Raw genomic sequence first — 70,482 nt, forward strand, 5'->3', positions numbered from 1 at the left:
TGCAAGTGAGGAGTTATTGTATCATTCTGGATAGTCGATACTCGATATACTGCTTCACTTGTTGCATTACTCCTAGGACGTGCATCTGTTTGGTGGTTGAGTCGCTAATTAGTACAAAGGAGCAGAGATTGAAGAGTGCAAAATGTCTTTTGACCTGTGAAGGAGAGAGTGTAGGAAAGCAGGTTCCAACTTGTCTTGTTGATTGGTAGCATTGTCGTAGGGAGTGATCACTGATCAGGCAGATTGATCTTCCATATGCGAGGATTATAAACGTCATTTTTTAATGATAGTGCTCTTTCAATGGTTACATTGGCTGCTCTAGCTGATAAAATAGCTAATGTCTGTCCACTAAGTGTATGATGCGCTCACCTAAGCCTTCTGGTCTTAGATAAAACACATCGAGGCCAATAGTCAGGCCTCTCAAGTTCACATTAAGTGTGCTTAGGTGTAAGTAGAAGAATTTAGTATAGGGCCCTTGAAGAATTGTTGTCAGCTGGCGCCACTGAATCTGGGGAAGATATGGTATGCTACCAAAAATCTTAGAAACACTAGGGGTCACAAGCCTGTATTGTCAAGTGGCGCTATGGTGGCAAGCAGTAAGAAAATTGGCCTACCACTAAGACTTCCTATCTGGTGAAGCTACAAGTACCACTCATCATACCTAAATACCATCATACCAATCATTATGCTGCTAGGATTTATAGCTTTTAGATTGTGCATTCAGCTGTGGTCATCATCACTTTTATCATTTTTTCCATTAAGTTTTATGTAAAGATATGATTACAAGTTATACAAATTAAGATACCTTATTCCATGATCATATTGGTCATTCATTATACGAAGTTATACACATCAAGGACATCAAGCTGTTAGATGGTCTGATAATTCTTAGTCTTAGAGAACCATATGGTATATGTAGGCCTTATTGTCTTGTTGGTCATTGCAATGAATGTTGATCATCATGTTTGTATTGGAAGAAGTTATAAGGTACATATAATGTTTGTGCTTGTTGGGTTGACATTGACATTTATGGGAAGTAACATTTTCTAGGAAGTGAGAGGAAGTAGATTTTGACTGTTAAAATCACAGGAAGTTGCAGTTTCTATTTTTGAATTCCACATACAATGAGTCACAAACCCACCTGTACATTTGGATTAACAGTTAGTGATTTTGGGGAACCTCTTATTATCAGCCGTTTCTTTTAATATTTGATTCAATTTCCTCTAAGATCCCCTGCTTCTCAACTCTGATGAAATTCTGACTCCTGATCCAAACCTTCAAGTGCCATTGCTTACTCATTTACCTGATCTTCTGGTATGTTTGTCATACTTCCAAAGCAAGTATAGATCACTGAATCAATTATTTATTTATTTATTTATTTATTTTTATTTATTTATTTTTTTGTCTTTGAGAAATTCTAATATATCACTTCCAATATAGTATGAAAATGTTTGAGATATAGATGGCAGATACAACCTCGAATATTGTTTGCACACTTTACTTGTTAATCATGCCTATCACGGTATGAAAATGCTTCACCTCTTCATCCCAATGCTTAAGATAAGGTGTTGCATGAGCCATCGTGCTCCTTGGCCCGTGCGGTCAAAATGCTGAGGTATGGAGGTTCTAGAAAGTAGAAATGGGATCGGACTACCTTCTGCTCATGATCAGCCCATATATAAGACAATTTTGATGCTTCCTTTCTTTTCTCCGTTTGATCAAGATTCAGGAACAACTAAAACAACTGAAGTTCAGTACAGAAGAAATGATAAACATAAAAAAAAGCAACAACTTGGTAAAATAATCATTTTATCAAGGACATAGATCTACTCTTGTGTGCTTTTAATTCTTCAATTAAGGCACTTAAATGAGAATAAGATGAGCCTCCTTCAGAAATAGCCAACCTTGCCATCTCTTTGCACTCCTTTGCCCTCCTTTTCATGTCTTGAGCTTCTTCACCAATTAATATTTTTGCCATTGCATTCAAGATCTCTTTATTACCAATGGTGATATTGTGGCTTCCCACCCTTGGTACCCATTTTTTCGAGCCCACTGGAACACCCATCTTTAACACATCCGTGACCAGTTTCTCATTATAAAATTGCTCAGCATGAAACGGCCAGGTAACCATAGGTACACCTGAGACCACCCCTTCTAGTATTGAGTTCCATCCACAATGAGTCACAAACCCACCCACGCCACGATGATCAAGAATAATCTGTTGTGGGGCCCAACCTCTTATGATCAAACCTCGACCCTCTATCCTTGCCTCAAACCCTTGTGGGACCCACTCCTTGGTATCCTCGTTCCTTACAACTAGGATAAAATTTTGACCCAGAGCTTCAAGAGATATTGCTATCTCATATAACTGAGCATCTGATACATTTGACATACTCCCAAGACATACATAAATCACTGAATCAGGCTCTTTCTCGTCAAGCCATCTCGTACATTCATTTACATCCACTGAAGACTTTTTCACTCTACGAAATGCTTCATTGTCTCCTCCTCTATTGAAGTAAAGTGAAAACGGTCCAATGTGCCAATGTTTCATCCCCATAACCCTCGCATAGTAGCCAGCATAAGCAGGTTCTAACTCATAATAGCTGTTCATTATCACTCCATTACAAGCTTTCACCGCATCTCTTACTTTATCCATCAGTTCTAGTAGGAAATTTGGACCTTCTTTTTTGTCGTATGGGGACAATTCTGATTTTGTAAATTTTATCTTATGAGGAAGATCACCAGGAACAACAAAAGTGTCTGAATCATACAAAAGGTTCTTGTGTGGTTCGTATTGAAGTAAGTTGTAAGTGATGCATTGAGAAAAATAACTACTTCCATGGAATGTTAAACATGGAATTCCGAACTCAATAGCTACGGAATTAGCCCAATGGATGAAATGATCAGCTACCAAACAATTGGGTTGGCATTTTTGAAGGAGGTCTGCGAAAGGTTGTTGAAGAAGGTCGATGGCCTTGAAGAAACGGCTAAACATTTCTGGCGAGGTTAGAGAATCTGCATTCTCACACCCTTTTGGGAGTCCTGCATCATCATATTGAAATTTTATAGTAAGAAGGTCGATTTCGAGGCCATCTTTTTGGCTATGTATTTGGATAGTTTCAGCGAAATAGTTTGCATTAGCAGGTGTGGTAACAATGGTAGATTTGATTTTTCGAGTTGCGAATAATCTAGCCATGTCCATAGTTGGGATCATATGGCCAGGAGCCATAAAAGGGAGGAAAACTATATGAAGTTGATCTTGCTCTGAACTCATCTTACTTTTCCCACTCTTGAGGTTTGATTAGAAGGTTTGGTCACTTTGACTTTAGATCTTGAAAGAGAACAATGGAGTAGAGATAAGGTTGAAGGGAGCTGGTTAACTGCTAGTGCCATTGTCAATGATTTAATTATACACAGAATTAATTAATATGATAATTAAAGTTGCACCTAATCATCTTCGAGTAGTTTATTAATTTTATTGTTGGAGTAGTTGTTGAACATGTCTTTTTAGTTTTTACTTCATTTTTCTTTGTACTTGTCATTTTCAAGCCGGATATATAAATTAACTTTTATGTCTCAATATAATTGCACCATTTATTTTTCCACGGTTGACAATACATTAGTTTAGCCATAAACTATATATATATATATATATATATATATATATATATATATATATATATATATATATATATATATATTTTAATTTTTAAATTTATATTGTGCATTAGTAAAATTTATAAATTGTTAATAATTTGAAAATATATATCAAAACGCTTACAATAAGAATATAAAATCACAACTACTATGTTCGTAGATATATTCTTGAGAATTTATGGTCATAGATAATTTTGACCATCAAAAATGAAATGTAGGAACTAGAGTATTTTGTTTTAAATGAAATTGAATAAATTTTGATTGACCAAAGGAGGACATGGTAATAATTTAACATGTTTTGTGGGAAGTTCTAATTTCTATGATTTTCTAATTCATTTTAAAATATGCTTATTTGTTTGAGACTTTGAGGTATATTAGTACACTGTACACATGCTTCGTTCTCCGTATTCAGTTACAAAAATTAAATAGCTTATTTATTTATTTATTTTTTTAATTTTTATTTTTTATTATTAAAGTCCTGTATTGAAAAATGTTTTTATTTATTTATTTATTTTTAAGGCTACTTCCATCTGAGACAAAGGGAGTATCTAAAATACTCTTGGAATTTGTTTTCACAAATTGGTTCTCCATTTAAGTGCCTTGCTTTCCTTTCACTTGCATAGTGAAGTGCAAAATTGGTTAATGTGATCAGCAAATTTTAATTATGTAGGGAAATTTGGGGTTATTTTTGGTGGGGCGTTGAGGCCATTAAGGGGCTATAGGCCCACAGTATTCCATTGATTTCCTCTTTAACTCCTGATTTTACAAAGTTTAGACGTGTATGTTACTTACTTCGTTCTCTAAATATTACCACATGGGGATGAAACACGGATTTTAAGAAGAGGAGAGAGATAGAGAGAAATTAAGATTGGAACCCTTGTGATAAGGAGAGAGAAAGAGAGAAAACATGTGCTAATAGGAAAATGTTACAATATTTGTGAATTATCCTAAAATGATAACTGTTGCAATATTTGTGTAATGGAGGAATTATTATATTAGGTTCATGTATATTGTTCAAACTGTGCTATCCCTATGTAATAATCTTTGGGATCTAATAGGAACATCAATTAGCATGAATGCATGATATAAAAAATCACCACACTTAAAGCTAAGCTGTCCACACCCATGGAGATGGAGAACTATTCATCATGTTGGGTTTATATAAATAGGTTAATAGTAATCATCGGGCATCCTACAAATAAAATATATAGTGGTAAGTTCAAAATATTGCATATAGCAAGAAATAGAGGAAATTTTTATCAACAAACTTCAACAATATATCAAAACATACACAAACCATTATCTACCAATAATGTTAACAATAACAATTATGACAAAATGACAAATGTATAGTCACATCCCTCATCTTACAATAAAGAAATATTTATATACACTAACATGATTGATGAAGAAATATTTATATGCATTGACATGATTCTCATGCAAATCCTTGTCGAGTTTTCACCCACTCAATTATAATGCATCGACCATCTTATAAATATGAAATTGCAAACCAAAGAGACAATTAAAGAGAGCATTAATTAAGCTCCAAACCACAAATAATTTTTAAAAAATGGCACAAGTGAAGTTGGTCTCAGAATGCTTCATCAAGCCAAATCCTGAGGCTGTTAGTGAAGCCTCAAAGAAACCTTACAACTTAAGTCCTATGGACATTGACACATTATGCGCTAACTACATGCAAAAAGGTCTCATGTACACCAAACCTTATGATGCTGGTTTTCAAACTGAGGTTTTCCTGCAGAAACTTAAACACACCTTTTCTCTTTCTCTCGTCCATTTCTACCCACTAGCTGGCCGTTTCGCTACCCGAACTTTCCCAGATGAGCATGCTTGTTGCATTTTCCTTGATTGTGTCAACAGCCCTGGTGCTAGATTTATCCATGCTTCCCTAGACTCCACTGTATCTGCTGTTCTCTCTGGCACCGACGTCCACCCTGCTTTCAGATCCTTTTATGATCTTGGTGAGAGGGCAATTAATTATGATGGCCACACCAATGCTCTGTTATCACTTCAGGTAACTTACTCTGTATTAAAGTACATATTTAGTTAATTATGGTGGCCACACTAATGCATACAGTAGACTGTAGTATACAATTATACATGTTGAGTTTATGAACAAACTCACATGTGAGATGTGAGTGGAAGTGTTGTCCCACATTATGCAAATGAAAGAGGGAGTGTTGAGATGTGTTCCCACATTACAGAAGATAGAAGTTGTGTCCACTTTATAGGGGCCTATTCCCTTTATTGCATATAGATTTGAGGTGGAACCTCGTTGAACTTATAAAGTGGACTCTCTCCTTGTGACGGGTGCGCGGTGTAGGCCTGTTTAACAATTATACAAATTGCTTTACTAACTAATATTCTTATATAGGCAGGCTTTAATTTCTCATGTAAAGCCTTGTTTTAATTATTGAGATATTGGTTGGGGATGGGAAGTATGCATTCTTTTATACCTTTATAATTTGTCTCTTCTACAAATCCTTATAAAAAATTATGATCCCTGTGTTTTAGTAATGAGTTAAATCAAGAAGTAAAGGGTTTTCCAATTCGAATTTGTGTCCTGCATTTTGGTTTTTTTTTTTCCTGCTCTATATTTTATCGAATTTGACAGTATACGAGTAATGTTACTGTAATATGTGAACATTTTGTAGGTCACAGAGCTTGTAGATGGAATATTTATTGGATTTTCCTTCAGCCATTCAATAGGGGATGGCACTTCCCTTGAACATTTTATCACCACCTTGTCAGAGATTTTCAATTCTGTCGGTAATAACCTGCAAAATGGGGAAGAACTAACCTATGTCCCCATCTCTAGGGAACCAATCTTCGAGCCCTTCTTTCCTGACGGATATGGCCCAGTTCTTAAGCTACCATATGTTGAACCATCTGAGTTCTTGTCCCGGGAAAATCCTGCCTCCATTAGAGAGAAAATATTTCAGTTTTCACGTGTGTCAATGTCAAGGCTTAAAGCCAAGGCGAACAACGACATACGTAAAGAAGGAAACCGTAATAATGAAATATCCTCTTTCCAAGCGCTGTCAGGGCTTATATGGAGGGCTATTACTCGAGCTCGGAAACTAGACCCTGAAATGGAGACTAACTGTTCTCTTACCATGAACCTGAGGCCTCGTTTGATTCCTCCACTTTCGCAAGAGTACTTTGGGAATTATTTCTCAAGGATTAGGGCCAGTTGCAAAGTTGGGGAGCTCTTAAACACTGGCTTAGGCTGGGGTTCATTGTTGCTTCATGCAAGTCTAAAAAATGTGGATGACAAAGCAATTATTGAATCGTTCAGGAAGTATTGTGAGGCTCCAATTGTAGGCCAACTAGCTAATGATTCCGCGTTCTTTGGGGTTAATTTTGTTAAGATTGTTGGGTCGCATAGGTCCAATTTGTTTGGGACTGAATTCGGGATGGGAAGACCTGTAGCTATTCGTACCGGAAACGTCAATGAAGTTGAAGGAAGAGTGTCTGTTAGTCAAGGAAGTGAAGGGGCAGGGAGCGTTGATCTAGAGGTTTCCCTTGCGCCTCCAACTATGAGTGCTCTTGAAATGGATGAAGAGTTTATGAGCTTTGTTACACTTGGTTAATTCTTCAAAGATCTAGCGTTACGTGTTACTATGTAGGATGCGAGCCCAACAAGTCTTACATGCATCCGACACATGATTGTTGTGCAGTGATTAGAGTCCGGAGTATGCTGCGCGGGCTGGAGAGTGCTATGATCCACTGAGCCTGTAGTTTTGTGTTTGCTACTGGGCAGTGTCTTGTGGGTTGCAAGACTGCAACTCTAGCAAGTATAATAGCAAGTTTAATAATTAGTCAAGGTTAGCCAAATTTGACCAGAATGTCTTATGTAAGCTAATCTTAGACCGAAGGAGTATTTGTTTATAATATCAATATCTTTGCTGTATTGTTTTTGTTATCATGGAGTAGAAAGAAGGTTGAAAAGAGCTGGTTAATCAACTAAAGGATATTGTCATCAATTCAATTGTACAGAAAAAGTTTATAATTTAAATGATATGAAAGTTACACTTTAATAATCTATGAGTAGTTTATTAATCTTAGTAGTTGGAGTGGTTGCTTATCTTACACCTACCCTCATAAATTATTCTTTTGAATTTGTCATTGTTAAGCCCAATACTAGCTATATGAGCCAGACATTGAATACTTCTTGCATTTCAAAATAATCACTTTATTAATAATCATTTTATTAATTTTTTTTTTATTTTTTTAGTTATGGTGTACAATAATTAATTTGACTTTATATATTGTAAGCTGTATATTAGTATAAATTATAAAACGATAATATTTTTATAATATATATATTGAGACGATTATAGAATGATTACACTTTAAAATGATTTTATTCATGGGAATCTATGGCCAAATATGTATAAAATATTGACTTTCAAAAGGATAGAAATTGTACAACTATCCTATAACAGAATTAATATAACAAGAATAAATTAACATTTTAAGTGGGGATCTTATTTTGAGTAAAACACTTTAAGTAGTAACACTTCTTTAACACCATGAAGGACACAAATATGGGGGTTTAATTAGCCTATTTCAACAACTAATTCTACAATTTCTTACACTACTCAAAGAAAAATCTATGTTCTTGCATGACACAATTTAAAGTTAGAATTGAGGTACAACATTCAATACTAAATTCAGAACTTACAATTAGATCCAAAAAACATAACAAAACTTTTATATTTTTTCAAGTTCATTTAGCTCTTGAATGATTTAATTTCTGTAATTAAAGCAGTTAATTGAGAGTAAGATGATCCTCCTTCGGATATAGTCTTCCTTGCCATTTCTTTTAGCTTCTGAACCCTATTTCTCATATCTTGAGCTATTTCATCAATCATCACACTTTTCATTGCCTTCAAAAGCTCTTTATTTCCAATGATTATATTATGATTTCCAACTCTTGGAACAAATCGTTTTGACCCGACTTGAATTCCAATCCTTAGAACATCCGTTACCAACTTCTCATTATAAAATTGTTCAGCATGGAGTGGCCATGTAACCATAGGAACACCTGTGATCACCCCTTCTAGTATCGAGTTCCATCCACAATGAGTCACAAATCCGCCCACACTTGAATGATTTAGAATCATTTTTTGTGGTGCCCATCCTCTTATAATCAAACCTCGGCCCTTAGTTTTTCGCTCAAACCTATCCGCGATCCACTCCTTTGTGTCCTCTTTAACAACCAGGATGAAATTTTGACCCAAATCTTCAAGGGCTATTGCTATTTCATGTAACTGAGCATTTGATACATTTGACACACTCCCAAAACAAACGTAAATTACTGAATTAACCTCTTTTTCATCAAGCCATCTCCTACATTCACTAACATCAATTGACGAGTTTTTCCCTCTATTATTTACAGCATCATGTTCTCCTTCATTATTGAAGTAAAGCGAAAACGGTCCAATATGCCATTGTTTCATGCCCATAACATTCTCATAATAATCAATATAAGCAGATTCTAACTCAAAAAAACTATTCATTATAACACCATAACATTCTCTTACACCCTCTCTTATTTTATCCATCAATTCGAGTAAGAAAATTGAACCTTGTTTCTTGTCATAAGGGGCCAACTCCGAATTTGTTAACATTACCTCATGAGGAAGATAGCCAGGTACAACAAAAGTCTCCGAATCAGATGAAAGTTTCTTGTGCAGTTCATGCTGAAGTAGATTGTAAACAATGCACCGCGAAAAGTAATTACTTCCATGGAATCCTAAACGTGGAACCTCGAACTTACTAGCAACGGAATTAGCCCAATGAAAGAAAATATCAGCTACTAAACAAGTAGGGTGGTATTTTTCCATTAAATTTGTAAAAGGCTGTTGAAGAAGATCAACGGCCTTCAAAAACTTATGGAACATTTCAGGGGTTGTGACACAATCAAAATTTTCACATCCTTTAGGAAGTCCTACTTCCTCAGAAGGGAATTTTATGGTTAGTAGGTCGATTTTGATGCTCGAACTTTGGGTATTGATTTCGATGGCTTTAGCAAAATAATGTAAGTTGGCAGGGGTGGTAACAATGGTGGTTTTGAGTCCTCGAGTTGCGAATAATCTTACCATATCCATGGATGGAATCATATGGCCTGGAGCTAAGAAAGGGAGGAAAAATATGTGAGGTTGATCTTGCGTTGCGTTCATTTTGGTTTTCTTGTAAGATTTGAAGATTGGCAATGGCCTTGGGGAAGAGGGTCGAATTTGATTTGTTGAATTGAGGGTGTACAGCTGCAATGTGCACAAGTGGTACACATATTTTAGAGATTTTAGATCGAATTACTGTAATATAATTAACTACATATAACTTTGGATACGCATGTCGATAATTGGGTCAACATTTTACCATTCCTTTCTGATCAGCAAATACAGAATAGTAGAATACTAATCAAGTAACCATAAAAGTTGAGATTTGTTCTTCTTACCATAAAAAATAAATTTGGATGCTCAATTTGACAAGTGAATGAACGCAAAATGGTGACAAATTAGCAGTAGGCAAATATAGAAAAGCGTGAGCACATGTCCACTTGTTTTAGATACGTGACAAATAGCAAGAGACAAGATTAATGTCTCAAAAATTAGAGAACAAGAGGGTACTAATAATAAAAAAAAACCATCCAAGTTGTTATTGAAAGTGAAACTGATTAAATGCTCAAAGATACAGATATTATATATATAAAAAAAAAAATCAAGATTGTATAGACTGTCCAACTTCAGCTTGATAAATTTAAAATATTAAAAAAAAAATCATTGATATAGATTGTTAAATCTAGTAAATTAATTTTCCAGTTGTCGTTACTCAAAAAGTTAAGGAAAAAAAAGAAAGAAGGGTGATTAAGGTACAATGAGTCAATGAGTGATATGGTCCAAACATATAATACTCATTCTCACTAACATGTAAGGAAAAACATAGTCAATGAAAGTTTAAATAAATTTGTCCCGATATGTAGTTTTTGAAAAGTAACTTTTTATAAATTTTGATAATACGAAATTAAATTATAAATATTTTAAAGAAGGTGAATTAAAATAAAAAAATGCAAAATTCCAAAAGCAAATGAGTACATCAAAAGAAAACTGTTGAAACCCATTGTAATCCCATTTATTCAATTTTATAACATTTATTTTATAAACATTAATTCATGTTATAAATCCATTAATTAGCCATAGAACAATCTGCTTGTGCGAAGAGTAACTGGCCAACATGATTATCATATATAATCCGTTGGTTCATCTGCTGGTATGCTCCCAAGTATGTAACACTATTATGTTCTTCTTGTGTACTTTCGAGATACATCAAACAAACCATGGCATTTCCGCTACTGGCTTGGCTGATGACAAAGCTCGCAGGTGGTGGTATAACCAAGTCCGCGTTATTAGCAAAATGATATGTAACTATCGGAACATTAATGTTAATCGGATCCGCAATACGTTCGTAACAAAGCCTAAGTCCCAATTCCGGCTGATCCATCTTCCTCACATTGTGATTGCTTGTTTCAATGACGTTCGATACAGCATCTAAAAACTTTCCGTAGGCTTCCGTGACAATGTACGAGGTTGCGGCCCCCGAGTCTATGATGCACCCTCCTCTACCATCTGCGGCCAGTTGGAACACTGAGGGATCAACATCTAGTCGTTGATTGCTTACCGAGATCCCTTCGAGGATTAAGTAGTACGTCGACCGGTCTTGGAATTGTTGCAATGGTGTCGATTTCATTCCTGATGGTTCAACCACATCGGTTCCAAATCGAAGGAACATTGGTGAACCACCAGCTGCTTGGGCAGACGGCAATTGTAAGCAGTATGAGAATCGTCCCTTCGACACTGAATCAGCTCGGTTCCAGAAACTAAAATCGCCGTAACCCATGCCCAGAAGTCCGCTGATTTTGTTGTCATCTCTACTTCCTGCATAAAAAATATATAATCAACCTTGTAATGTTGCGACGGATCAAATTAAGGCTCTATTTTGTTCATTTTATTTTGTCTGAATTTATTTTATCTAAACTTATTTAATTTAATTTAACTTAATTTTAATTTATCTTGTCCTTCTCTGATTTGAATTTTCTAAACTTATTTTTAAAAGGAATTATTTTTGTTGAACTGCCTGAATTTATTTTTTTGAAATAAAATAAAATAAAATAAAATAGGATGAAAAAAAGACAAAGCAATCAATTGACAGGTTAATAATTCAGTGAAAAGGACGAATCTTCTTAAAAAACACGACACAACAAAACAAATCAACTATCGAGTACGAATTACCTTCCTTAAAATTTTGCATGTTGATGCCGCAACCGAAAAAGGCATTGAACACAGCTACATATTGGTCATACTCAGACTGGAAGGTTAAAGTTTCCAAGGCAGCAATAGCTAATACGGATGAATCATCGCTATAAACTCGTTCCAATCTACAACCATCACTTTGGCATTGTGCACTAGAAGGGCAATGTTCGCAAGGAAGTGGTTTGTAAGATTGTGATTGACTGGCTGGAAATAAGGGATCTACTTGATGAAAGCAATTTTCGCCACAACCTTCGCATTGTGTCCATGTAAGATCACTGCCCGTATCTAAGCCTAGGTAGTAAGTTTTGTACCTTGGACCCTCATTAAATGTGCCAATACCAACTTGCACATAATAAACTAGATCCATTTGACCTAACGAAGGTCGAATGATCCAATCATTTATGTGACGCGACTTCAAAGAGCTAGTATTTTTGGTACCATGTAACCTTGTTAGGGACTTAACTCTAGAATTCGACAAACGAATATGCTCTTCCCATTTCTTGTTTTCCGTAAGGTTGTTGGTGCGATGTATAGGTGATTCAGGAGAATCTCGATGAATCATTTTGAGGCTAAAACCAATATGGTTTTTAGTAGCATGACTACTTTGAAGGAAGTTATTGACTATAAGGAAAAGGAGTGACACTAAAAAAAACTGTAACAAGGGATTAGCCATAGACAATAAAAGGTCTTGGAAAACTGGAAATCCCTCAAAGGCTTTTTCAGAGAGTTTACTTAGCTTGACTCTATCAATTTTTTTTTTTTTTTTTGACAGGTTGACTCTATCAATTTAGATATATTATAATCAATAACCACTTAATTATTCATGTATAATTTTCTCACCAATAATGCTGGTCAAAGATAATTATTGTTTTATTTATGGAATGTAATATGATTAATGATATCAAAATTATAAGTTACTTATGTATATAGATATCTTTCATATACTACCTAAAATTATATAGTTGAGAGTGAGGGATTAGCTCAAGTGGTTAGAGCTCCCCTCCCGGTTTCAGGAGATTCTGGGATCGCTCGGTGTCTAATTTTTTGTTCTATTTAAATTTGTATGGTTCCAAAAATACGCCTTAAAACATAAATATTTCTATGCACGCAGAAATTATAAACATCTTATTGCAATATTCTTAAAGTAGAATGAAGTTATAATAATGAACCAACTCCGATTTGCTTAATAAGATTCCACTTGACTATTATTTCTTATATATAGGTTAGGGAGGATTTAATTTGTAATCAAACTTTTTAGAGTTTAACTCCAAAAAAACACAATTGGGCCATTAAAATAATAGAGACGGAGGTAGTAGATTATAGATAATTCACACCCATAATCACCAACTCATTTTTTATTTAAGAATCGATATCCGAATAATCACTACCATGTTATTGATTAGCCAATGGAATGCAAGACAAAATACATTAAGCTAAAAGCGAGGACATACATGGAAGCAAACACAAACAATGTGAAAATAATGAATTAATGTTATTATTTATATATAAGAAGATAGCTAGTATCAACGACCATTGTTGCAATCCTCTTAATGTTATTATGTACATGTAATAAGAAGATAGCTATTATCAACGACCCTTGTTGCAATCCTCATTTGCAACAAGTAGTTTTCCATTTGGAATATCATATGTTATCCGATGACCAACTTGTTGCGTAGATCCTGATACGGTCATACCATCACCGTCTTCCATACTATTTTCAAAAATCATCAAACAAACAAGGACTTGACCATCATGTTTGGTGTAAATTTCAAATGTTACATCAGAATTCATCACGAAAATTACGTTATTTGCAAACTTCCAAGTAATCCAAGGGAGATTAAAGGTTGTAGGCTCACGTACACGCTTGTAACAAAGGCCGAACCCTTCATACCTTGCTGAAGGACAGTCTAATTTCTCTACATTTGAGTTTCTAGATTCAATATATGCTGCCACCTCTTTTTCTAAGGCTTGGTAGGCCGAAGTAGTTACAAGGCTTATGGTTGTGCCTGTGTCGATTATGGTTCCTCCTTTTCCGTCTGGTGTGATTTGAAACGCGTTAGGAGGAATTTCAAGGTCCTTTCGGTTTACCTCAATTCCGCGAAGATCAAAGTAGTAGTAAGGTCTGTTCTGATGTTGAAACATTGGGGTGGCACTAGGCTTTCCGGGTTGTATACAATCATCTCCAAATCGAAGTAACATTGGTGGTATTCTTTCTTTTGTAAGCAATATAGGAATTTTCCATTAACCACAGTTTTTTTGTGTTTATGGAAGCTACGTACGCCATAACTCATTCCAAATATTTCACTTATTTTATTGTTTGGATCATCATCTGCATTACAACACAATTAAAGGAAAGATAAGATCATAGAAGAATTTCACCAAATAAATATAAAAGGAAACCAACATAGTATAAGATGATTTTAATAATTATAATAGTATGATAAAATCATAATATACACCAATGTCAAATATATATATATATATATATATATATATATATATATATATATATATATATATATAAAATAAAAATATACACATGATATATACTTCCTCTGTTCTTTTTTACTTGACCTGCTTTGACTTTTACACTACTCACTACCTCACTTTTGATCGTCTTTTGTGAATAATATGTAAGGAAAAATATATTCATGTGGGATCTTTATAAATTCGTCTCAATAAGTATTATCATAATATATAACTTTTATAATTTTTACTTAAGAAGAATCAAATTGATCGTTAAAGTTTTGCATTGGCAAGCGTGATAAAAGAAACATGTCAAATAAAAAAGAACAGAGGAAGTAGTAGACAATTCAAGCACTAGTATTTGCAAATTTCAATTATTATATGACAATGCACGTGCTATATTTTTAATTAGATTTATGGAATTTATATTTCTATAATAAAAAAGTTCACAAATTAAATGTGGCTGATCACATCGTCATAGGAGTTACTTTGTTAGTGTAATAAGGGTTACTTGGTAGTGTTAAATGGGTTACTCGGTCAGTGTTATAGGGGTTACTCACTCACTAATACCGGGGTTACTTAGTCAGTGTTATAGGGGTTACTTTGTTCTTTTATAAGTGGCCACACATATATAAGACGAGCTGAAAAAAGTTTTATAATTTATGATAAAGAGTAAATAAAGATATTAATAGTCAAACTTGTGCATTACAAGCGTGTAAAATGTAAATGGAAAGATAATAGAAGAACGAATAGAGAGTAATATCATACCTTGATGAAAACCTTGCACGTTGATACCGCAACCAAAAAGAATAAAATCCACAAGTCGAGGAGTCGTTGGAGTCTCGAAGGTAAAAGATTCATGAGCCAAAATCAAATCGACTTTGGCGCCATCTCCATAGTCGGTTTCCAACTTGCAAATATTGTTCTCACACTTTGCGCCTGAAGGACACTCGGTGCGGCAAGGAACTTCCTGATACGTAAGTGATTTACTTGCGGGGATATAAAGGGTCTACTTGACCAAAACAATTGTTACCACAACCTTCACATTGTGTCCATATGAGATCACTACAGGTATCGAACCCTAGATGAACTGTTTTATGAGATGGAATTGGATCGAATGTGCCCATTCCCAATTCTACCGCGTAGATATAAGTATCTAATCTTATTGGTGGTCGTATCGTTGGATCATCATTCTTGGTTTTGTTGTTTACGCCTAAGTTTGCAAGTTATTTGATTCTAAGCTTGGACAATTCAATGAATTCTCTCCTTCTCGTTGCATCCATTTGTGTAAGGTTTGGTCCATTTCCATGAACTAATGTAAGGCTAAAACCTTTGTGATTTTGGGTGGTAGCATTATCATCAATATCATGGATGATTTTGGGTGCTAGAGAATAACAATTAGTGAAAAATGGACTAATTTATTTGGATTAGCCATTGAAGCTAGTTGTTGAAAGAAAATGAATCAGTGCAAACCAGTGGTATTTTATATACTAGTATATTGATTGAAAATCGCATACTACTACTTGAATATGATTTATTTTATAGCCCATGTACATTTATGATTATTTAATATTATGATCATTTTGTATTAGGTAGATTTCATCTTTTTTTTTTTTTTTTTTTTTTTTTTTTTTTTTTTTTTTGTTGAAACCTTCTATGACCTTATCTTTCCTTCTTAGAGGGTAGGGTTTTTTGATTTTTTATTTCTTTTTTTTTTGGGGGTTGGGGGAACTAAGTCTTCTTTGACCTTTATTTCTTACTCATTTAGGAATGGATAAGTGTTACTCCCTTCGTTTTTAAATACTTGCTCCATTTCTCCATGCACAGAGTTTTAGGAGAAATTAGAGAAAGTAATAAAATATGGAGGTAGCGGGGTAGGTGGATGAATAAAAAATTGTAAAAAGCAAAAATAATTGAGCGAATTGGAATAGAGGCAATATGAAATTAATAAAATATGATTTATATTGGATCCACTTGGTGAGAGAAATGAATTAAATATTGTAAAAGCTATCCAAATAAGGAAATGGAGCAAGTATTCAAAAACGGCCGCAAAAGGAAAGTGGAGCAAATATTTAAAAACAGAGAGAGTATAAAATTTGGAGAGATATTTGTTTAAACCACCTTATTTTGATAAGATTGCTTTTGTGAGTCATAAGCATGTGATCCTATCCTAATTTCTCCCACCTTGGGCAAATCCTCAAGGTGCAATGGTCTTATTTGTGATTTGTATTAAATGAATTTAGTACATACTCATATTATTAGCTCAATATATAACAACTTACATTCAAAATACCAATTAAATATTTTTATCTTTCCATGCATGCATATTTCCACCTCAATGATATTAATATATGTTGATTGAATAATTTCTTTCTTTTTAGAATTGATCATATTTTTTGTAACTATCCATCAAAGAATAAAATTATGACAATTGGAGAATAAAAAAGTAGTTCTTTAACTTCCTTTCACACTCTATATTAGGCCTACACCGCGTACCTATTATTTATTAACTACTATGTTTGAGAATTTGTAATCAATTGTTTCAAAAACATACAAGATTTTAAAATTGGCCATAAAAATAAAAACAATCGTTATATATATTATGAAAATAGGAAGTTAATACTTTCTCCTCTCTACCTCGGTTCCTCCAAGGGTATAATAATACATTCCACCTCTATCGTTATACCACCTTCCCTATATCATTTTGGTTATGGGATGAGAGGGTTTTAAATCTTTGTCATCCCTCTATAAATAAATTGAACTATATGATAATATACCATGAATTAAAAGACTATTTTAACTAAAAATTTAAGCTGATGGTTAAAACTCAGCTGCGATTGATTTATATACTATATAATATATATATAAGGGTTAAACAAATTAAACTATTAAAGATTTTGGCAATAAGCAATTCCCATAACATATAGACTAAGAATAATTATTTAATTACCATGCAAGCTAAATAATTACCCTATATTACACATCAATTCTCACCATAACAAGGCGCTGGATTAAAGAGTAGTTGAGCATTATCAACATCATATACAATCCGATGACTCTTCTGCTGTTGTGCTCCCAAAACCGTCAAATGGCTATCTACAGTTTCTGAACTATCTAGCATTGTGAAGCAATACATGTCGTTACCAGTAATTTTTGATTTTCTAGAATTAAAGGATGAACTTTGTGTTAGAACAAAGTCAGCGTTATTACCAAAATGGAATATGATTAATGGAAGATAAACAATATCTGGTTCTCTGGAGATTTGTTCGTAACAAATTTTAAGACCCAAATAAGTCTCGGATTCATTTAATCTTCGAACATTAGAATTTGCACTTTCAATGTAGTGTATTACCGCAGATGCCATTATACTGTAGGGTTCCGAGGCAATTGTGGAGAATGTTGGCACTATGTCTATTATACACCCGCCTGTATCATCTGTGTCGTTGATAGCGAAAACCTTGGGATCAATATCTAGTAGCGTAGAATCAACGGTGATGCCTTGGAGGTCCAAGTAGTATAGAGGGCGACCTGGGTACATTTTCAATGTTGTTGTTTGTAGTCCGCCTGGTAGTTGCATCTCACCGTCGCCGAATCGGAGGTACATCGTAGAATCACTAAATGGTAAGCAGTACGAGAATACTCCTTTGAAGTATGCTCGAACTTGATTCAGGAAACTATATTCGCCGTTACCCATTCCCAATTTTCCACTTATCCTGTTATTTTTTATACTACCTGCGTAAGATTGAAAACAATTATTCTTCACTTATGATAGAATGAAATAATTAAGTAAAGAGTATACACTGCACCCTAGTCTTTTACTATTTCCGTCCGTTATTTTTTTGTCCCATATAGGTAAAGTTATTTTTTTTTTTTTTTTTTTTAACTTTTATTAGTTGAAAAGAGTTGATAAGAGAGAAAAATGGTGAGGTACAGTTAATGTAATGCTTGTATTCATATTAAACTTCATAATACCAACTTTATGGTTGTTTACTTTTATTGTAGATTTGATACAAACTCTTAAATGAACCTGGTTCACATTAATTTGGACCACGAATATGAGAGACACTATGATAATTTTATTAATAAAAAAAAGTCACTATATTAAAATAAAGGTTATTATGTTGAAATAAAAATCATTTTGGAATTATAAAGGGTATAAAAGGTTAATTTTTTTTAATGAACTTGTTTATATACTGGTCAATATGAATAATAAAAGTCACTATGTTACAATTAGGGTCACTATGTTCAATCTGATAAAAAAATTTTGAATGTCCAACTTCGATTATTAATTTTTGGATCGGTAATATTGTTCAAAAAAATTACAATTTAAATTAATTTTAAAACACAATTTTTTATTTCAAAGTACAACCCAAAATTTCAAATAAGATCAATGGATTTTCGGATGAGATCATATAGATCGAATATTTTGCACAACAAACTCTCTAGGTAGTGAGGGGGACTATAATAACCATATAAACTAGATGATCGTACGGGCTATTTGTTATTTTTTAAATAAATATTTTTTTGTATTTATGTGATGAAATTTGTTATTTTATTAGTTAGATTAGCCACAAAACTAAGATTTTAAAAAAATGTTAGATACTGAGTATATTGAATATTTGCAATGTAAAAATAAGAAATTGTTTATATTTTTTTTCTACAATGCAATTTTTATATAACTTGTATACGAAGTAGAAGGTAGTTGTTACGGTATTTAAAAGAAAGATGACACAACATGAAGTCATAGTGATCGATTATCGAGTAATTAATCTTACCTTGCTTGAAATTTTGCATGTTAATTCCACAGCCAAACGTGACATTCTGCAGTTGTATTACCATGCTGTTTCGGCTGCTACCTTGAGAAAGAGTGGAGAATGTTTCAGAGGCAGCAATGGCTATTAAAGATGAGCCATCCTCGTAACTACGATTCCACGTACAAGCACCGTCACTTTGGCAGTGTGCACCATGAGGGCAATGATCGCTAGGAAATGCTTTATAGGTACTAGATTGACTAGCAGGATATAGAGGATCTGTTTGGTGAAAGCAATTTTGGCCACAACCTTCGCATTGTGTCCATGTAAGATCACTTCCAGTATCTAATTCGAAGTTATAAGTCTTGTAACTTGGATAATGATCAAAACTACCAATCCCAAATTGCACATAGTAATATAGACCAAAACCATGTATTGTAGGTCGAATGAACTCATCAGTACTATAACTCGATCTGGTTGATGAGCTAGTATTTTTGGCTCCATATAGTGTTCCTAGTGAGTTAACTCTGCTAATTGAACTTTGAACGTATTCCTTAATTTTCTCGTCTTCTGTAAGGTTGGCACGAAATGTAGGTGATTCAGGAGAGTCCCGATGAATCATTTTAAGGCTAAAACCATTATGTTTATTATCAGCGTAACTATTTTCAAAGGTAATAAAGAAAAGGAGAGTTGGTAAGAAAATATTTAATAGTAAACTAGCCATGGCTAAAATTTGGAGAATGTTTTGCTGAGGAGGTGTATGTGCCTATCCTTTAAGATATGGAGTATAAGAATGATGATTATCTTGAAATTGTGACTGAATTTATTTCTAGAATACAGCATGAAGAATATATTTCAAGATAATCCTTATCATGTAACAAGTTAAAGTGTACATCTCCCTTTTCTCAACTATCAACAATTTCATAAGTCAACTTTACAAAATCTAGAACTACCTTCTACAGAGTATATCTACATAATCCTTATTCCATCTTATATTTCTTTCGATCTAGTCCAGTAATTTTGGAGATTGTCCTATCTTAGTTTATCAAAATGATACACAAAATTTGGTTATCAAATGACATTTTCGTAATAAAACAACTTTAATCATAACAAAGTTGGCTAACAAAGATCAGAGGACATACATTTGATTAGCATGTGGAAGTCATGACAGAATACATACATTTGGCTAACAAAGATCAGAGGACATACATTGAAGCAAACACAAACAATGAAGTATTATTCTTATTAATTATAAGAAGTTAACTAGTATAAACTAACGACCCAAATTGCAATCCTCATCTGCAACGAGTAGTTGTCCATTAGGAAGATCATATGTTATACGATGACCCACCTGGTGGAGAGATCCTAATAGGTTCACACCACCAATATTCTTTTCCGATTCAAAAATGTACAAGCAAATTAGGACTTGACCATTTTCAGTGTAAAAAACATCAAATACAAGATTTGGATTAATTTGGAAATTCACATCATTTGGAAACAACAAAGTAACCCAAGGAAGATCAAAGGTTGTAGATGCACTCTCACGCTTGTAACAAAGTTCGTACCCTTTCTCTTTAGCTGAAGCATAATCTCTCTTAACATCTGAGTTTCTAGATTCGATGTACGCTGCCACCTCGGCTTCCAAGATCTTGTAGGCCTCTGTGGTTATATAGGATGCCTCCGCGCCCGAGTCAATCACGGTTCCTCCATTCCCATCTGGGGAGATTTGAAACACATTAGGAGGAATCGCAAGTACTTTTTGGCCAACCCTAATGCCGCGGAGATCTATGTAGTAGATAGGTCTGTTCTGAAACCGAAACATTGGGATGGATCTCGGTGTTCCTGTGGGTTGTATACAATTATCTCCAAATCGAAGGAACATTGGTGGTAATGCTTGGTCAGCTTCTTTCTTTTGTAAGCAATATTGAAATTTTCCATGAACCAACTCTTGTCTTTGTTGTTCTTGGAAGCTAAGTTCGCCATAATTCATTCCGAACAGTCCACTTATTCTATTGTTTTCATCTTTATCTGCAATACAATACAAATTAAAGGGTAGCCCAATAAGTTATTTGATTTCAATGATTACCTTTAATATGGTGTTTTTTTGTTCAAGGTTCTAACATTTTAGTATGTGTGACATTATTAAGTTCGTTGTAATGTCTATTTTCAAAAAATCAACTTCTTATAACTTATGCTAATACGAAATTAGAGATATTACTTGTACAATTTATCTTAGAGGTGGCACAAAAAAAAAAAAAAAAAAAAAAAAAAAAAAAAAAAAAAAAAAAAAAAAAAAAAAAAAAAAAAAAAAAACAGAGGGAGTAATAATTACCTTCAGCATCAAAATGTAGCATGTTGATACCGCAACCAAATAAAACATCATCCAAAACTAGAGGAGTAGTTGGAGTCTGGAAGGTAAACGATTCATAAGACAAAACCGCTTCAACTACGGCGCCATCTCCATACTCTACGGTCACCCGGCAAGTATTGTCCACACATGTTGCGCCGGGAGGACAGTTATGGCAAGGGAGTTGCCTATAAGTATAAGATTTACTAAAGGGATAAAACGGATCTTTTTGAAGAAAGCAATTTTCACAACCTTCACATTGAGTCCATATGAGATCACTTCCGGTATCGAACCCGAGATAAACTGTTTTATGAGATGATGAAGGATCAAATGTGCCCATTCCCAACTCTACCGCGTACATAGTAGTATCTATTACCATTTGCGGTCGTATTATTGGGTCATTTTTAGTTTTGCTGTTTTCACCTATTCGCGCAAGTGATTTTAGTCTAAGCTTGGACATTTGAATGTATTTCATTCTTGTCGTTGCATTCATTTGTGAAAAGTTTGGTCGATCTCGATGAACTAATCTAAGACTAAATCCTTTGTGATTTTGGGTGGTAGCGTTATTATGAGTAGCATGGATGGTTTGTAAAAGACTAGCTAGAGAAAGAAGGATAATAATCATTTGTGAAAAAGAGGCTAATTTATGTGTATTTGCCATTGAAGCTATTAGTTGTGAAAAATAATTTGTGAAAAATAGGCTAATTTATACTATTTGACATGTTTAAAGCTTGTACAAGTTCATTTGAAAGAGAATGTGAAATAGGAACGTTTTTAGCCATTTAGGCCATATTTGGTTGATATTGATTCCTAATGGTCCTAAAAAACAAGTAACTTGCTTTCTTTCGTAATTTCTTTGCTTAGGCACTTATATATAAATACCTATATTTGAGATGTTTAAACTTGTACAAGTTCATTTGTAAGATCAGAGAAGCTTTTTTTAGCCATTTAGGCCATGTTTTTGGTTGATTAATTTTGGTTTCAAATGGTCCTAAAAACAAGTAAGTTGCTTTCTTTTGTAAATTCTTTGCTTAGGCACTTATAGCTACCTATATTTGACATGTATGTTAAAAGCTTGTAGAAGTTCATTCGAAAGAGAATGTGAAAAATAAGGACACATTTAGCCATTAAGGCCATATTTGGTTGATTATGGTTCCAAATGGTCCTACAAACAAGTAACTTGCTTTCTTTTGTAAATTCTTTGCTTAGGCCGCACTTATAAGTGCCTATATTTGACATGTTTAAAGCTTGTACAAGTTCATTTGAAAGAGAATGTGAAAAATAAGAACACTTTTAGCCATTTAGGCTATATTTGGTTATGGTTCCAAATGGTCCTAAAAACAAGTAACTTGCTTTTTCTGTAAATCTTTGCTTAGGCACTTATAAGTACCTATATTTGACATGTTTAAAGCTTGTACAAATTCATTTGAAAGAGAATGTGAAAGATAGGAATGTTTTTAGCCATTTAGGCCATAGTTGATTGATTTTGGTTTCTAATGGTCCTAAAAACAAGTAACTTGCTTTTTTTTTTTTTTAAGTAAATTCTTTGCAAATAGGAACGTTAGTTTTTAGCCATTAATAGCGGGGCGATTTATAGCGGTCCACAAATTGCTGTAAAAAGCATTTTTGACCGCTGTAAAAAACATTATTTGTTGTAGTGTTAGGTCATATTTGGTTGATTTTGGTTCTAAATGGTCCTGATTGTATGGTAGTCATCCTTAAAATGACTACTAATAATACTAACTTTCTATTGACGATTTTGATTTATTTTTTAATGTCAAATTTAATTATAAATCATTTATCTAATTTTTAAAAATCTAAGGCCCTATAATTATGAGGGCCCAATTGTTTTCAGAGTCCGAGCTAATAAAAATAAAATTATTCCATTCTCCACTGATTCTTTCTCATGCTTCAAAGAAAAACAACATTTCCTATGAAGTAATTTCTAGATCTTTTACATTACCCCACTAGTGTGTGGTTCGAGTGATGTATCAGATTTTACTTTGAATATCAATAAATATTATTTGAGTTATAAAATAAATCATATATAATTTTTAAGGAAAGGGAACAATAATAACTAATATAAAGTATTTAGTACTTCCTCTGTTCCACAAATATTGCAACAAGGATGAAATTACGCATCCCAAAACACATTTTATATGTTAAATATCTATAATTATATAAGAGTAAAAATTATAAAAAGTTGATATTGTGAAAGTATTTTACGAGACGAATCTAACAAGTTATCTTTTCACATAAAAAATAATCCTACGAATGACAAAACATATTTTAAATTAATTTATTTTTAATAAAAATTACCACGTAACTGATCTTGGTTATATATTTAAGAAGGACCCTTTTTATCTCTTGGGCCCCGAAGAACAAGTAGCCACTGCTACTGCTACTGTGAGGGCAGGACACTTTGCTGGTGTCCCGGAACATAGCGCTGAGCCATCAATTAACTTCTGTTGCTGACCCTCAAGTACTCAGCGTAGAAGACGAACAATTGTTGATGACTTCGGTGAGCCTCAACCTTTCTCTTCTTTTTCTTTCCCATTGCCTTGCTCTTTTTACTTAGCTTTTTCTTTGAATTTTTTCAAAAATTTTCTAAGTGTTGAACTTTGGCTTGGATATATATATATATATATATATATATATATATATATATATATATATATATATATATATATATATATATATATATATATATATATATATATATATATATTTTGATGATGTTCATACTGCTCTTTGCCCCCCTGTCTCTTCTACTGTAGTCTGACGAAGAAGAAGAAGACAAAAGAGAGCCAGTTGAGAAATCATCTTCTTCGGACGAGTCTTCCGTCGAAGAAATGGTCGGACAGAGGAGAAAAAGAGCCGTTATAAATCTTGGGCAGTTTCAAGCTGTCGAACCTGCTGCAAAGAGACCTCGGCTAAGTGAGGACTAGGCCGAGGTGGTTAAAGAGAAGACTCCTCCTCCTCCTGAGATTCGGGACGAGGAATTTCAACAAAGGACTCCCCTAAACCTAAATTCCTCACCATCTCCTCGGCACATAGCCGAACCTTTTGCTGATGAGGTTCAGAAGGAGGCAGATGCGCTGATCATTAGCCCGAGGATGATGATGTGCAAATATTGGATGGGAGGCCCGAAGATTTTAAGGAGGCCGAGGAAAGAGTTGAAGAAGCGAAGAACTTTGACGTTCCTTCGACTTCGGCTGGAAACTCCTTTAAGACCTTTCAATCTTCTGAGATGAGGTTTGAGTCTACCCCACTATTGGCTGTTCCAAATGCTGCCACACTACAAGAAAAAGGCCAGATTCCGACGGACATCTTCTGACGGACACAAAATACCGTCGGAAATTCTGTATATTCCGGTGGAATAAAAATCCCTCGGAATTTATGGGCTTTTCGACGGATTTTTCCGTCGATACAATGAATTTCCGATAGAATTAAAATCTGTCGGAAATTTCCGACGGAATATTCCATCGTAAGTTTCCGACGGAATATTCCGTCGGAATAGTATTTAAATAAAATAAAAAAAACAAACCCTTACATATTTGCGGAAAAAAAAAAAAAAAAAAAAAAAAAAAAAAAAAACACTAAACCCTAAAACCGGTTCCCCTCCCCCAACCCTATTCATTTCTCTTTCCTTTTCTCCTCTCCCCCAAATACGACGGAATTTCCGACGGATTTATTTCTGTCGGCGCTTTTTTTTACTTTAGTTGAAAATCCGTCGCAACGTTCCGACGAAAATATCCGTCATAGTTTGAGAGGTTTCCGACGTAACAGGAATGCTCTTCTCTCTCACCGAATCTCGGTAATCGAGTTCTTCGGTGACCTATCTGGCCTATCCGAGTTGGAGAAGACGAAGGTCTGGTCCCTTTGGGCCGCAGCTGGGGTGTCTGAGCCCCTTGTGAGGGTTCCAGACCCGTTTGCTGAGAACCAGAAACTATTGATGCATGTAACTTGCTTATGCTTAAACTTTTTGCTTAAGTTCTTTTCTTCTTCTTTTTTACTTAAGCTTTTTTCACTTAAGTTTTTCCTTCTCTTTTTTTTTGCCTTTTTACTTCGGCTAATGTACCTGTGAACCTTGTAGGCCGTTCATAACCACTTTTTGGCTATGGAAATGAACGTGGAACTGAAAGGCAAGGCGGAAAAGGCCGAAGAATCTGAGTGTCGAGCTCGCCTTGCGGAACTGAAGAGCCAAAAGGCGGAGGAAGAATATGCTGCTTGCCGAGATCAGATGGATGCAATGGCTACCAGCTTCCGCAACTTCTGCCGGGAAATAGAGCAGTCCATCTTTCCTTGGATTGACGAAGGTCAAGCCTTGATCCAAGAGTATGGGGCTGCTGATATTCCCAGCTTTAAGGCTCGGATCAAGCAAAAGATGAAGTAGGAAGCTGAAGCTCGGCAGAAGATGGCCGAGGATTTTAATGAGAAGGCTGCCTTGGCCGAGGTTGAAGCCAAGCAGAAGCAGTCTGAGCTAGAGGCTGAGATTCAGCGACTAAATGATCAGCTGAAGGCCAAAGATACAGAACATTCTAAGGCCAAGATCGAGCTAGATGGAGTCCAGAGCCAGCTGGAAGTGCAGACTGATGAAGCTGCTAGGGTCAAGGCTGATCTTGAGGTTGTCCATAAGCTTCTGCAAGTTAGAATCTATACCCAAGATCAATACGACGAGGGTTTTGATAATGGCTTTAAGGTAGCTCCGCGACTGGCTTTTCATGCTGATCCAAGCATCAACTGGGATGCAGCTGAAGAGTGGTTGATTGATCCCAGCCACCCTAATCTGCACATAGCCCATGACGCTGAGGTTGCTTTCCTCAATCGTCTGGCCGAAGTTAAGGCTCAGGCTGAGAGGGAAGCTAAAGAAGCCAAAAAGAAAGAACCTCATCCTGCTTCCTCTTCGGCTGGTGCTGGAAGTTCCAAGGGCCCAACTGCTCAGCCTGATTCTGCTGATGCTGAAGCATAGGGATTCGGGCAGTCGTCTTTAGAGTCATGCGGATCAACATGTGCTTAACTGCTAATTCTGCCACATTTGCTTTTCCCTTTCTTTTGCTTCATCTTGCCTTGAATGTATAAAACTCTAATTTATTTTATTCTTTGAGTAATTTGTACTTAGTTCGGCAGCTGTGTTTTCCGCTTGTGGGCAGCTGCCGATGTTTAGGATGTTTCTTTTGTACTTGACTTGAAATTCTCAGTTTGAACTTATTGATTCTTTGACTTGCTTCTCTCTTCCATTGCCTTGCACTCTTTACTTAGCTTTTCTTTAAACTTTTTCAAAAAATTCTAAGTGTTGAGCTTCGGCTTGGAAATATCTTCTTGCTGAGGACTTCTTACCCTCCCAGAAATCTGACGTTGTAATCTTAGGTTTCTGAAGTACTTGCTTCAACTTTTTCAGTTCAGCCGAGGTTTTTGCCTTGGCAAAATATTTGTAATAACTCAAATTTTAAAGTTTCTGCTCTTTTTTCTTTTCTCTTCTACTTTATTTTTAAAGGATCTGATTTCGTTGATCTGAAGTCTTAGACTCCGAGAACAATATTCTCCTAATCCTTATAATTCATCCGAGGGAATAACTATCCAAAACACAATGCCAGGGAACTTATTCATCCGAAGTACAATGCCTCATTAGGCAAATACTTCGAGGGTGCAATCATTGTTCCTATTTTTTAGGCAATGTTTCAGATTCGTCAATAACCTCTTTGCCCGGAGGAACTAATTCGTCCGAAATACAATGCCTCATTAGGCAATATTTCGAGGTTGAAATCATTTATCCTCGTCTCGGCAGGTTTTACGGCTTGCCGAAGTACAATGTTGCGGGTGAGCGATACTTCGGACAGCGCCGAAGGGAAACCTTGAATTCAAAGAAATGGTGGCTCAAAGGCCTTTCATTAATAAAAAAGATGCACTTACATAAATTGTTCTTCCCCGAAGGGCTTACACATGATATTTCTTAAATACATCATCATTCCAGTGGTTTTTTCAGCTCGGTTCCATCCAACTGTCGAAATCGGTATGTACCTGGCTGAAGCTCATCATAAATTTCATAGGGTCCCTCCCAAGTGGCTGAGAGTTTCCCATGAATGCAGCCTTTTTGTACAACTGCAGCATTCCGAAGAACAAGATCCCCAATTTTTAGAAGTCTTGCATTGACTCTTCCCAAATTTGCTGATTCTTTGCTTGTATGCAACCATTCTGTCTCGGGTCGAATCTCTGGCCTCATTTAGAAAGTCAAGGGATTCTTTCATGAGTTGCTCGTTTTCTTCGGCCGAGAAGAGATTTACTCGCAATTTTTCTGTGCCAATTTTCACTGGAAGAACGGCTTCGGATCCATACACCAATTCAAAAGGTGAATGTCCCGTTGCCTCTTTTGCAGTTGTCCGAAGTGACCAGAGGGTTCGTGGAAGTTCCTCTATCCACTTAGACTTTTGATCTTCAAGTCTCTTCTTGAGAGCGTTGAGAATCTGTTTGTTCGCAGCTTCGGCGACATACTGCAGAGTATGCCAATTTGATGCCGAACTGATCAGTGTACCGCCTTAGCGGCAAGTTATCAAAGTGCCTCCCATAATCGAAGACAAAGACCTTCGAAATTCCGTAACGAGTGATAAAATTCTATCAGATGAACTTCCTGACAGTTTGCTCTGTAATGTTCGAGGCTGCTTCGGCCTCGATCCATTTGCTGAAATAGTCAATGCCGACTATTAGACATCTTTTTTAATACGGAGCATCGGGAAATGGCCCCAAGATATCCAGTCCCCATTGAGCAAATGGAAGTGGGTTCAGGATCGGCTAAAGATCTCGGGCTGGCCCTTTTCTAGGGTTGAAGACTGAACTCGGTCCAAGTGGTAATTGGGCCAAGGGTTTCCAACACAGCAAACACACGTAAACTAACCTCGGGGGTTGTGCCAAGGAAGGCCCCTCCGATGCTAAAGTTAATACAGTGTTTTTATAGAGAAAGCTATGCAAGAGAATTTTATGCTTGAGGCTTAATGTGAATGAATTCTGAATGAGGCAATTGAAGGCTTTTATACCTTACTCAAATAGGTGAACTGAATTGGGTCGTGAAGTCAGATGGGCTTGACATGCTGACTGGGCTTGACTGACTTGGCATGCTTGAGAGGGTTGAACCTTGCTTTTGGGTTTTTGTAATTAAAGCATTTAGACTAGCCCAATTAGATTGAATTGGACGCAAACAACATGCATGGAAAATTGGCAACAAACAACCGTCATATTTGACAGCAAATAAAAGCTGTTTTGCATGCTTATCATATGTACATATATCACTCTCTAGTCTCTATACGTACAACTATAGTATGATCACACTACTTATAATATACGTGATGTTTAGTTTAATTTTACAAGAGTCACAATTTCATGCTTTTTAAGTTGCACAATATAAAACCAAGAAAAATGCAACATCAACGTAGGTCTCCATATTATGAACTGAATTAATTAGATCACCACTTATGATGGCCCACTATCCATAAATGTTTATTTTATTTATGGTAACTTTAGTTACTCAAATAGAGTCAATTTCTTCAAGTACTTTCTCCGTCTCTTATTATTTGCACTATTTGACCTAAAAAACTCTCATAAAAAGTGAATCCAGGGTGCAAACAAAAAGAGATTGAGGGAATACGAGTATTGAGTTGTGCACAAGTAAAGTCACTTCAAGCACAACTGATCACGATCAACTTGCTGAATTAGCATCTCTAGTCTAAATGAAACACGACCTCCAACACACTGCTCACTTAACTATGCGACTTCGAAAGGGCATCCAGATATTTCCTGAATTTCCTAACCATTGTAGCATTCAAAATTGACGATATTTCCTGCCTAATATGTCCAGCTGGTACAACAATGCAATAACGTCTTGCTTTATCTTATCTGTGCTAAGGTCAACAAATTACACCATTTTATCATGCATCGATCAGCATCACCCAAATCAACATGGAAAGGGTGACTGATAACTGAATATCACTACATGTATGAGCATCATTAATTGAAGAAAGCAACTACCAACTCAAGAGCTTTACACGATAAACAACATGCATGGTCGGGTGTCTATTTGGCAAAATTGGCCGGGTCATCCGGGCAATACAAACCCGAATACTATAACCTAGGTGAAAACTCTAATATAGTCTTACGATTTTTGACTACCATAATTTTTTTAAATGGACGGCTGAGAATATTTGTTTTTTTATTTATTTATTTTTAATTAGTAATTTAAATTAAAAATAATTTTTAATTATTTTATATATTTTTTTATTTCCAGAATTTCAAAAGTATTAAAAAATAATTTCTAGAAGATAAAAATATATTTAAAATAAATAAAAAAAGAATATTTTTAACTAAAAATAAATCGAAAAATAAATAATCTCAGTCGTCAAAAGTCATAAAACTACATTGGAATCATCTCTAACCTAGGTTGTTACTTCTAATCTCATATTTTAGTGTTTACAATGATAGAAAAGGCGGTAATGAAAGCCGGCTTGTGATAAAATCATGGAATTTTAGTGCTTGTTTGATTAATGTTTACGTAGGAAAAACAATTTTCATGTGCGTATATGTCAATTAACGAAATAATCACTTAATATTTTGGCTTTGTTATCATTTATTACTATCATAAAAAACGTCATTATGTATACATAAGTGGATTAAAATTTGAATTATGTAAGACTTCTAATTATGTTATGATTCTTTATAGGTCTAATCAGACTTCTTGCGCAGAAATGTTCAATGGATGACGTAACAAGTCATCACTTACCTGATGCGCGTTTTACCTGGCATGTAGACTTGCATAAATTTGTCTTTTGTAAACTTTGTAGTTTGTACTGATAGATATGAACCGTCCAGCCCTTACAAAGTTACAAGTTACAAGTCTTACAGCTGTTATACCAGTACCAAACAACTGAAATAGAGGGTAGGTCGTTGTTACATGTTACATTCAATGCTGCTAGCAAAAATTTACCTTCTTTCCAGACATGTTACATGTTTCACTCTCATCTTTCATATACTTTATATAGTAACCTAGAAATGTGCTCAAATCCCCAAAATTCACTAGCTCAAAATACATCCAAAAAAAAAAAACTTAGGCAAAATTTCTCCAACATTTTTTAGAAGTATGTCTAAGAATGATTTTGATCAAGGTGAGGCCCTAAATTCGCCCTTTGGTAGGTTATATTTTTGCCCAGAAACTGAGCAAATTATGAACTGTGCCATGTTTTTTAAGTACCCAATTGATGTACAAGGCCTTAAAAAGGCCTTCTCAAACTCGACCATGATCGAAGACCCAAGGTTTTGCAGCCTCTTGGTAAGAAACCCTAATGGTGAAGATCATTGGAAGAGAGTCCATGTTAACATTGACGATCACTTCATCCTCCGATACCCTACCACCATTACAAAAGCTCGAGGCCATGATGAGGAAGACGACGATGAAGCCACCGTGAATGCATACTTAGCTGACCTCGCGGTGTCAACCCCATTAAGCAAAAACAAGCCATTATGGGAGGTTCATGTATTAGTAGAGTTAAAATGTGTGGTGTTAAGAGTTCATCATTCATTAGGTGATGGGGTGTCTATGATGTCTATGCTTTCCTCTTGTTTTGGTCAAAAGAAAGAGACAAAAAGTGGTGTTAATGGTGAGGGTAATATTGTGAAAGATGGTAACAATAATCATGCAAGAAGGAATTGGAAAATTGGAGGAATATTGGGGTTGATTCAAAGTATGTGGTTTACAATTGTTTTTGGGTTGAGGTTTTTAGGGAGGGTTTTGGGGGTGAAAGATAAGTTTAGTGTGATTAGTGGTGGTGATGGGGTTGAGCTTTGGCCTAGGAAATTAGTCACTGCCAAGTTTAAGATTGAAGATTTCAAGTCTATCAAAACGGCGGTCATTCCTAATGTTGTAAGTGACTTCACATGCATCAAATTTACTCCCCCAATCTTGAATATAGTCTTTTTATGTGCGAGCGATTTCACTTGCATTAAATTTACGGTAGATAGTTAACTACCAAAAAAATTACATTAAGCATGTACTTTCAGTTTATTTTGGGAATCCTGTTTCTCATAGTGAGAAACGAAATTTGTTTCTCATGGGGTCATTTTTGTGAATAAATCAACAACTTTTTCATTATTGTGGACTCCACAATTGAATAAAGTTGTTGGTTTATTTACAAAGATGCCATGTGAGAAACAAAATACTATGAGAAACTGGGGCATCCCCATTTATTTTGCATGTTTGACCTCTTGATGTATACTCTTTTACTATTTTTGTAGATACACATAATATGATGTACATCTTATGATCTCCAATTTTTTCTTAAAAAAACATCTCACACTTCACACTTGCTATCTAATCACCTAATTTTTACTTGTCCGAGTTATCTCGTGGCTCTTGAGTCTGCACACACTTGGGACAGTTGACGCACATACATACAGATCCCTAACACGCATCATGACCTTATTATCATTGAAAGCTCATGTTATCTAATTCGTAGTATCATAGTTTAAAGCTTGTATATATTTGAAGAAGATGTGTCGTATTAATTCCAATTAACTAAGGACCCCCTTGAAAGGTTTAACAGCTTGTCAGTTAGTTGCTTAATATGTGATGGATTGTTTATAATTAAAGCTACAACCACTAAGTGGATATTTTGGAGCGAAGAGTGTATTTGAAGCAAGATAATCATCTTTTCATTTCAAATTACTTACATTAATTTGACTTTTAATTAAATGAAGATATGTTTGTAGATAAATGTCAGTTAAGTTCGTTGTTGCAGTGCTAGCTTGGTAAATCTTAATACATTGATAAAACAATATGAAGCAAGATTTTATGATCTTTAGTTTAACTAATACTGAATAGATGAGTAAAAAATATTGATTATGAACATTATTGTCATTGACAATGGTGTTTAGTCAAAATACAATTAATTTGGTTCAAAGGAATGTATATATTTAAATGATATACTATCTTCGTTTCTTATTATTTTATAATAAAAGGGTACTGTATTATATAATAATAAGAAACAGAAGTATAAACGCACTCCACACACATGATTGCATGATCTAGTACGATTTCATGTGACAACTAATATCCTCGCTCCATATACCTGTGCACTCTCTGCAATATGGCACGATGTGTTAGTACGTAACACAATTATAATTTTGTACACAATAAACGCAAGATATACACGTAAATAGTACTCCGTATGGAACAAACACATTGCATTCCTGAATTACTGCTATTCCAGAAAAGTGAAAGTTAGCAAAACAATAACAGCCATAGTTACCTAACTCACAATCATTATATACTGCTTTTATCATTCTCTTTCTTAGTTGCTTTGGTATGTTTTTTATAACTAGTCTTTACGCTATGTTATTTGCCATATTAATCTCTATCCGATTATTTAATTTTTCACCCTATATTTATTTTTGTGTACTGCAGACTGTCAATGATGTGCTTTTAGGGGTCATTTCACATGGACTCTCCAAGTACATAGATGACAAATCACCCAAGGGTAATTTTATTTTTAATCGATTTATTTTAATTTATTATGTGAAAAGGAAACGAGAATTTAATGGTTGTATATAAAACATGAGATCGAATTAATCCTTGGTGTTTCTTTTAAATAAATAAATAAATAATAAAAAAAAAAAAAAAAAAAAAAAAAAGAAAAAAAAAAAAAGAGGAGGTCAAAGTCAATAAACTCAATTGTCCTGCTTTTTGTTAGCTCTGCGGCAAAGCCTTCAAGTGACTGCTATCCTGGTTACCAATCTACGAAGAAACTCTGGCTTCCAGGTTTGTTTTTCATTCACTTTGGTAACACTTGTTTAATTTATACTCCATCGTCTCCATAAAAATATATTGATTTAACTTAAACCTTCTAAATGTGTTTTATAATTACAAACATTGAAATAAATCGTAATACTCGTATATCTTACTCCATAGATGTTAACAAAATACAAAAAAAATGTTAACTTTGACTATAATTTTTTCAATGTTGCAGTATCACGCATGATGTGGTGCTATACTGCTATTATATTGTAGAAATTTTGAGAAAAAATAATAATTCTTCAAACCCAATAAACTAATAATTTTAATTTATTTCAAATAAAAGTTAATATTGTTATATCACTACACCGTCTACACGTCACCTTTTAGTGTGAACTATTTTATAAGCTCAAAAAAGTTAAGACAGTATTCTCTCGAGGTTAAAAAATCATGGTGTAATTGTAGCAGGAAAATACAAATACATCTGCGAATTTGATAAAAACCCATCCTAGTTGTGGGTTATCATCATGGGGAAACAGAACGGGCTTAATGCTACTGCCATTATATTGCTGTAATGGGCTTCATCCTTTGGATCATTTGAAGGAAGTGAAAGCAACAATGGACCAAAAAAAGAACTCATATGAAGCCCCTATCTCTCATAAGTTTCTTACATTGTTGACTGCCTACTTTGGCCCAAAGGTTAGTTCTATTCTAACTTTTTTATAATAACATTATGATCGAGTAGAATTACACCCGTTATGTATTAGCTGCAACTTTGGGGTATTATTCGTGAGATATAAAATTTTTCAAAGTTGCAACTACTACTTAACGGAAATAATATTTATGATATAGAGATTGGATTGGAGAAATATAGAAACAAATACAATTTAAATTCCTAACAATAATTTGTTCTAGCAAATCATTTAACCTCATGGTCAGTCGATAATACGAGTTTTAAATAACGCAGGCGGCTAGTTGGTGTTGTCACCAAGTTTTATGTAACACAGCCTTGCTTGTTTCAAATATTATGGGTCCTTCCGAGCAGATCGTGGTTGCTAACAACCCTGTTACAAGTTTAAGAGTGAACATCTCCAGCCAACCTCAAGTACATGAGTCAATCCCATATTTTTTTTTTTCGTTTTTTATTTTTTTTTCCTCTTATTTTTGATGAATATATAAATTGTTATTTATGTACTTTTTTCTTATTATGAGCAGGCAATTACAATGCACATGGTAAGCTATGCAGGGAAGGCTGAATTACAAGTGATGGTGGCTAAAGATATCATTCCTGACCCTGAATTTTTGGTGAAGTGCATTCGAGACTCTTTAGTTGAAATAAAGAATCCGTCAAAATAAACCTTGTTTAGATATATATGAGAATGTTACATCATTATATAGTACTTCATATTTTTTATTTTCTTTTAGATCGACCACGCCAATATATATATATATATATATATATATATATATATATATATATATATATATATATATATATATATATATATATATATATATATATAAAATAAGTGATTAGGACAATAAATCGATTTGGCTAGCTGCTTGTACATAGCTGATTCAACCATCAGTCTACAATATCTCCGGTTCTAGTAGCTTGAGGAATAAAAGGATCATCTTGCACGAAGTACATATATGGTGCAGTTATGATTTATGAACATGGTTCGTATTATTTTGTCAAAATTCATCTTTTCTTTATCACCTTAATTGTACAATTGTGATTATCAAAAAAAAAAAAAAAAAAAAAAAAAAAAAAAAAAAAAAAAAAAAAAAAAATTGTACAATTGTACGGAGTATTTTTATTAAATTCATTATATTCTACCGTACTTATTCTAGTTACTAAAAAGCACTTGCCTCCTGTACACCAAGCAGTGCAAGCCTTCATAGCCGATTCATCATACAAGCATGACCAAGGACGGTGATCATCCAACCCCACCTCCACCTCCTCCACCTTCGACGGAATATCATCCAGCCCTCTCCGTCAATAACATCAAGAATGCGATTCCGATGATTCTTGATCGGAAAAAGTCCAATACTCCAATGTACTTGGCCATATCGACCCTAAGACACCTCGTCCGTCCGATATGATATGATATCTCTGACTCATTGTGGCTTCGCTGGGACTCCATTGTTAAGCAATGAATATATGGAACTGTTTCCACCGACCTTCTTCGAACGGTTCTTTGTAGAGGTGATTCGGCACTCCAAATTTGGAACAAGTTGAAGAATATATTTCATGATAATAAAAATACAAGGGCCGTATATCTTGAAAATCAGTTTAATCTTCTTCACTTGTCAAATTTTTCTGACATTAGCTCCTATTGTCAACAATTGAAGAATCTCAAGGATCAACTTGCTCCCATCGATCAACATGGTATCGGAGCCAGCGTGACACAAAGGTCACGAGTTCAAATTTCATCCACCCTTGACTTTCAAGTGGAATATTAAGTGCTAGGTATGAGGAGGACTCATGCTGCATCCAAACTTCAAGCCCAACGAGCTCTCATGTGAACGGGCGTGATAGAGTACAAAATATATTCTTGGATCTCAACCATCAGCTTAATCTTTTGCTTGAGTTGGTCCTTCAAAAACTATGGTGTACGACCGATCTTATCATGTCCATTAGAATTGAACTTGTTATAATTTTTAGTTTATTACTATAAGTGGTATCAATCTACATAATTTTTATTTCCCCCTATACATTTTTTTTTATTTTTTGAGGTCAAATGTCGTTCGATATTTTGAGAACACCTCAAAGAATTCCTTTTCGAGAAGGAAAGTTCGAACCTTCAATCAATATATGTAGGGTGAGAGAGTGAGGGATAGCTCAGTTGGTAAGAGCTTTCCTCCCGGTTCCAGGTGATCCTGGGATCGATTCTCATCCCCGTCCTAGTGGCTCATATGAACCAAAAAATATATGTAGGGTGAGATTAAGAGTTGGTCAATAATATTGTTGAGGGAAGATCTTCAATTCATCAATAATTGCGTGCAATGTATGAAAAGTACAAGTAAAACAAATTGTCCTACCATTTCCTTTATTTAACAAATTCATACTGCTGATCGTTAGCTTTAATTTAAGATTAAGTTAACCTAATCAATTTTACTCATTTTTATCATTTTTGTTTATGATGGGGAGACAAAACACGCATAGTAGTCTAGCCAAATTAAATCGGTAATGGGCCCAAGCCCTTTGGAACAGGCTATGAAGGCAATTATGGACAAACGGAAAAAATTGTCTCCCACTTGACTCTGAAATCATTGACATCCTTTATAGGCCCAAAGGTTAGTCCAATCTTGTTATTCTACTAATGTTCTCAACTAAAAAGTTTGTGAGGATGCCAACTAGCTAAGTATTTCGGGGTTGCTGACAATCCAATGATTGATTTAAATTGTGTCAATATAAATATCCTTTATGGTCAATCTCAAGTTTAAATACAATTTTATATTTATAGCATTATAATACCATGCTCGACAAGGTATCTGTAATTTAAATAAAACTTCATCAAGAATTTTCCTACCATTTATTATTTACGACTACGAAAATGAACGACGTTACCTATAAATGCTCACGCCGTAAATGTTCGAAGGACATAGCGTTGCATGAGTGTTTAATACACTTGGACTAGGACTGCGCTGAGTCAATGTCCACATATACATTAAAATGAGCTGGCAAAATTGATTGACAAACAAAACCAATTAATACACCTGGGCTACGACTGCGCTGAGTCAATGTCCACGTATACATTAAAATGAGCTGGCAAAATTGATTGACAAACAAAACCAATCAAATAGATTAACTGGGCAAGGCTCTTTCTTAAATGCTTAATTCAATCAGATGTACTCTTCAAAGTCGAGTCCATTTATACATAGTTGAGTTAATTAGTATATCACATAGATAATTTTAATATTACAATCCGTGGTATCCTATACGTTGCTCTTACCTCAATTGTTCATTTTATGGTTTAGCCGTGCAACAAGCCCTGCAACTTAGTTTTATCATTCCAGTTCATCTACGCAAAGATTCTTCCATGCAGGTAACTCTTTTTTTCTCTTTCTGTTTTATTTTTCCCGGACTTTTAGCATTTTATAATACTCGTAAGAAGTGGCTTTCTTTAATTATACTAGTACAAGTACATAAATGACTCGTAATCAAAACATGGACATACCGCAAGATCATCTCAAAAATCATAATTAGGCCATCAACATAACATTGTCGTCTTAGAGAGAATAACATCGCCAAGAAAATCACAATTCTTTCAAAAATCATAATTAGGCCATCAACATAACATTGTCGTCTGAGAGAGAATAACATCGCCAAGAAAATCACAATTCTTTCAAAAATCATAATTAGGGTGCAACATATATGTGATCAAATGCTTATTAAATTACTCCCTTCGTTTCCTTATGTTCTTATTTTAACATTTACTGTCAACAAAAATTTTAACTAAACTTTTTTTTATTTATTTATTTTTGGTGTTCACCAGTTTCATTCTTTAGGCTAATCTGAATTTGGACTCATTTGTAGGTGGTTAGGTTCTAGTTCCCTCTTAATTGTTGTTATGAGGGATCGAACATGCAATCCTCCCTACCAAGTGCAGACTCAATCACCAATGCACCAACAACCAATTAGTAATTTCAACTATTTTATGACACAGGAGATTTCAGATTTGATGAAGACCCCTAATCTTGAGTTATCTGGATGGGGAAACAAATCGAGTGCCGTAATTGTGCCAATTGATTGCTGTAATGGGCTCAAGCCTTTAGAACATGTTAAGCAGAAGAAGTCAGTTATGGACAAAATGAAGCATTCTTGTTGTGCTCACTTCACTTTTAAATCGATCAACTTTATAGTTTCCTGTTTAGGCCCAAAGGTTAGTCCATTTACTCTTTTTTTTCAATTTTTTTTTTTTTAAGTCAAGGCTCATGTCATAGGCCAATAATCTAATCCATTATAGTTTTTTTTTGCCCATTTCAAGCCAAAAAAAATATTTAAAAAAAAGATTATAAGTAGAAATTAAATGATATTAAATTTCAGGTTGTTAGTTGGAGCCTTCACAAATTGATATGTCATACAACCTTGAGCATATCTAATATTGTGGGTCCCTCCGAGGACCTAGTGATTGGTGACAACCCTGTAACGGACATAAAAGTGAATATGTCAAGCACATTCCACATAAGTTACTCCCTCGCTTAATCCTTATGAATTTTATTTTTCGTACATGCTTTAAAATTTACATGTTGAATTCTGATGTTTGTTTGTTTGTTGATTTTAGGCAATTACAATGCTCTTAGTAAGCTATGCAGAAAAGGTTAATCTACAAGTGATGATTGCTAAAGATATCATCCCTGACCCTGAATTAATAGTCAAGTGTTTTCAAGATTCTTTTCAAGAAATGAGGAGTTCCAGCAAAATGAAGTTGCAAGTTCAATTTTGTAGGTGCAGATTTGTGATCTCTTCCTTTATAAGATACAAGTATTAGTTTAACTCGATCAAGTGGGTTATTCCTTTGATTGACAATTGATATTTGAATGGAACCTCACTTCGGTTATGTTATTGTCTTATTGTCATAATATCATATCTTGTGTATTAATTTAAAACAACAGAGTTGCTTAAATTAAAGTTGTGTACTTTAAACTTTTGAACAATAAAAGTATTAGTGTACACCTTGTATAATCAAAAGTTTTTGGTCATTAATTATACAACTGCAAACTTAATGGAATATATTATCCTAGACTAGACTCCTAGTGCTACCAATTAACCCCTTGGACCTTGTAAAGGCAATGAAAGCAACTATGAAAAAAAGAAAAGAAAGAAAAGAAAGAAACGGTCATATGCCTTATCTCCCATATGACTCTGAAATTGTTGACATTCTTTATAGGCCCAAAGGTTAGTCCAATCTTGTTATTCTACTTTCTATTAATATTGGCATATTCTATTCCAAAGAATTTGTGTGAATGTTAACTATCTAAGAATTTTGAGGGTGATAGCTAGTTTATGATTGAATCTTTGAGTCACTTCTATATTAATTTCGTTTGTGGCAAACTCAAGTTTCAATACTCCAAAACTTATCTTGTAAAAACGTTAAATGTATACCATATTTCAATCCATATTGAAGGCAGAAGGTATAAGACTTTAATTTGCTTATTACTAAGATGATGGATCCAAGTAATGAGGTGGGCAGCTGGGTCTATCATAGAGTAATGTGTAAAAATAAACAACCTTATTTCAAACATCTTGGGTCATTCTAAAAAAGTAGCGATTGTTGACAGCGGTGTAACACTCATAAAGCTGAATGTTTCATGCCAAACATATAACATATTCATTGTTTTAGTAGTATACTCATGCAATGCCATAACTTTCTAGTTTATGTACTTCCTAAAATCAATACCACCTAATATCATCTTTAATACACACCAATAGTTATCCAACATCGTATTTTATAAGTAATTCTAACAAGGTTTTCAATTGGCCAACCATACCCTACCTTAAAGGTTTAAACCTACACGCATGCTATTCTAGCTTTAACTTTCAGCTTTTAACTATGACCAAATTTGAGACGGGAAGTTAGACTATTAATTCTTACTAGTAAATCATAAATTCACAATTACTCCTTTAAGACATACAAACTACCAAAAGAAGGTTTCGCACTAGATTTCCTTGACAATGACAGGAGCATAGCTAGCCACCACACAAGAATAATCAACCAACCATTGGAAAAATTAAGGCTTGATTACTCTAATATTCAAGCACAACAAACATTGTCACACTCAAAACATTAAAGTTCCCTCTCTTAGTTTTTTCCCTAAACAATTAAAATCAACTTCTTATAAAAACAAAACAAAAAACCTTAGAATCAACTTCTGTCATGGAAGCCACTAGAGATGAGCCTGTAACGCCGGCGGGCCGGCTATTTCTACAGCCACACTTCAACCAAATAATCAACTGCGCTATTGGCTTCAAAGAACCTCTAAATACAGAGGCCATAAAAACAGAAATTTCAGACTGTTTGATGGTAAAACACCCTAGATTTTGCAGCCTCTTAGTATTAGATGATCATGGAAGAGAATATTGGAGAAGAACGCAAATCAACTTAGACGATCATATAATCATTCATCACAAAGACCCGGGTTTCGATTCCGATTCCGATTCCTATTCTGAGGAAAACATAGAAGAAAAGATCAATTCTTTGTTAGCAGATTTTGCAGTTTCTTCTCCCTTAAGTACAGATAAACCCTTATGGGAATTACACTTGATTAGTGAATTAAAATGCGTAATTCTTCGAATTCATCATTCTTTAGGAGATGGGATTTCCTTAATGTCAATGTTTTTAGCTTCTTGTAAGAGATTAGATGGTAATAATGAAGTAGGTTTTACTGAGAAAAACAGAGAAAACAGGGGAGATGCAAAAAAATTGAGAAAAAGAGGTTTATTGGAAGTTTTGAAGATTTTTTGGTGGACCATACTTTCTGTGATTGGGTTTTTTGGGAAGAGTTTATGGGTTAGTGATACAAAGACCGCCGTAAGCGGCGGAGATGGGGTGGAGCTGTGGCCAAGGACGGCGGCGACTGCCAAATTTAGCCTTAAAGATATGAAAACTGTCAAAGGAGCCATCCCTAATGCGGTAAGTACATCTCTTTGTTTGATCGCGCAAAATATAGCAATCATTTTTTTGCCATATTTGGGTAATTTGTACATTTATAGCTAGCTTCAACTAACTTACTGCGCAGTATATGTCTACATATAGATTATGGCAAAAAGTGTTAGGCTAAAAGTAGGGGTGGGACTTTTCAAACCGAACCGTGAAACCGTCCGTTACCGAACCGAACCATCACGGACCGAACCGTTTATAACCCGCTAATTTTAAACCGAAAATCGAACTGAACCGTATAATGTCAAACCGAAACCGAACCGAACCAATTAATGTTAACCCGTTACGAACCGTAAACCAATAACAAACCAAACCGTTTATAAACCGAAACCGTTTGAACCGATTAATGTTAACCCGCTAACTGTTTAAACCGAACCGTTTATAAACCGAAACCGTTTAAACCGTAGGAAAAAACCGTTTAAATCGGACCATTTACAACTCGCTAACCGTTTAAACCGAACTGTTATAACCCATTAAACTGTTTAAACCGAACTATTTTCAAACCGCAACCCGTTTAAACCGATCCGATTACAAACTATTTAAACCGAACCGTTTACAACCCGTTCCATTCAAATTGAACTATTTACAGCCTTTAACAATTTGTTAGAATTCCACGAAATATATTTGATGTTTAATGTAATTTAACAGTACAATTTTTTTTACATATAATTATTGATTTAAATTTGTAAATTTTTTTGCTATTATAAATTTAAAATTATATTCTTGTATAACTAAATTAGGAGTTATAAATTAAATAAAAAAATGAAAAAATTTGGCCACCCACCCAATCCAACCACCCTCCACCCACCCACCACCGTAACCCACCCTAACACCACCCCCGCCGTCACCCCAGACCCACCCTAACACTACCCCCCACCCACCACCGTTACCGTAACCCACCCCCACCCCACCACCGTTACCGTAACCCACCCCCACCCCACCAACGTCAACCAGACCCACCCTAACACCACCCCCGCACCCACCAATAATTACCGTAACCCACCCCACCCCACCCCACCACCCACCGTAAATAAAAAAACCCAGACCCAAACCTTACCCCACCCTATCCACCACCGTCACCGTAAATAATAAAAACCCAGACCCATACCCCACCCCACCCACCACCGTCACTGTAAAAAAAAAAAAAAAAAAAAAAAAAAAAAAAAAAAACCAGACCCAACCCCAACCACACCCACCACCGTCACCGTAACACATCCCACCCCACCCCATACAAAAAAATCGAAAAAAACCCAAACCCACCGTAACCCCACCCCACCCACCCCCACGAAACCCAACATCCTCGAAACCCCCCAACTCACTCTAATTGCTCACCCACCATAAAACTCCCTCCCTCCCTCGAAAAATCCTCCCTCCCCACCCACCCGAACCCAGTCTAACCGCCGCCGCACCCACCCTAACTCGGCCCCCTCCGTTGCCCACAACTTGAAAAAAAATTAAAAAGAAAAACAGAAAATAAAAAAAGGAAGAACGAAAACACCTTATATATTAATCCTGAATTTGGCCTCGAATTTGGTTTTAAAAGGCCAAATTCGATCATGAAACAACTAGATCAAGAGTTTCGTGGTCGAATTTGACCATAAAAATCGTCGTGCGTGGTGCCGGTGGACGGAGACGGAGAAACGAGATGGAAGAAAGGAGAACATAGACGGAAGAAGGGAGAAGAAGGAAGAAGAAGGAAGAAGAAGAAAGGAAGAAGGAAGAGGAGATGAGAGAGAAAACGAGAGAGCAGTGAGCATATTAGCAGCCATGGCTTCAAAAAATTGATAATATTACAGAAGAGGATTAAGAAAACGAGAGAGAAATCAAAAAGAGTACTAAAGAGACGATGGTAAGAGTGATCTGATTGGTGGAAAAGAAAACACGCGGATCGTGAATTGGAATGTGTGCGATGATAGGCCGTTAGATGACATGCAAATCAATGGCTGATATTTAATATAAGATGGTGACACGGATCATGGGATAATGGATTTGGATAGTATGTTTTTTTTATTCATAGCTACATACTAATAAAAACACTACTGTACTCTTAACTTTATGTAACTTATAAATTGTAAGAAACACAAATGTTTGGAAATTGGAATTGATTCAATATGACATATTTAATGTATATTAGTTATATGTATATCAGTATATGTAATAAATAATAATTTATGGTACAATTGGTATCATACTATCATTGGTATGTATAGATAATCGATAAATGTATCTGATTATTAAAACTTAAAACAGTTGATGATCGATCTAATTGAATACTTCTACTTCCCCACCCGTTTTCTTTAACTTGCAAGTTGCAACATATATATGTTGCAGCCTTGTAGGCACGTAATCTTAAAAGGTGATTAGAGAGGGTAAGACAACAAAGTAATTCAGCAATATAACTTTAACACCAAAATTATGGAATAGTTACAAACAATTGTCAATTATTACTTTATTAGACTAATGGGAAATTGAATAATCGTGATTTTAATTAAACATCCAAATATAGTTCCGTAACATTAAATTATTAGTTTATTACAATATCAATTATCGATTTATCGTATTCAAAGTACCAATTCATCAAATCATGGTTATGACGCGATCTTTAAAACAATTAAAACAAGAAGCTGATAGCCTGATAATATTTGATAATGAAACAATAATACATTAATACCTTATAAATTTGTAATAGACTAATATTTAATAAACAACAACAAGACTATAACCAAATTTGAAACATAAACATTAACATGATATAGAATGAATGAGAATTTCTGTAATTCTATATAATCTGATATCTGAATCGATTTATCGTATTCAAAGTAGCAACTCATCAAAACATGGTCATGACACGATATCTAAAACAATCCAACAAGAAGCTGATAACCTAATAATATATATTTAATAATGAAACAATAATGCATTAATACATTATAAATTTGTAATAGACTAATATGACAATATCGAATAAACAACAACAAGAGTATAACCAAACTTGAAACATAACATATTAACATGATATAGAATAATTGAATAAATGAAGATTTGTGTAATTGTATATAATCCGTTGTCTGAAAATAAAGTGACGAAATCCCAACTTTATATAAAACAAAAATAGCTAACCGGTCAAAAATCTCTTAAAACCCAATTTCTACTCGATCCATTATTTTTTTCACCAACCTATGCCGACCCGCTAATGAAATGGAAATACTAGTCCCAACTTGATATAAAACAAAACGCGCTAACTGGTCAAAACCACTTTTTAGAACTCGATTTCAACCCGATCCAATTTAACTGATTACCAAACTAACCCGAACGATTTTAGCACCAAACCGAGTATAAACCGAACCGATATGAATCGAACTAGCATTAACCCGGGTAAACCCGCCCCTGAACCGACCCATTTCAAAATAATCCGTTCATGACCCGAACCGATATGAACCCGGACCGACGTTAACCCGGTAAAACCGCCCCTGAACCGATCCGTTTCAAACCGGTCAGATCATGACCCGAACCGTTTATAAACCGAACGGGCATTGACCCAGGTAAACCCGCCCCTGAACCGACCTGTTTCAAACCGACCCGATTATTAACCGAACCATTTAAAAACCGAACCGGCATTGACCCGAGTAAATACGCCCCTGAAGAGACCCATTTCTAACTGATCTGATTATGACCCGAACTGTTTATAAACCGAACCGTTTATGACCCGAACCGAATTTAAATCGTACAAAAATAAACCTAAACCGAACCGACCTGTGACTAATCAAAACCGAACTGAACCGACCCGCCGTCTAAATGAAACCGTTTTAACCCGAACCGTTTCAAACAGAGGTCAAACCGAACTGCCAGACCGAAGTCCCACCCCTAGCTAAAAGTTATGTGATAGTTTTATAATACAATATAAGTAATACTTCCTCCGTTCCTTTTTTACTTGACCTGCTTTGATTTTTACACTATTCACCACCCTTCCTTTGACCGTCTTTTGTGAATGATATGTAAGGAAATATATATTCGTGAGGAATCTTTTTGAATTCGTCTAAATAAGTACTATCATAATATACAACTTTTATAATTTTTACTTATGGAGAATTAAAGTTATTGATCGCTAAAATTTTGCATTGACAAGCGTGATAAAAGAAATAGATAAAGTAAAAAAAAAAAAAAAAAAAAAAAAAAGTACTTTGTTATTGGTATAAATTGCAACCAAAGTTTTAAAATGCTAAGCGAAATTGTCAAGAACACGATAGTTTATACAAAATTATTTGATTAAGATTAGATTTTAAGATTCATGTTTCAATTGCAATACTATATTTTTTGTATTTGTCAGTTATCTTTAAAATATCCTTAATCAGAGTAGTCACATTACTCGCATGTTATTTTAATGGAGTACAGAACTTATATTTGATAAACATTACACTCTAATATGACTTATAATTAGTTGCCCTTGAAGGCTTGAACTAGTATGTATGACATATTGCATTGCCACCTCTTGCAGACCATCAATGACGTTCTATTTGGAATCATATCATCCGGGTTTTCAAAATACTTGGATATTCGATCATCTCATGGTACGAATAAGCTCTTGTTCGTTACAATTTTTGTACTCCGTTTGTTATAAACCTAGGTTAGCTGGTTTGACATACTAGTGGGAGTTTAGGAGCACAACATGAATCCCAAGGTCTTACAAATGTGACTTACAAATAATGGTCACGAAATTTAGCTGATAGTCTTTATAGTCTCCAAAGAGTAATTCATAATGTAGGAATTTAATTAGCTAGCTAATACATACTCCCTCACCAAGCAGTGAAGCAGGTGAGAGACACCGTTGCCCTGAATGCAGAGCATACAGCCCGCGGCCATAGAAACATACAAGTATTAACAAAATCGAACTGTTTGTGTGCATTAGCTTTGCAGGAGGGGCTTAAAATCACAGGAATAGCTATGGTTAATTTGAGGAAACAACCTGGATTACAGGTGATTTACAAAGTTTAATGATATCTTATGAGTTGCTTACATAATTAAGTAACACTGTATGTAACGACGAAAATAAGCGCATGATTTAATTTTTGCATTATCTAGGAAATGTCGAAGTTGATGGAAGATGATTCTCGAGCTAGATGGGGTAACCAATTTGGAATGATTCTCTTGCCTATATATTGTCATACAAAAGATCCAGATCCTCTAAATTATGTAAAGAGAGCTAAGGTGATGATCGATCAAAAGAAACAATCATTGGAGGCTCATTTCTCATACAATATAGGGAACTTAGCAATGTCCCTCCTTGGACCAAAGGTAAGGTTCTCCTAAAAGATAGTCCTTGCTTCAAAAATTAAGTGATATAAAGGCATATGTTTGTGCATTATGAGAAATTTGAAATGGAATTATAATATTTTTGCATATCATCTTTTGATGATACTCGATCAATATATAATGCAACCTTTACATATACAACTTTTAGACATCTAAAGAGTAATAAAAAATGAAGTTTGATAGTGATTTTAAGCAAAACTTAAATTTTATATAGAATGTGATAAGAAACAATTTATAGGCCGTTACAATAGTCATCATTCCTTTACACACACATCTAATAGGAGTTGCCTAGACCTTAACAAATACGAAGTTTTATACTTAGTATACAGGGGGGTTGTTTCATTTAACATACGAACGGATGACACCTAAACTGTACATGTTATCAAATTATCATTATTGATCAATTGGCGATCAATCTCGTGTTTTCGTTATGCTTGTATCATTGCAGCTAATTGCATAATGAAAATTGCTAGATCGAACATGTCTTTGAGACAATATGATAATTAAACTTAGCTTGTAATTGACACGGGTACTTCAGTATGCCAGCATACTTAATCACAGGATTCTTTGCAATACAACATTCACAATTTCAAACATGGTCGGTCCACAAGAAGAATTGATGTTTGCTGGCAACCCCATCACCTATATTAGACCAACATCCTCTAGCTTGCCTCATGTAAGTCGTTCTCTCTTTGTCAAAACCTTATGTATAAAGATTCACGAATTAAATTTTTTTAATAGTAAGGGGATCCTGACTAGACCTCAACCCTCACGGTTTTGGTCCACTATTTACGGGCCAGACACTTGGGAGTAGTGGGGAGAGTAAGGGAATCCCTACCCCAAGTACCCTCACTTGGTAGGATCTGAGGTAAGAGTCTTACCAAGTGAGTCAACACTTTAATTTGTTGGTAGATTCTTGAATTAAATGATACTCTTTCCGTTCCTTAATTTATGTTTATCACATTTGGAATACAGCATTATACCTGTGGTATAAATCAAAGTTGGTATACGGTTAGTTTGATTTTGGTTTGGTAAATGTAGGCGATAACAATGCACATGGTAAGTTACGCGGGAATGGCTAACATGCAAATCCTAGTAGCAAAAGAGATTGTCCCAGATCCGCGATTTCTGGCTAAGTGCTTTGAAGATGGTTTGCTTGAAATGAAGAATGCTGCAAAGAATGCAGTTATGTTGTAGTCATTGAATTGACGATTAGCCAACAGATAATTGATTCGTAGATAGGTGTTATGGATTCGATTCATACGAAATGTGTGTGATTGATCCTAGAGGATGCCATATTAAGCTGCTGAAAAAATGCTTATTTATTGCTTTTACTCCTTATATGTGTGATCTCCTTTCGCTTTTCATTCCTCCACTACAGTCTACAGGTTTGTTTCGTATGTGTCTCTAGTATTAAGATAAGCCCTAACAGAAAGTTTAACGTAACAAAAAAATAAAATAAATAAAATAAAAACTTTTGTGTATATATAATTTGTAAGAATAAGTTATTTTTTCTCTTAAAGTATTTGATAGGAAAATTATCTTTATTTTTATGGTACTACATACTCTAGTAATGCCTAATATGCGACATTTAACGATGTAACCATTAACTAATAAATAATTGCATGCTTTAAGAGATAGAGAAATACAAATTAATAATAAAAAGCAAGCGCATAGCACCAGGATGGCTAAGTTGTAAATATTAACATGAGTATAAAGGTACCATTAAATGCTGTAATGGTATAAATGTTACTCTAATGGTACAAATAAGGGTATTAACTATTCACCTTATTTTCACTTATTTCAGGTGTAATAAGTTCAGATAAGTTAAGTTAAGTTCAGATCAGGAAAAATAAGTTTAAAAATAAGTTCAGATAGGGTCAGGATCCGGTGAGAATAGGTTTTTATGTGAGAACACTCCTAATATATGAGAACAAATCTAAGCCTTTGGATCAAACGATATCAACGGTTCTAATAAAACCAAACTTTTCATCCATATACTTGCTGCTAATCAGAAAAACAGAGTGAAGAAACTACGAGCTTCCATTTCAATGAGATTCAAGGATTCTAATCATAATTCCGTTCGATTTTTGTCAGATTTCCGCAACAACAAGAATCAACAAGCTTCATAGATTATGTAGGTAAATAATCAACAAAAGTTCTGTTAGTTTTTTCCGAATATAATTTTCTTAATTTTGTCAGTATTTTCGAATTTCATGGTTTGAATGTTGGATTTTCGTTAAAATTTTAGCAATGAGTGATCTTAATTTAGTATTTTCGTTAAAATTTACAAATTTGATGTTCTAATTTTCGATTATAGTGTTCTGGAAACTTTCGAATTTGAATGCTCTTAATTTGGTTATTCGAGTTTGACTGTATGATTTTTGCTAGATATTTAGAGTTGAGTGTTCTCAATTTAGGATTTTCATTAAAAATTTCCTATTGCATGTTACTTTTATGTTGATAAAAGCTAATTTTTGTGAAATTTCCTATTGAATGTTCTTATTTTGTAATTATTTGATAAATTCAATAGAAGATATGTAAAATGAGAAAACATAATTAAAATGAGCAAACTAAATATGAAAAGTAATATAGTGAAAATAAAATGAGCGAACAAAAATAAAATGAGCAAAAAGAATTAAAATGAGCAACAATTATTTGCTCATTTATCAAATGAGCAACAATTATTTGCTCATTTATCAAATGAGCAAACAATTCTTTGCTAATTTATCAAATGAGCAAACAGTTCTTTGCTCATTTATCAAATGAGCAACAATTCATCGCTCATTTATCTAATGAGCAACAATTCATCGCTCATTTATCTAATGAGCAACAAACTGGATTAAGGAATGCCATGAATTGACCAATTTAGTGGCTGAATCTCCATCATCTCTCAGGCAACTTATAATCAGTGATTGCGGGAGACTGAGAGACATAACGGGTGCATTACAGCATCTCTCTTCCCTTGAGGATTTGAAGCTTTAGCACTGTGAAAAAGTGGATTTGTAGGATGTCAAGAATGATGATGATGGTGAAGATGAAGCTATTAGTGGCAGGCCGTTTGCTTTGCAAAGCCTTAAGTGCCTTAGCTTCTTGAGCTTGTATTTAATCTCAAAACTGAAATCTCTTCCTAGGAGCCTATGCTATGTCACAAGTCTTCAAGAAATTTACATTGATGAGCTCTCTGAATTAAGGGGCCTACTAGAATGGTTTGGCAAAGTAACCCAGCTTCGGTGGTTGTCAATAACGAATTGCCATAACTTGGTGGCGCTCCCAGAATCTTTTCGTGAACTCACTGCATTACAAGAGCTTAACATTTGGAAATGTCCAGAACTTGAGAAAAGGTGTGAATGGCCAGATGGCCAAGATCGGTCTTTTATACCATCCACTGGCGAGTACATATCCCTACTTTCATTTTCACCGTTAATAAGCTCTTTTTGCATTAATAGTGCTTAAAATAGGCTGTTGTCTATGTTGTTTGTCAAAAACATTTATAATTATATAATATGGTTGCAGAAGCTGTTAGTACTATTTGTTATTTTTATGTTACATGATTTTACTATTTGATTGTCTATTATCCACTTATGGTCTTATGGACTTTTATCAATTTTAATTTTACTCAAAATTTTCTTAGGTTTTTTTATTCCTCCTTTGCAATATGGTTTGTTGATTATAATGGGAGCTAGATAATCAGTGCCAACTGACTCTGATGTTCACTTTTACTTTTCCCTATTTGCAGTGTCCATATGTCGGTATTGAGACATTGCAGGGACATTTTAGCTTCCTAGATCAGAAAACCATATTATCAATTCACACAAAGGTTAAGGTTAGTTGACTTTTGATTCTTAAGTTTGTCATGCATTTCATTTGCTACTTAGATTTGTATCCTGTTATCTGTGATACTGCAAGTCTTTTCTCTCTGCAACCTCAATTTTTGGTCCAGCCAGACCCTTGCTTGATCTTTATTGATTTTTTATTTTAAATGGAATCCAACGAGGCAACGAAAAAAAAAAAAAAACCTCTGTTTTTGTGTTGTTTTTTTAGATAAGTTTTATTCTCAATTCTAAAACTAAAGTGTATACGTAGTATGCCTTGTTTCTCTAAGTGCTTAGTATGTACAATATTACAATATGGAGTAATTGCATAGAATAAACAATCCCTCAATACTACCTAAGTCTTTGTTGCTGGCCATATCTTTTAATTCCAGAAAAAAATTGTTGGTATGGGCTCTAATTGTTTCCCCCTATCTTTTATCTAGCTTGTTTTGTATTGCTTGTCCATTAGGAATGCCAATTCATTTGCCTACACTTTGCTTCACATTAGTGCTGTATTTTCATTTGCCTATCTTTAATCAAATGAGCAAATAATTCTTTGCTCATTTATCAAATGAGCAACAATTCTTTGTTTATTCATCAATTGGTCTACATAAGGTGAAAAAATTTAGAACATAGAAAAATAATTTAAAACATATATTTAGAGCTTAGGTAGAAAATTCTAGAGTATAAGCAAAAAAATTTAGAACAGTAGCATTAAATTTTGGAACATATTCAGTAAATTTTAGAACATTTGCAAAAAAATAGTATAACATATGATAAAACCTATTAGCTCAACTGGTAGAGCACAATGAAAATGCATAGGATGTAGGTTCAATTCCTACATAGGTTATAACTATAAATAACTAAAAAAAATTAATTAAAAAACAAAGAAAATCAAATTAGCACTAAATTATATGAACAAAAAATTGGCTTGAAATGATTAATAACTATAGAAACTTTGTAACAGCCAAACTCTCATATAATTAAACGTTTGTCTTCACATTACACAAATGAACCTACGTGGGATTCGAACCCACATCTTTTGTGCATTTGCACAATGCTCTTCCCGTTGAGCTAGTAGGTTAATGCAAACTAAATTCAAACGAGCAAACTAACATAAAATGAGCAAACTAAATTCAAATAAGCAAAGTAAAATTAAAATGAGCAAATTAAACTAAAATTAAAATGAGCAAACTGAAATAAAATGAGCAAAAACACATATAGTAAAAATGCATAAATGAAAATCAAATGAGATAAGGTAAGAGAATCTTAGAGAGAGGAAGTAATTAGTGCTACGAGAAGAAGAAGAATTAGCAACAATTTTTTGCTCACTTATCAAATGAGCAAACAATTCTTTACTCATTTGTCATATGAGCAAACATTTCTTTACTCATTTGTCATATGAGCAAACATTTCTTTGTTCATTTATCAAATGAGCCAACAATTCTTTACTCATTTGTCAAATGAGAAAACATTTCTTTGTTCATTTATCAAATGAGCAAACAATTCTTTGCTCATATATCAAATGAGCAACAATTCTTTGCTCATTTATCAAATGTTTGCTCATTTATCAAATGAGTAATCCGAGTTTATCTTATACTAAACCGCCGCAGGCTTCTCCCATTTCTGCAGAACAATAGCAGTTGCCAAATTAACAGTTAATGTAGTTTTATTGGCTTTCTCATACTCTCCAATTATGCTCATAGCTTTTTGTTGAATCCCAACTAGATCAACCATCTTCCCTTCAAAAACCCAGGCATTTCTTCGCAACCATATGCCCCAAAGCAGACTCCAGAACATGCTCCACCATTCAATATCAGTGTGCACCATCTCTAGCTCTAAGCACCACTAAAAAAAGATCCAACCTCAAAAGTGCTAAGGTTGAGTCTTAGTAGAGAAGTATACCAAACGTTGCCCTGTTACATAATGCAAGAGTATGAAGAGTTGTCTCACTCTCTTCACCACACATAGGACACAAAATATCAACCTTCATTCCCCTCCCAGCCATAGTGATGGTAGTAGGCCAGAAATGGAGACCAGGGTAAATATACAAGTACTAAGGGCGTTTGATAAATTAACACATATTTTTTGCTCAAAATATATGTTTTAAATTATTCTTCTATGCAAGAGTATGAAGAGTTATTTCACTCTCTTCACCACACATAGGACACAAAATATCAACCGTCTTTCGCCTCCCAACCATAATGATGATAGTTGGCCAAAAAATAGAGACCAGGGAAAATATACAAGTACTAAGGGCATTAAATAAATTAACAAAGAATATTTACTCAAAATATATGTTTTAAATTATTTTTCTATGTTCAATCTTTGAAATGAGCAAATATTTTGCTCATCTATGAAATGAGCAAAAATATTTTTGCTCGTCTAAGAAATGATTAAAAATATTTTGCTCAATTACGAAATGAGCAAAATATGTAATGAGCAACATTGTTTTGCTCTTTTGCATCAAACAACTAAAATGAGCAATATTTGTTTACTCATTTTAAGAAAATGGTAATCATAAGGAAAAGTTAGACAATTAGAACAAAGCAATAGTTGAAAGGTCATAACATGAATGAGCAAATAGTTAGTTGTTCATTTGTCAAATGAACAAATAGTTAGTTGCTCATTTGTCAAATGAGCAAAAATTTCTTTAATCATTCATTAAATCAGCAAGCATTTCTTTGCTCATTTGTGAAATGAGCAAACATTAGTTTGCTCATTTGTGTAATGAGCAAACATTAGTTTGCTCATTTGTCAAATGAGCAAATAATTAGTTACTCATTTATAAAATAAGCAAACATTTCTTTGATCATTTGGGAAATGAGCAATCAACTTTTTGCTCATTTAGCAAATGAGAAAATAGTTAGTTGCTCATTTATCAAATGACTGCAACTCCAAACAGAACATACATTTCATCAGATATGCTATACAAAATAAAAAACCTGATATTTCATAAATGAGCAACAAAACATAAAATGAGCAAGATTTATCCAAACAATAACTATTATATTGACCAAGAAAACATAAAATGATCGAGCAAATAAGAAAACACGTACATTTTCCTTTCCAAAGTTACAGCCGTAGAATCTTTAGCATTGGTAGAAACAATAGCAACCGAAGAATCCATAGCACTGAATAGTTCTACAATTATATATATATATATATATAAAATAATAAAAAAAAAAAACCTCCGAAAAAGTTAATAATGACTCATCACTAATTCTCATAATCATACTCCTCCATTCTTTACTCAGGTACAGCCTCCTCGAACATACTCTCAAGATCAAGCTCTTCCAACATACTCTCAAGATCAAGCTCCTCCAAGCTACTCTCAAAATCAGGCACTTCCAAACTACTCTCAAAATCAGGCTCTTTCAGCAAAGTTGATGAAGAAATTGAAAAAATCGAACACAAACTAATAAAATTAAGCTGAAATAATCGAGCACAAACTGATACAAGTAAGCAGAAAAATTAAACACAATTGAAAATATTAAGCCGAAAAATCAAACAAAAATCAAGGCAAAAACACAAATAAAAAATAATTACTAAAATTAACTTAATAATTATTCAAATAAACCTAAAATCAAACACTGATTTGTATTAGCTTTCAATGTTTGGTTCAATTGTGGACAACATTCAAGATGTAAGGGATACATTCAGTGACTGATTAGAAGGTGGAAACAAATAATAATTGATATTTTAGTCTGCCAAGTTTCGACATAAAATAATCGAATTTTGAAAATAAATTAGATCATAATATTGATAAACTTACTTTAATTTGGTATAGAATTTCCTCAAAAACACTGATCTGAGGAGAGAGAGAGAGCAACAAAAAGGTTAGAGAGAGAAAGAGATGTTGAACGTGAAAGCCAAGAAGAATATATAGGAAAGAGAGAAAGAGGTGTAATTTATGAAATTACGGAAATGTCATTACTATGTTTTTTTGGATCTTTAAATTTAATTTGATCAATGGTCTAGATTTGTTCTCATATACATTATAGTTCTCATATAAGGGATGTGTTCTCACATGATCCCATATATATATATATATATATATATATATATATATAGGCGGGGCTACAAATGCTAACACTGAAAGTGACCCAATGTCTAATATCATTTTTTTAGGAAAAATATGTTACTAAATTCAAAAAATCGGGCCCTTTTATAGTAGTTTCACTTAGGAGACCCTGTGCGATCGACCGCCCTGCACATGCTCAGAACCACCCATATATATATATATATATATATATATATATATATATATATATATATATATATATATATATAAATGTTGAAATAATAAGAAATATACATCGAAAAAATAAAAAATGTACACAACCGGAGTACCTTGTGCATGATACTCTCCTGGAGTACAAAAGAAATTGCCAACAGCTTGTAGTGGGTATATTATTGAGATATGAATGTTTGTGGATAAAAAATTGATATCATATAAAGAGAAAGAATTAAGTAGAGAGCTAGATGTTATCGTGATGATATTTTAGAGAATCTAATATCCTATGAAAAGCTATATGTTAGATAATGTGATATATTTTAGGTAGTTGAGATAATTAGAGATTATTAGGGGTTGTTCATCAAGTATTCCTATTGTCTATATAGGGGTGGTCGGGGACTCGGGGGTCATCAACCATTCAACCCCACCTTCTCCTAGGCTCTTAACTTAAATGTTTGACTAGAAAGGTTGTGATTCTATTTAACTGTATCTCAACTTACGTTATTTTCTTAGCTTGATTTTATAAATTTAGGTCAATTATGATTTCATCTCATTTTTGTGAATTTAATATTTTTTTTTTTTTTGATCAGATTGTGAACTTAATACTACTATTTAGCATATCAAAACAGAGAACTTCATACCTGATCAAACCAAATTCTCTTTTTGTTGCACTTTCTTATTTCAAACTTTTTGAAATTTCATATATTAAAATACAACAGTATGAAAATTTTAATAAGTTTTCACTTAACAATTTTTTTTTTTTTTTTTAATATTATGGCTCGGTTTAGTATTTAGTTGGTAACTAATTGATATAATCGGTTGTATTAACTAGTTTGACAGTGGTGGAACTAGGAGGGTCTTGGCCTCCCTTAGCTTGATTTTGGTTATTTATTAAATGTTGCATTAGATGATGTTAGTTGTATTGTAGTTGAGATGATTTTGGGTGAAAATAGAATTCAATTTTCAGTTCCCGGCCAAGTCTGTAGCCTCTCCCCTAATACTTTTCATTTGTCTCACTTTTTATTGACATTTTAATGTACCCAGTATTTTTTTTGTGCATAAAATATTACTACAAATACTTTGTATTACATTTGGCCCCTTAGATAAAATAAATTATGGCTCCACCACTGGGTGTGCAAGCAGTGGCGGATCCAGGATTTTCGAGATAGTGTGTCACCATCAATTATTGATCATTTGTGAAAGTACAATTTGTCACATCCCATCATCGTCCACCAACCGCATAAAATATCAAAATATAGTCAAAGCTTGAATAATGAACAAAAAAAATACATAAAAAGTTCATTTCATAAAGTAATTCAAATTCATATTACAACTAAAAAAGTACTAATTTTATTACAATTGCTCTCGACGAGTTTTCATATTTTGATAACGATGTACAATATCATCCATGCTAACATTGTAAAACAAATCTCTTTCTAGATAAGTAATCAAACAATCATTCAACATTTGATCTCCCATGCTATTACGCAATTTATCTTTTACTTGCGTCATTCCAGAAAATACTCTTTCTACACTTGTCGTTGCAACGGGAAGAATCAACACTAACTTCAAAAGTAAGTAGACTCGATCATGAGTTTCAAACTTTCCCGACTCAACAAGTTTCGTAGAAAGTTCACTTAGACTTTTCAAATTCCAAAATCTCTCATCATTTCGAACATCAACAATGAAATTTTCAAGTGAATATTCAAAAAATAATAACTCAGAGCTTGAAAATTCATCGGGATAAAATTTGGCAAGTTGAACTAACTTTCTTTTGTCAAAAGAATGAAACCGATTTGCAAGATTAAAGCAAGACATACACACAAGTAATTCCTTACTTACCTCGGGAAATCGATTTTCAAGTTCTTGTAATTGAAGATCAATGACACTTAGGAAGACTTCAACTCTAAAATGATGAAGATTAGTCACTTGTGGACCTTTACCTCTATACATTCTTCTCCCAGGAACAATATACTGCCCCTCCATGTTTGGAACCTCAATGTCATATTTAGCCATAAAAGAAGTGACTTTTTCCATATGTGAATCCCATCCTTCATCTCTTAACTTTTGCAAATTAGTCTTGGTTACATCAACCATGACCGTTGCATTGACAATATCTTGATCATGTTTTTGCAATGCCACATTCAACGCATTTGTAATTCCAAATATATCAACCATCAAGTGTGCCACAAACACAAAATCAAATGACATCAACAAGTGTGTAATAGATTGTGCTTTATTCGAATCAAGTGTATCAGATACTTCTGCAATGGAATCAAGTGACAAAAGTATTGAAGGATATAAATCAAGCACATTCAAAATGGTTTTAAAATGAGATCCCCAACGAGTATCACAAGGTCTACATAAGCCACGTTCTTGATTTAAACCAGTTCCCAATTCAATTTCACCCAAGGACAATGCTTCTACAACCCCTTGACGTTGTTTATTCTCGAAGAAATTGTCTCCTCTTAGGTGAACCTCCCACAAAGTTCAAGAGAGGTGCAAGTACATCAATAAAAAGCCAACCACAATCTGAGTTTTTCTTAGCAAGAGCAACTTGTGTCAATTGAAGTTGGTGAGCAAAGCAATGAACAAAGTATGCTTGAGAACATTCATTCAAAATTAGAGTTTTAAGACCATTGATTGAACCTTGCATATTACTTGCCCCATCATAACCCTGACCTCGAACTTGAGAGAAAGTTAAAGAGTGTTCCATGAGTAATGACTCAATAGCAGCTTTTAGAGTCAAAGAACTAGTATTAGGAACATGCACAATACCAAGAAAACGCTCACACACTTCCCCCTTTTTATTAACAAATCTCAAGCAAAGTGCCATTTGTTCCTTATCGGAAACATCGGCAGATTCATCAGCAAGAATAGCAAAAAATCCACCATCAAGTTCTTCCAATATTGCTTTAGTTGTTTCTTTTGCACAAGCATTGATTATATCTTTTTGGATACTTGGAGAAGTAAGTTGACAATTACCGGGGGCCATTTTAAAAACAACTTTGGAATACTCAAGATCATGGTTTGAAAGAAGAGTTAATAATGTAAGAAAGTTACCTCTAGACAATGAACTTTCCTTTTCATCATGACCACGAAAAGGCAACCCTTGGAACAATAGCCATCTGATGGTTTCAATTGAATCTTCCAATCTCTTACGATAGGCACTCATGGTTTCCGCCGTTTGTTTTGATAAAGCGGTGGCAATGCTACTCATTTGATTCACGAATAAATTCATAGCAATCACAGCATTATTGTGAGCACTCTTGTGTCCACCAACATGCTTTACAATTGTGTTTCTTCTATTCCAATATCTGAAACCTCCATTAACAAAAGCATCGACTCCTGCTGTGTTACTATCCTTAAATAGATAACAAATGAAACAAAAGGCAGCATCTTTCTCAACACTATACTCAAGCCATGTTGGCCAAGTATCAAACCATTGAACACAAAATCGACGTTTTTTCGGCCCAAAATTTGTTTGAGGAAACGCATGATCTTTAGGTTGACATGGCTTTCTTTGAATGTATGTTCTCCGCACTAAATCCCTATCATCGGGATGAAAATCACACATCCTTCTTCTTTTTCCGGGGTCTTGTGGAAGATTAATAATATCAAGTGCACTTAATCTTCCTTCACCAATTTGAGCACTAGGATCCGAACCACCTTGGTAAGAATATTGTCCATCTTCATTTTGAGGGAAATTGTGAGAGGGGGAAGAATTTTGTTCACTTGCATGATGTGAAGGAGTATTTGGTTCACTTTCTTGGGAATTTTGTTCATTTTCTTGTAGTGGAGGATTTGGTTCACGTTCTTGAGAAGGTAAATCATTTTGTGGAGGAGGAGGATTTAGATTAGGCACTTTTTTAGTAAAAAAACTTGAAATGTCTCGAGTTGTTTTTCTTTTCATTCTGAAATTGAAGTTAAAGGGTGAATGAGATAAATCAATCTAAATGTTTGACTTATCCAAATTTCCCACAATGATAACCAACAAGAAAACTACTTTACACCACGATAAAGATGTATAAGCATAACATTTCTATTAATCCAACTATCACAAAAATAGCATATAATCAAAAACAGAATCAATGAACATTGTAAGAAATTTCATACAAACAACTACCACCCATTTTCGTTAACCTTTCTTTTATAAAGTCAAATTATTATTAATCCATCATACTCTCTAATTACTTTTTTTCTACCAACAAATCAACATCAACAAGTTATAAAACATGACTAAATCAACTAGTGTAAAGGGTTTGTCACAGGTAAAGTTGGCCTCTTTGAGTCTTTGATAACCAATTTTGCCCAATTTCACAGCCACCCCCTCCCCTTGAACCTTTCCCTGCACCACCACCGAAACCAGTAAGGCAGACAGTGAGACAGGCAGACAGGCAGTAAGCCAGTAAACCACCCTAATTCCCTAAAATAGCACAATTTACACAAATACACAATAGTTATAGGCTTATAGAACTACAATTAAATACACGGTTAACAAAAATAAATATACAAATACAAGTACGATTAACCCCCATTTCAATTTCTACTTCCATTAACAAAAAATTCGTACACCATTTGTCAAATTGTCAAGAGTAAAGAGTTCAAGATCTAACCTGGCTGTAGGCAGTAGGCTGCTTCAATGAAAGAGCGAAGCTCAGCGTGAGGCGTGACTCAGAGCCTCTGAAAGAGTGAAAGTACGAAGCCCCTTCAATGGAGAATTTCGACCCTGCAATTATCAACTCATTTATCAACCCACAATTATCAAAATTCGAATGATTGACTCAATTATCAACCCACAATTACCAAAATTTGAAGAACCCTAAATAATTACAGAAAAAGAACTTAAACAAGATCTAACCTTTGACTCCTTTGAGATTGCTTCGGTGGAGAAGAAAAAGCTCAAACGCCCCTTCAATGGAGTTTTTGCGAGTAGCCGACTAGCCGAGTATGCTTGAATGCTTGAAGCTTCAATTCTTCAATGGAGCCATGGAGGAGAGAGTAGAGAGAGAGAGAGGGGATTAGGGGAAGCGTGGCTGTGTTGTAAGGGAATTAGGGGTTCTGGGTCTTTGGCCTTTGGGAGTGGAAAGATGCGTGAGTGAGTGTAATTGTTTTTTTTTTTTTTTTCAAAATTAATAGTGTGTCACCGGACCCACTATGACACTAAGTGGGTCCGCCCCTGTGTGCAAGAGTGTTTGGTAAATAACAGTAAATAATTGGCACTCTGCACTCCGTATTAGCTATTTCAATGTATATATTAACCCTAAATGTTCAATGGACTAAATTCAAAAGCTCTTACTTTTTTTTACCAGTTTTTTCTAAAAACTATTTTTGGGCCTAAAAATCTTTTCCAATAAGTTGTTTATCAAACATTCAAATTAAATTTTTTTTTGCTTTTCAGATTCATCAAATCTCTAATAGGCCTTAATAAACTAAAAACTCTTAAAAAGTATATTTTTTTTTTAAAAAAAAAAACCCCACTTTATTACCAAACAAATTTATGCAATATATATATATATAATACTTTGCATAAATTTGTTTGCTAATAAAGTGGGTTTTTTTTTTTAGACCAAATATTAAATAAAATTAATACACATTTATTATTAAAATTATTACTTTAGCTTCCACAGTAGTATTTTCTTATGAGGTAGCTAGGTACGCTAAAGTCCCTAATTAAGTCTAAACACAATAATATTTCCAGTGTGAATACTCAGCTGACAAATTGAGTTTACCATTCGCACCAATAACAAAAAAAAAGGTTTACCATACCTACCTTGCGGAGTTGTGGGTGTGTTACATGAATGTGTATGGGTCCATAGATATAAAATATGAACATCAAACCAACAGACTTGATATTGAAAGATTTGGTCTGAACTTAATGATGATAACGAGTGACCTAACGAGTGACCTATGTAGAAAATAGCCCCACGTACTAACGAGTGACCTATGTAGAAAATAGCCCCACCATTTCGTGCTGCACGACTAGGGATGACCCGCCCCATCTCCGCCCCGTTGGGACGGGGATGGGTCTTGGTTTGGCTGATAATGGGGATAAAAACCATACCCGCCATAGGAGATGGGGCGGGGGTGGATTTTAGGTTGTAGCCGCCCCATCCCCGCCCCTCCCCACCCGCCCCACTTCGTACCCGCCCCATCCCCACCTACCCCACTTCGCACCCGCCCCATCCCCACATCCATATATTTTTAAAAACAAAATTATATACTTTTATACTATTTTATAAAAAAAATTATGTACAATGAAATAGTAAATATAATACTTTGTAATACACTTATATTATAAACAAAAAAATGTGTAATATTAACAATATTTTTTTTTTTTTTTTTGCAATCTTTATTAATTATGAAGGTTGTGTATTTGGGAGGCGGGGATTAGGCGGGTCTTAAGTAGGGATTAGGTGGGGGTGGATATCCAAGTGGGGGTTGGGGTGGGGATGGTTTTGGAATTGTACCCGTCGGGGCGGGGATGGGGATAAATTTTAGACCGCCGCGGGGATGGGGATGGGGATGAAAATTTTAGGTGGGGATGAAGATGGGAAGGCCAACATCCGCCCCGCCCCGCCCCATTGACATCCCTATGCACGACTGCACGTTTTGAGCTTTGTCGAGTTGTTCGTTGTATCCTTGCAATTTTTATTACGTAGACTTGATATTAAAATTATGAACAAGAAAAGAACGAATCTTAGCAAATTTTTTTTTTTTTTTTTTTTTGAGGAAAGCAATTTTTTTTCCTTATTAATGTGAATAGATATAATTTATTATCAACAAGTAATGAATACACGCAATTATGGGTGTTCAAAAATTGGTCTGGACCGGACCGACCCTGAACCGGACCAGACCAAATTAATCAGTCCGGTCTCCGGGTCGAGAAATTTATTTGTTCGATGTTTGGTTCGGTCCAAAATCCTATAAAAACCGGTCTTGGATCGAACCGGTTTTTGCTTAAAATTATACATAAAATCATTAATAATTTTTTGCTTGGAAAACTTTAGTAATATGAGTTTTTTTGTATTAAACATACAAAAAAAGACGTTAAAAATATTGTTTTTCGTTTAACTTTTTTCGAGTTTTTCATAAATTATTTTTAATTTAGAAATTTTTATTCTAAAATCGGTTCAAATCAATCCAGTTCGGGTTTTGAACTGATTTTTCGGTCTGATCCGAATTTGGTCCTAGTTTAATCGGTCCGATATTCGGTTCTTGAAATTCAATTTTCCGATTTTCAATCCAGTTCGGACTGATCCGATCCGATCCGGTCGAATCGATGAACATCCCTACACGCAATAACTTAAATTAACAAAACTTCTTTTGTACTTTCCTTAAGGACGAGTCATTGTACATGTTTGGATTTAAATTTAAATGACTTTAATATGATACGCATGATATGATTTGAGGAAAAACAATACATTATAAGTATAATTATGTGGTGGCTTGTAAAATGTGTAGGTTGATATGTGATTTCAAAATATAAACTTTTAATACTTTTTTCGTTTTTTTTTTTTTTTTTATGCACAATTTGGACTTTTGTATTATTTATATAATCTTCTTTGACCAACTATTGTCATTTACCCGTAAGAGGGAAAAAAAAAAATCATGTAAATATCAACTTTTTATAATTTTTACAAAAGTATAGTTAAAGATAATAAGGGCCAAAGTATTACATTGGCAAACATAAAATGACAAATGGTGCAATTTAAAAAAATAACCAAGATAGTAATTTATATTGAAATTGTTATATATAACCCTAAAAGTTATGTATAAGAAGCTAAAATATGAAAGCATTAATGAAATATATTCATTAATTACACTCATTTGCGCGTTATTTTATCATGCATTCCTAAATTAATACCAAATAATAAATTAATACCAAATAAGGAAAAATATATAATGGACCACAAAGGTGTAATAAGCAATGGCCACCCAACCAATTCATAATAGTTTTCCAAAAATAGAAAAATGCTCTCTGTCACTTTTCTTATTCGGGTGTTTTTTTATTTTACACCATACCATATATAACAATAGGGAGCACTATTTTCCTCTCACAAACAACATTTTGAGCGCTTTCCCAAAATAATGTCAAGAAAAACAGCAATTCCCAAATTACGGCCACATCTTTTCTTTTTCCCAATCTACCGTCCACGTAAGCTGGGAGGTAAAAAAACCGGTTTTTTTTTTTCCGGTCCAACAAAAACCGCTACTTGAAGTAGCGGTTTTCTATGAAGAAACCGCTACTTGAAGTAGCGGTTTTATACTAAGAAACCGCTACCTGAAGTAGCGGTTTTCTAAGAATTTTTTTTTTTTCAAAACTTATTTTTATCATCCCCAAGAAACCTGCAAGTGTACCTGTAAAACATATATATAGCCTTCAACACGACCACCACAAATAACCAGTTTATGATCACAAATAACCACCAAAAAGTCGAATATGTTTCAATTGATTAACTATAACAAAATACAATACAAGTAACATTCACAATTTCACTACTTCACCACATTTTCACTACAATTCACCAAATTCACAGTACACCAACAACAACAAATTCACGACCAACACCACTTCCACGAGCATTCAACCATATTCACCACCAAATTCAAGTATTTTTCGGTAAAAAAAATAGGAAATTAGGGCAAGATTCACTTACCAAATGACAGAACAGCAACGCGCAAGATTCGGCTCGTGGTCTGAGACCGGCGTCGGCAAGCAGCGGCAACAGGCGCGGCGGTGATTGAGGCGTTTTCCGGCAACAGGCGCGGCGGTGATACTGGCGTCGGCAAGCAGCGTGGCGCGTTTTGGGTTGGCTGGGAAGTGAGAAGTGAGGAGTGAAGTGAGTGAGAAAGTGATTCTGTAAAAACGAAGAGGAGGAGAAACTGATTTGTAAAAAATTTATTAAACATAAACCGCTACCTGAGGTAGCGGTTTACTAATATAAAACCGCTACTTCAGGTAGCGGTTTTCTTAAATAAAACCGCTACTTGAAGTAGCGGTTTCATATAAGAAAACCGCTACCTGAAGTAGCGGTTTTACACAGTACAAGTAGCGGTTTGTTAAAAAACCCGGTTCAAAATTTTTTTCCCCTAAACCGCTTACGTGGACGGTAAAACGGGAAAAAAAAAAAGAAGTTGTATTATGGGAATTGCGCATCTTGTCAACATTATTTAGGGAAAGAGCTCCAACATTTTGGACCAGCCATTATTCTCTCTCGTTAGCTTTACACAACCAAAAATTAAAGTGACATACATTTATAGGTCAAAAATAAGGGATGGAGAGAGTATACCCCAATGTAGATGCCCCTAGTAAGAACAAAAGAATCTTCTCTATTTAAGCAAAGTATCACCAGTTAACCCCTTATTGTATTAGGGTCTTTTTAGTGCTAGTCTGCCACCCTACATCTTCTCCTAATCGAGATAAACACATTTGTCACATTATCCCAACTTCTAAAACTTCCAAGTATTGTTATTAATTTATCTGTACCTCGGTATGAACTACCAAAAAGGAAGCCATATTTCCGATGAGCCTTCAACGCCGATAACCCGGGTAAGCATCCACCCTAAGCACAACCATGTAATCCATTGTGTCTTAGGGTTCAAGAACCCTATCGACGTAAACACCCTTAGAGACGAGTTATCCAACTCCGTCATGATCAAAATCCCACGTTTCTCAAGCCTACTAGTTGTGGATAAAAAAAATGGTACAGAATATTGGAAAAAAACCGATGTTAACCTAGATGACCACATCTTCATCCATGATGGTGATGGTGAACCTCCAATGTCCGATGATGATGCCATCAACGCGTATTTGGCAGACATAGCCTTATCACCACCCATGAGCTTGGACAAGCCATTATGGGAGCTACACATCATGTATAAGCAAAAGTGCACAATATTGAGAGTACACCATGCAATAGCTGATGGCATGTCATTGATGTCATTGCTATGGACCATGGGTAATAACTCATCAATTCCACGTGTGCGCGATGGTAAGCAACTTCATCATGATGCTCAAAATCATCCAATAGTTATGTCAAGTAAAACTGACCAAAGTTTAAGGAAGAACGGGAGCATAAAAAAATTGGGATTATGGGAAGGTTTGATGTATATTTGGGTTAGCTTGGTTTTAGTGGTAAAGTTTATAGGAAGGTCTTTGTGGGTGAAAGATAAAAAGTCTGTGATTAGTGGAATTGAAGGGGTGGAGCTTTGGCCAAGAAAGGTGGTTACTGCCAAGTTTCAAATTAGTGATATGAAGACCATCAAAAATGCCGTCCCAAATGCTGTAAGACTCTACTTAATTAATATGAAAATTCTATAGTGATCGTTTGAAATATGACTACCATAATATTTTAATGATTATGTGATTTATAATTGACATATTTTTTTCGAAACAATAAATTTTACGGAGTATTACTTTATTTTTGGTATAAAATAGTATTATCAACTTTTTTTTATTTATCAAATTTTTAATTTCATTTATGTAATTTTTATTCTTATTTAATAGTTTCTAGAAAAGTACTTATTTTATACTGGATTAAAATTTTCAAAAATTATACTTGCATTGTATATTATAGAAAACTAATTGTGTTCATATTATAATGTGAAAAAAATGAATTAATCATATTGTTTGCCATTAAAATAATAGGAGAAAAGACACGTTGAACCGTCATTTCATTTGGTGTAATTTTTTTTTTTTTGAATAATCAATTCATTAATAAAAAGTCATACGACATCTACAAATGAAATATAAATTTACCAAATACATAAAATAAATCAAACAAAAGTTTTCTTCATTATATTATTGAAGTCACAATCGTTTAATAGATCTTGCATTGTGGTACATTCCTTGCACACGTCGTTGGAATACATAGTCTTTTCGAAAATATGGTCTAACGATACTTTGCAGCTAAAAAGAAGAATTTCATTTGATTCATTTAAATGCATTTGAAATTTGACAACCTTTGTAATCCCGTACGATTCTTTACCAACAAATTAATTATAGGGCAGAAGAAGATAGATTTTTTGATAAACTGATCTAACCTACAGTAATTCCATCCCTAAGAGGAATGAACAACTACACCAACGACCAACAACTCCAATAGGGGGAGATTGGTATATCTACACTACTTGTTTAGATTTATTGAAACCAACAGTGAAAATTAAAGCAAAACAAGGAGAATGGGTCCAAAATAGTCTAATTTCCGAAGAAATTAGACTATATTTCGGCCTAATGGCCTAAAAATATTAAACTCTAGTGAAGAAGATCGAGGAGGAGAAGGGAGAGAGATAAAGCGGCTAGGGGTTTCTTTTCCTTAGAGGTAAAAACTCTGTCATTGGGTGTAATTAGTTCTTAATCATTCTTAATATTTTCTTTTTTTTTAGCTTTTAAAGAGTACACTGCATTTATCATTTTAATCATTCTTAATATTTTTTTTATATTTTCATTTGCGTTTTGCGCGATCTCCAATGTACAACTTATACCATTAGTATCTCTAGTTTCGTATTACGAAGTTGTAGTGAATTGAAAGTTATGAAAATTTGATATTATGAAAATACAAATTGCAATAACTACCCTAACTATAAGGGTAATGTTATATGTAAACTTTAGGGCTGCATACAAGCATTAAATACACTCTTGAAAATTGTTTAAATTTAGGAATTTATGACAAAAACATGCGTAGTTAGATAAGGATCTTGCTAACGAACGCCATAGGGAGTAAGATAAGTGATTAAATATTTTCTAAAGTGGTATTAATTTAGGAATGCATGTCAAAATCTTACGTTGCACGGTGTAATTAATGTTTATTTTAATTTAATAATTTTACTTTTAGTTAACATACCCAATGCCCCTATGATGTTTGTTAGCTTTTACCATGCCATACAATAATTGTAAAATATGATCAAAGTAAATGAAAATATAAAATAAGAACTGAGGGAGTAACTAGAAAAGACAAGTCAATGTTCTTTAAAAAAAAAAAAAAAAGACAAGTCAATGTGTTTGGTAGAACTAACATTGAGTTTACCTTTTATTTTCATTAACATATTCTAAAATCCGCAATTTCTCAATCACCAATAATGTTCACTTCTTATCCAATCTAATCCTCAAGCTCACGTTACCACATGGTAGCCGGCCACATATGGTTTTTTTTTTTTTTTTTCCTTCTTGGAAAGCCACATGTAGAGTACTTGGTAATTGGAATTAGGCAAAGTAATTCATATCAAACATCTACCAATTAACAGTCATTGAAAATTCAAAAGGGGATGAAAATCACTCATCATTGAAAATTCAAAAAGGGGATGAAAATCACTCATCATTGAAAATTCAAAAAGGGATGAAAATCACACATCATTAATAATTCACTTCCTCCTTTTTTTTTTTTTTTTTAATTACACCATTTGTTATTTTACGCTTGTCGATACAATATTTTGATCATTAATATCTTTAATTATACTTATGTAAAAGTTATAAAAATTTGATATTTGAAAAGTAGACGTCAAGACAAATCTAACGAGATTACATATGACTATATTTTATTTTTTACGGATAAATCACGAAAAATGATAAAAAAAAGTTGCGTGAATAGTGTAAAATCTCAAATAATACAATTAAAAAAAAAACGAAGGAAGTATTATTTTTAGGATATTTTTGATTTTAACACCTCCAAAAAAAATGTATTTTAACACCAGACAAATGTTACAAAAATGGTTTTTACCACCACTTAAAGGTCTCCGTCCTTCCGTTAAGTGGGGTCCACAGTGACACGTGTCACCATTTTACTTGTTTTTTTAAAAAAAAATTAAAAAAGAGGAAAAAAAAATAATAATTCCTAAATCTACCCAGCCACCCTAGCCCCACCATCGGCGCAGCTCTCTCCCAGCCCCGAGCGCCAATTGCGCCCAGAACCCACTCCCCGGTGCCGGCATCGGCCTCTCCTCCCCCACACGTCACCCCTTCCTTCATCCCGACGTTGGCTAAACCACCGAACTCCCTCCTTCGAAATCCCTCCCCCTGCAAACCAGCACCAAACTCCCTCTTCCCAGCAAAACCACCGTACGCCCTCCCAACCCAACGCAATCGCTGCTAAACACCGGCGCATCCCCTCCCCCTCCCTTACCCGACGCACCTAAACCCTCCCCCTCCCCCTCCGCAGCCCTAATCTGCCCCAAAACCATCATGAATTCAACCATTAATGGCTAATCCGCAACCCTCCTTCCCCAAAACGACCATGAATTCGGCCATTAATGGCTGAAATCAGCCGGTTTTGGGGCTTAGTGGTCTTAACCGGCCGATTTCGGCCATCAATGGCCGAATTCGTGGCCGTTCTTGAAGATGGCTGTAGGTAGGTGATTATGGGGTGGTTTAGGGCTGCGGGAAAAGGGAGGGGATGGGTTTAGGTCGGTCGGTGAGGGAGGGGGAGGTGGTGCGCCGGTGGCTGCGTCGGCGGCTGTGGGTCAAGGTGAAGAAGAAGGTGGCGGTGGTGGGGCTAGGGTGGCTGGGTAGTTTTAGGTTTTTTTATTTTTTATTTTTGGTTTTTTTTATTTTTTTTTCTTTTTTGGCCAATAATAAAGCGACACGTGGCTCATGACTCCACTTAACGGATTTCTAAACGGAATCAGTTAAGTGGTGGTAAAAACCATTTTTGTAACATTTGTATGATGTTAAAATACATTTTTTTTTTTTTTGGAGGTGTTAAAAACAATTTTGAGCTTTTGTCTGGTGTTAAAATAAAAAATATCCTTATTTATATTTATATGCATCAAAACAAAAGTACTACCTATTATATTATTGGTGCTCCAGGCAAGACGTGTAAGGCCTGTAAGGAGCTCCACTCCTTCTGGCGGGCCCATGGTTTATTATGACGTACTCCGCATTATTGAACTGGATTTGTCCCTTTCAAGTTTCAACTAAAAAAATGACGTTTGCTCCGATCAAGTCATCAAACTCCTCCCAATCTCCCATATTCAGTTATTCACCACTCACTCACATATACACTACACTTGGTCAGTTGGTCCCATTAATTTTATGTTGTCCCCAAAATAAAAAAACTAATAGAACAAAATCCTTAATCAAACATATCTCAATTTCATAAAGATAAGATTATACTTCGTATTAATTATAAAAGCGGTTGTACGTAATTTAAATACTGTGTTTATAAGTTGAAAAGAATTAATAAGCTTTTATAGTATTTTTATGTTCATCTGAATATATATGTAATTTCTTACGCTAGTGGTATGTTGCAATTCATAATTAAAACAAAGTTATTATCCAAACAAAACAATAAGTAGATAATCACATAGAGGGAACAAAAAAGTATAGATTCTCAAATTAAAATAAAGTTGAGTGTAGAGTTATAGTTTTTTTTATAATGAAATGTTATTTGAAATTCAATAAACTCCGTACTTGATTTTTCAATTTTTGTAAAAAAGTTTATAACAATTAGAAAAATATTATGGATGTGATTATGTGAAAATCGGATCGGATAGACATACATTTATATCATTGTCTATTTTTAATGCTCTTTTAAATGCACTAATCACTACGAACTTAATTACTTGCTATCAAATGCAGACGATAAATGATGTTCTCTATGGAATAGTATGGTGCGGTCTAACTAAATATCTCAAAACTCGACATCCTAATGGTAAGAGCATTATTACTTTTTTCTTTTATTAGATCTATCAACAAATCAATTTTTTTTTTTATTTTTTTTTTATTTTTTTTTTGTCCTCATTTTATTATTACAATTTACAAACTAAATATATTTATCTACTTATTTGCTAGCTTTGCAAGATGGCTTTCAATTTACTGGCCTATGCCCAATGAACTTGAGAGAACAACCCGGAGTTCAGGTCAACATCTTAATATGTCCTTCCTCTGTCTCTAAAAGTTATTATTATTTGATCTTTAATGCTAATTATTATCAACGATGTTGTGTTCAGGATGTTTTTAATATGATGTCAAACAATTCAGGGGCACCTTGGGGTAACAGATTTGCAATGGTCCTGTTACCCATTACGTACTTTAAACGCGACATGAATGCTCTAGCTTACATTGCTCAAGCTAAGGCAGTGATGGATCAGAAAAAACAATCAATGGAAGCTCGTTTATGCTTCGAAATAGGATACCTCATATTTTCATTGTTTGGTTCCAAGGTAAATAATAAAGATTTGCCATAGAATCACAGTTCATCTAGATCTAATCAATTAACTAAAACATTTATTACAATTATTGGACTATTGACACATGACACATCGATATAGATTTTTCAATCAATTTTTTTTTTTTTTTTTTTTAACGGTAATCAATTTAGGAGGGTCCCTACCGACCCACCCTATCACAGAAATGAGAGCTGTGAGAAATCGAAAATCTCCTCATTCCTTAACTAACAAATAATCAACACGCGATAGTGAATCATACAAATAAGTTTTAATTAATAAAAATAAGTGAATATTAGTAAATAAAGTGAAATAGACCTATATTACTATACGTAGTATATGATAATTTTGAACGGCTTAACAAATGTATGCCAATGAAACTACATGCCAAGTGATAAGCAAATTTTGGGTTGTGTTACGTTTTGCAGATTGGAGGTGAACTATTTTACAATCTGTTTACTCATACAAGCTTCCTTATGTCCAATATTGCTGGCCCTCCAGAAGCAATATCATTCGCTGGCAACCCTATCACTTTTATAAGAGTTACGTCTTCTGCTCAAGCTCATGTAAGTGCATTGATTTATACGGAGTATAATTTTTAATTTTCCTAATGAGCTATAAGAGTAACACAAATTACAAATAGCGACCTAATATACACAGACCTTTAGTCTTAAACTCCTAAACACTAGTGCGTCGGTTTTGTAATGGTGCAGGCATTCACATTGCATATGGTAAGCTACGCAGGGAAGGCAGATCTACAAATCCAAGTAGCCAAAGAAGTTATACCTGACCCTGAATTTCTAGCCACCTGCATTGAAAACGCATTGCTTGAAATGAAGGAAACTGCTAATGCACGCGTCACCAAATAATTAGTCATCGTCGTCTTGCCACGTATGGAACTACTAAGGCTTACGCTAGCCAAGTTTACAAAATTATTGTAATTTCAATAAATGGTAGA

General features: G+C 34.4%; 10 protein-coding genes across 14 annotated transcripts in view; 4 read left to right on the forward strand and 6 right to left on the reverse strand.

The window, feature by feature from the left end:
- Window positions 1-1,679: 1,679 nt before the first annotated feature.
- On the reverse strand, window positions 1,680-3,624 carry LOC110718740 (scopoletin glucosyltransferase-like). Its single transcript, XM_021897635.1, has one exon. It carries the CDS (start codon window positions 3,275-3,277, stop codon window positions 1,805-1,807), a length of 1,473 nt encoding a protein of 490 aa, XP_021753327.1. The 5' UTR covers window positions 3,278-3,624; the 3' UTR covers window positions 1,680-1,804.
- A 284-nt stretch (window positions 3,625-3,908) lies between these two features.
- Window positions 3,909-7,721, forward strand: LOC110718741 (uncharacterized acetyltransferase At3g50280-like). The gene is made up of 2 exons (XM_021897636.1): window positions 3,909-5,695; window positions 6,336-7,721. Exons 1-2 carry the CDS (start codon window positions 5,234-5,236, stop codon window positions 7,272-7,274), a joined length of 1,401 nt encoding a protein of 466 aa, XP_021753328.1. The 5' UTR covers window positions 3,909-5,233; the 3' UTR covers window positions 7,275-7,721.
- A 369-nt stretch (window positions 7,722-8,090) lies between these two features.
- On the reverse strand, window positions 8,091-10,635 carry LOC110718438 (scopoletin glucosyltransferase-like). The gene has a single exon (XM_021897270.1). It carries the CDS (start codon window positions 9,867-9,869, stop codon window positions 8,418-8,420), a length of 1,452 nt encoding a protein of 483 aa, XP_021752962.1. The 5' UTR covers window positions 9,870-10,635; the 3' UTR covers window positions 8,091-8,417.
- Window positions 10,636-10,801: 166 nt separating this feature from the next.
- LOC110718439 (aspartic proteinase nepenthesin-1-like) lies at window positions 10,802-12,891 on the reverse strand. Its single transcript, XM_021897271.1, has 2 exons — window positions 11,979-12,891; window positions 10,802-11,624 (listed from the first exon to the last, which is right to left on the reverse strand). The coding sequence occupies exons 1-2, from the start codon at window positions 12,670-12,672 to the stop codon at window positions 10,876-10,878; spliced, it is 1,443 nt and encodes a 480-aa protein (XP_021752963.1). The 5' UTR covers window positions 12,673-12,891; the 3' UTR covers window positions 10,802-10,875.
- Window positions 12,892-13,586: 695 nt separating this feature from the next.
- On the reverse strand, window positions 13,587-14,198 carry LOC110718966 (aspartic proteinase nepenthesin-2-like). Its single transcript, XM_021897904.1, has one exon. The coding sequence runs from the start codon at window positions 14,196-14,198 to the stop codon at window positions 13,587-13,589; it is 612 nt and encodes a 203-aa protein (XP_021753596.1).
- Window positions 14,199-17,448: 3,250 nt separating this feature from the next.
- Window positions 17,449-19,838, reverse strand: LOC110718967 (aspartic proteinase nepenthesin-1-like). Its single transcript, XM_021897905.1, has 2 exons — window positions 19,241-19,838; window positions 17,449-18,197 (listed from the first exon to the last, which is right to left on the reverse strand). Exons 1-2 carry the CDS (start codon window positions 19,836-19,838, stop codon window positions 17,449-17,451), a joined length of 1,347 nt encoding a protein of 448 aa, XP_021753597.1.
- A 651-nt stretch (window positions 19,839-20,489) lies between these two features.
- Window positions 20,490-21,942, reverse strand: LOC110718969 (aspartic proteinase nepenthesin-2-like). Its single transcript, XM_021897906.1, has 2 exons — window positions 21,549-21,942; window positions 20,490-21,244 (listed from the first exon to the last, which is right to left on the reverse strand). Exons 1-2 carry the CDS (start codon window positions 21,940-21,942, stop codon window positions 20,490-20,492), a joined length of 1,149 nt encoding a protein of 382 aa, XP_021753598.1.
- Window positions 21,943-30,395: 8,453 nt separating this feature from the next.
- LOC110718742 (O-acyltransferase WSD1-like) lies at window positions 30,396-39,159 on the forward strand. 4 transcript variants are annotated; one of them, XM_021897639.1, is made up of 6 exons: window positions 30,396-31,467; window positions 33,007-33,079; window positions 37,318-37,385; window positions 38,007-38,222; window positions 38,387-38,524; window positions 38,625-39,159. In XM_021897639.1, exons 1-6 carry the CDS (start codon window positions 30,688-30,690, stop codon window positions 38,829-38,831), a joined length of 1,482 nt encoding a protein of 493 aa, XP_021753331.1. In that variant the 5' UTR covers window positions 30,396-30,687; the 3' UTR covers window positions 38,832-39,159. The 4 variants fall into 4 exon arrangements, 3 of the variants coding, with proteins under 3 accessions (XP_021753331.1, XP_021753329.1, XP_021753330.1); XM_021897637.1 differs by lacking the exons at window positions 37,318-37,385; window positions 38,007-38,222; window positions 38,387-38,524; window positions 38,625-39,159 and adding exons at window positions 33,293-33,360; window positions 33,799-34,032; window positions 34,301-34,438; window positions 34,549-34,764 and having other exon boundaries at window positions 30,409-31,467; XM_021897638.1 differs by lacking the exons at window positions 37,318-37,385; window positions 38,007-38,222; window positions 38,387-38,524; window positions 38,625-39,159 and adding exons at window positions 33,293-33,360; window positions 33,802-34,032; window positions 34,301-34,438; window positions 34,549-34,764 and having other exon boundaries at window positions 30,411-31,467.
- Window positions 39,160-40,018: 859 nt separating this feature from the next.
- On the forward strand, window positions 40,019-47,648 carry LOC110718743 (O-acyltransferase WSD1-like). 2 transcript variants are annotated; one of them, XM_021897640.1, is made up of 6 exons: window positions 40,019-40,973; window positions 45,496-45,568; window positions 45,907-45,974; window positions 46,080-46,292; window positions 46,849-46,986; window positions 47,352-47,648. In XM_021897640.1, the coding sequence occupies exons 1-6, from the start codon at window positions 40,218-40,220 to the stop codon at window positions 47,505-47,507; spliced, it is 1,404 nt and encodes a 467-aa protein (XP_021753332.1). In that variant the 5' UTR covers window positions 40,019-40,217; the 3' UTR covers window positions 47,508-47,648. The 2 variants fall into 2 exon arrangements, with proteins under 2 accessions (XP_021753332.1, XP_021753333.1); XM_021897641.1 differs by lacking the exon at window positions 46,849-46,986.
- Window positions 47,649-63,654: 16,006 nt separating this feature from the next.
- LOC110718746 (O-acyltransferase WSD1-like) overlaps window positions 63,655-70,482 on the forward strand; it is a 7,053-nt gene continuing 225 nt past the window's right edge. Inside the window, exons 1-6 of the mRNA XM_021897642.1 lie at window positions 63,655-64,650; window positions 68,938-69,010; window positions 69,151-69,218; window positions 69,309-69,521; window positions 69,953-70,090; window positions 70,238-70,482. The exon at window positions 70,238-70,482 is cut by the window's right edge and continues 225 nt beyond it. Of these exons, the coding sequence (XP_021753334.1) occupies window positions 63,859-64,650; window positions 68,938-69,010; window positions 69,151-69,218; window positions 69,309-69,521; window positions 69,953-70,090; window positions 70,238-70,393 (1,440 nt within the window). The 5' untranslated portion in view covers window positions 63,655-63,858 and the 3' untranslated portion in view covers window positions 70,394-70,482. The remainder of the gene's footprint in view (window positions 64,651-68,937; window positions 69,011-69,150; window positions 69,219-69,308; window positions 69,522-69,952; window positions 70,091-70,237) is intronic.

The sequence above is a fragment of the Chenopodium quinoa genome, unplaced genomic scaffold (genome assembly GCF_001683475.1).
Source record: "Chenopodium quinoa cultivar QQ74 unplaced genomic scaffold, ASM168347v1, whole genome shotgun sequence".
Classification (NCBI taxonomy): domain Eukaryota; kingdom Viridiplantae; phylum Streptophyta; class Magnoliopsida; order Caryophyllales; family Amaranthaceae; genus Chenopodium; species Chenopodium quinoa.

What these genes read in the sequence shown, in the direction of transcription:
- LOC110718740 (XM_021897635.1), bottom strand. Translation starts at nt 3,277, where the DNA reads ATGAGTTCAGAGCAAGATCAACTTCATATAGTTTTCCTCCCTTTTATG.
- LOC110718741 (XM_021897636.1), top strand. Translation starts at nt 5,234, where the DNA reads ATGGCACAAGTGAAGTTGGTCTCAGAATGCTTCATCAAGCCAAATCCT. An exon ending in ATGCTCTGTTATCACTTCAG is followed by an intron (nt 5,696 to 6,335) that starts GTAACTTACTCT and finishes AACATTTTGTAG; the next exon opens with GTCACAGAGCTTGTAGATGG.
- LOC110718438 (XM_021897270.1), bottom strand. Translation starts at nt 9,869, where the DNA reads ATGAACGCAACGCAAGATCAACCTCACATATTTTTCCTCCCTTTCTTA.
- LOC110718439 (XM_021897271.1), bottom strand. Translation starts at nt 12,672, where the DNA reads ATGGCTAATCCCTTGTTACAGTTTTTTTTAGTGTCACTCCTTTTCCTT. An exon ending in CATGCAAAATTTTAAGGAAG is followed by an intron (nt 11,625 to 11,978) that starts GTAATTCGTACT and finishes TTTTTTATGCAG; the next exon opens with GAAGTAGAGATGACAACAAA.
- LOC110718966 (XM_021897904.1), bottom strand. Translation starts at nt 14,198, where the DNA reads ATGTTACTTCGATTTGGAGATGATTGTATACAACCCGGAAAGCCTAGT.
- LOC110718967 (XM_021897905.1), bottom strand. Translation starts at nt 19,838, where the DNA reads ATGATTCATCGGGACTCTCCTGAATCACCTACATTTCGTGCCAACCTT. An exon ending in CATGCAAAATTTCAAGCAAG is followed by an intron (nt 18,198 to 19,240) that starts GTAAGATTAATT and finishes AATCTTACGCAG; the next exon opens with GTAGTATAAAAAATAACAGG.
- LOC110718969 (XM_021897906.1), bottom strand. Translation starts at nt 21,942, where the DNA reads ATGGTAATAGATACTACTATGTACGCGGTAGAGTTGGGAATGGGCACA. An exon ending in GCTACATTTTGATGCTGAAG is followed by an intron (nt 21,245 to 21,548) that starts GTAATTATTACT and finishes ATTGTATTGCAG; the next exon opens with ATAAAGATGAAAACAATAGA.
- LOC110718742 (XM_021897639.1), top strand. Translation starts at nt 30,688, where the DNA reads ATGTCTAAGAATGATTTTGATCAAGGTGAGGCCCTAAATTCGCCCTTT. An exon ending in AGATGACAAATCACCCAAGG is followed by an intron (nt 33,080 to 37,317) that starts GTAATTTTATTT and finishes TTTATGGTTTAG; the next exon opens with CCGTGCAACAAGCCCTGCAA. An exon ending in GCAAAGATTCTTCCATGCAG is followed by an intron (nt 37,386 to 38,006) that starts GTAACTCTTTTT and finishes TTTATGACACAG; the next exon opens with GAGATTTCAGATTTGATGAA.
- LOC110718743 (XM_021897640.1), top strand. Translation starts at nt 40,218, where the DNA reads ATGGAAGCCACTAGAGATGAGCCTGTAACGCCGGCGGGCCGGCTATTT. An exon ending in AAGGAGCCATCCCTAATGCG is followed by an intron (nt 40,974 to 45,495) that starts GTAAGTACATCT and finishes CACCTCTTGCAG; the next exon opens with ACCATCAATGACGTTCTATT. An exon ending in CATCCTCTAGCTTGCCTCAT is followed by an intron (nt 46,987 to 47,351) that starts GTAAGTCGTTCT and finishes TGGTAAATGTAG; the next exon opens with GCGATAACAATGCACATGGT.